Genomic DNA, 72,089 nt, shown 5'->3' with positions numbered 1-72,089 from the left:
ATTCACACTACGGCAGGGAATTTGACCCAGAATCCAGTGGGAATCATGGATTCCTTCCATGCCTTCTACTCGAATTTATACAAAGGCCAACCCCATACACATCCTAGGACAATAGAGTAAATTCTCCAAGAAATCAATCTCCTTAAAATAAAACACTCCCACCAAGAGCTACTAGACTAACTCTTCTCCTCAGACCAAATAATGGAAGTCATAAAATCCTTAAAGATATCCTCCTCCCCGGGGCTGGATGATTTCTCAATCTGCTACTATAAGAAATTCAACACCCTCCTAGCACCCTTCATGGCATGTTTTTTTAACTCTCTCCTGGATGTGGCTCCTCTCCCTAACGACCTGAATGTAGCTTTTATCTCAGTCATACCCAAATCAGGGAAAGACTCAGGTTAAGGTAACCAAATCCATACCGTTAAACATACAGTATCTGTCCAATCTAAACTAGTAGACTAGCTCAAACAACACTTCTCTTTCACCTGGGCAGTGGATATGATCTCTTATGTTGGAAACTGACCAACAACATAGGTAACCTATACACAGCCAACTACCTGCACATGTTCCGCACTATCAAGGGAGAACTAACATCATGGTCGAAATGTGGTCTATCCTGGCTGGGCAGAATAAATGCCATTAAGATGACACTTACTACCTAGCCTACTGTACTTATTTTGTTCCCTACCGATTCCTTTTTAAAAAAAACTACTTTAACTAAGCTTCAAGCCAAAATGATCAGATTAATTTGGGGAGACAAGGGACATTGATTTGTCAAAGCGATCCTATAGGAATAAGGGCGGGCTAGAACTCCCAAATTTATGGCTATACTACCAGACAGTTCAACTGGCCCAATTTTCTATCATATACTCCAAGGGCCACAAAACGGATTGGATTTATCTAGAGAGACAGGCCGTTCCCCACCACATGTTTGACTTCCTACTCTGGCGACCATCTAAACAGAGGCCTGTTATCATCATGGCTCCCACTCTCTCTCACTCCTTAGCACTGTGTGACAAAATACACAAACAAACCCAACTGATCTCCCCACTGAGGCCCCTCTCGCACTTATTTCACAACCCTGAATTCCCCCCGGGGATGAACATTTTTGCATTCTGCTGGTGGCTGAATAAGGGGCTCCTTAGAATAGGACATTTTTTTACCTCAAATGGCCGATATCATTAGGGCACTGCCTAAGCAAACTAGACATGCCAGAATCTGAGAAATTCAGACTTTCTCAGATTAGACAATTCCTCCACACACTATGGACTGACAAGTCGGACCCTCCTAAATCAACCCTATACGAAGAATGGTCCTCAAGCATTATGGATCAGAGGAGAGGTGGCATCAGTACAGGAATTGCTGCAAGCAGGCAGCAACCCAGATAGCATGATAACTTGCCACAAATTTGTGGCAGTGTTGAATTGTAAGTCTTGTTAACTTGCTGCACATTTTCACTGGCAAGTTATACACTTGCAGAGCCCATGAAGCACAAGTTCTAGTTGACACTTTTTCAATTTGTAGCAAATTTGCGTGGCAAGCTTCTAGCAAGAGCAAAGTTGCAGTGGTGAGTCTGCAGCAAGAGCTCTGCAAGTCTACAGCATGAAAATTCAGTCACCGTGGCCCCTGTGGTGGGATGACTATTGCACAAAATAATAGACCCAGAACTTGCAGAAGACTTGCAGAATGTTTGCAAAGAAATCATGGCACGTCTAGCAATAGCTTAGCAAGTCATTTTCAAACTTGAAGCTCAATTGCTTGCTATCTGGGAAGGTACCATGGTACATGTGGTCCTTATAAATTAAAATTAAACTGCAGAGAAAAAGCTGCAAAGCATTCAGGGAATCCAGATATTTGCAGAAAGAGATGGCCAGCAGACAGATAGCACGCTCAATATTAAAGTAGATTTTTCAAGTAAATTTACATAGAATTTTCTAAAATAACGAATGTTTGCAATGCTTTTACAATGCTGATGTTGTAAAATGAAACGGAACGCTTTGATTATATATCTCCTTTACCTTCATGAAAGCTAAGAATAGGGGTTTGCCACAATTTCACAATGGTTTGCTAGATAGCTGTAAAGATATTTGTGATCCCAGGATTTTTGGCTTCTGGTTACATTTTGTTTATCAACATGTGTAGTAAGATACCCCATTGGTTTATTACCCTACCAGCTCACCGGGTCTTTTCATCCAATATTTGTACCTGAAATCACAAATGATCTTTTGCCTAAATAGGCACAGATTCCTTCCGAGTTCAGATACACTCCAAACTTTTTTGGAAAAGCCTTCCAGAAGAGTGGAATTTTCTAAGGGGGGGGGGGAGTAACTGTATATTAATGCTCATGGTTTTACTTTCAATAATTTTTATTTAACAGAAGTGCGTGAAAGTACACAAAAAGAAGGTTACATTCGCAAAATATCTGTACCATTACAGTGTACGTTAACAATGTGACGGATTGTTAGATATAATAAGTGAGACATAGTATAATGCTTCTAAAATATATAATCCATCTAGTAAAACAGAGAAAGAAAAAGGAGGACGTCACCTTGCACCTTGTACCCCAATTGGGAACACACTGTACACAGGAACAAGGAGTACTCCCATGATAAGGATAGTAAAGAAGTCAAACCTTGTTGCATTGACAATATATTCAAAATAAACTAAGAGGAATGCAAAGTACCGTAATGTTATCTAACATGAAACAGTAACCGTAAACCTAGAGGAAAATAATGGAGAAGAGAAGTCCATAATAAATGGACTAATAGCGATCCGCTAACTATTATGTAGATGAAATATATAGGAAGGGGGGAAGGGGTGAGGATAGGTGAGAAGAAAGAGAAAAAAAAAAAAAAAGGGGGGGGGGAATGAAAGGTGGAATAGGTACATGTAGGCATGTGAGAAATTCTTCTCATATTAGATGAGATGGGTGTTCAAGGAGGCCCGGACATGAAAGATTTGTACTAGTCTAGCCAGGGAGTCCAGCGGATGATGGATTTAGACAATAGACCTTCCGAAGAGGCATACATACGTTCGTATACGCCATGTAAATGTGTTGTTCGTATAACTTCAGAACGTGAGGGAGGGTCAGGGGATTTCCAGTTACGTGTAATGGTCAATCGTGCTGCTAGGCACAAATGTGTGACAATATATTGGATATGGTGAGGATAGGTGTCAATTCCAAGATTTAGGAGTGCCAGTGCTGGGTTAGGCGGGGAGACAATGTGAGTGAGAGATGATATGATTACAAATATGTCTGTCCAGAACTGGGTTATTTTTGGGCAAGACCAAAAAGTGTGATATAGGTTGCCAGGGAGGCCACATAATCTCCAACAGGCAGGGTCAGTCGTTGGACTATATCTATGAATCTGCAATGGAGTGATATACCATCTAAGGTTTATCTTGTATGTGAGGTCCCAGAGATTTGCCGATTTCGTAGCCAGAAATATGGCCCGTAAGGCAGTTTGCCATTGTTGTGAGGAAAATGAGGAACCCAGTTCAGTTTCCCACTTTAGTAAAGGGGGTAATTTCTCAAAAGTATCTTTGCCATCTAATAATGCATAAAAAAGGGATATCCCCTTGATGGACGATGAGGCATTAGAGAGATATGTCCATGCCACTTTCGGGATATTGCTACGGAGGGAAGGGGATTGAACTAGACAATGTGATATTCTGATATAAGTATAGTATTCTTTGGGTGGGAGCGAGTATTTATTTTGCAGGGAAGTAAAGGAGTATAGGAAGTCACTATCATAGAGATCAGCGATATAGGAAATACCTTTGTCTTTCCAAGGGGAGAGTTGAATGTCTTGGGTCAGAAGATTAAGAGTTTCAATGGGGAGTGAAATTGTACATGTGGGAGCTGTAGCAGGAAAATGCGTAGTGAAATATGAGAATGCTGCTAGTGACGCTTTTATGGTTGGGGATAAGGAATTGATGGATGATTTAGTATCAGGTCTAGAGATAAGCCAGTTACGTAGATTATTTCCTGGCACCTGAAAGGCTTCCATGGCACACCAGTGGATGCTAGAATCTGGAGTGAACCAGGCTTTGAGTTGGGCCAGGATAGCTGCAAAATAATAGTCTTTAACTACGGTATATCCTAAACCACCTAACTTTCTGTGTTTCATAAGTGTGCGATGTGATATTCTAGATTTTTTTCCTATCCATATAAAGTTATGAATTATCGACTGAGTCTGCCTAAAAAAGGAAGTAGGTATAGGGATGGGTAACGCCCTGAACAAGTATAGTAACTGAGGGAGCTTGAGCATTTTGAATGCCGCAAGTTTGCCAGAGGTGGACAGTGTGAGTTTGGAGATATTCGGTAAGTCAGATGAAAGTGTGGCAAGGAATGGAGGGAAGTTTGCTTTGTACAAATCTTTGGTGGAGCTCGTCAAATTAATGCCCAGATATGTGATAGAGTTTGTGGACCACGCATAAGGGTACTGGACGCTCAAATGTTGTCGTTGTTCAGGGGATATCGCTAAGGGTAGTATGTAAGACTTGGACGCATTAACCCTATAGTAAGACACGTAACTAAATTCATCCAATAAAGTTTGTACCGAAGCCAGGGAAGAGGTAGGATTGGTTAATGAAAAGATCACATCGTCGGCAAAGAGACTAATCTTGTGCTCACAATCGCCAAAGGGAATACCTGAGATGTTAGTATGGGATCTAACTTTAGCAGCAAGAGGTTCTATTATTAGGTCAAAAATTAAGGGGGAAAGGGGGCAACCTTGGCGAGTGCCATTTGATATTTTAAAATCAGTAGATAACATGGAGGAGCAATACACTTGCGCTGATGGAGAGGAGTATAGGGCCAAGATTGCCATTAGGATATGACCCTGGAATCCAAATTTTTCCAATGTTTGCTGGAGATACTGCCAGTGAACCCTATCGAATGCCTTCTCCGCATCCAAGGAGAGAAGCAGAGAAGGCATCCGATGGGTCGCTGTGTGATGGATGATATTTATCATACGACGGGTCGCATCAGACGTTTGGCGCCCTTTGATAAAACCAGATTGGTCAGGGTGTATCAATAATGGCATTAAGTCATTAAGCCGATTAGCTATTACTTTGGCATACAGTTTCACATCGTGGTTGAGCAAGGAGATAGGTCTGTAATTTTGGGTTAAAGTGGGTTCTTTCCCTGGCTTCGGTATTGTGACGATTAATGCTTTTAACATTTCCTGGGGGAAAGAGGCAGAGGAGGCAGCGGAATTAAACAATGGGGTGATGTATTTGGTGAGAAGATAGTCATATTTTTTATAGTATTCTCCTACAAAACCATCAGGACCTGGGGCTTTGTTGGGAGGTAATGATTGGATAGCCTTCTTAATTTCTGTCTCTGTGAAAGGTGCATTAAGGTCATCTAGTTGTAGGGGGGTTAAACTAGGCAGATCAATGGAGTCTAAAAATGCTTTAATTTGCGCTGTCGAGGGTTTGGGTTGAGTCGGATCGTCTTTTAGGTTGTAGAGTGAGCTGTAGTATGCACTGAAGGCATTGGCAATATCTTGCGGATTAGTCAATTTAGAATTAGTGTGGGGATGATAGATGTAGGGCGGTCGGGTTTTAGCGGAATAACCTTTAATCCTATGAGATAGAAATTTACCGGGTTTATTATTCTCAGTGTAGAATTTCATTTTAAGTCGCTTTTGGAATTTGTCGTGAGTTTCTAGGAGTAGGGCCCTAAGGTCCAGTCTGAGAGCAATGAGTCGTGATTTCAATGCTGGTGTAGGATTTTGTTTATTAAGTAGATCAGTGGATTGTATTTCTGCTAATATTTTGTTCATTCGCTGCCTCCTCTGTCTCCTATCCTGAGCACCTAATTGTATAAAGATTCCGCGCATAAAAGCCTTATGCACGGACCATAAAACAGCCGGATCATCAACTGAGTTCTCGTTACATTCAAAAAAAGAGTTTAGATTGTCTGTTAGAGTTTGGTTGTACAGTGGAGATTGCAGGATCGAGGTATTTAACCTCCAAAGGTAAGTCGGAGCATTTCTGTTAGTGTCTTCTATAGTGATGCTTACAGGGGAATGATCGGACCAAGAAGTCATATGAATAGTAGAAGTAGATATTTTTTGCAGGGTCCATTGGTCTGTAAGAAAAAGGTCAATGCGAGAATAAGTATTGTGGCAGGGGGAAAAGAAAGTGAAATCCTTTTCGTCTGCATGTGTGCATCTCCAGACATCATAGAGGCCCAGTTCATGGAGTAGAGAATTCAATTCTGGTCGTCCTCTTTTGGAGAGAGATGTAGAGTCCATTTCTGGATCGGGGGTACAATTAAAGTCGCCACACCATATAGTTGCACCTTGTTGCATTGAATGAACTTTTCTATTCAGTTTCCGAAGAAATCGAATTTGGTGAGTGTTTGGGACATAGACGTTGACGATGGTGTAGGGTGCGTCATTAATATGGCAGTTCAAGATTAAGAAGCGGCCTCCAGGATCAGAAAGGCATTGATCTTGTTGAAAGGTTAGCGAGTTGCTAATAGCGATTAGAACACCCTTCTTTTTTTGAGGTGCATTAGCGGTGTATACAGTACTAAAGTTTCTATTGGTGCAAGAAGGAGGATTACTGGATAAAAAGTGTGTTTCTTGAGCGCAGATTATATCGCATTTAGATTGTTTAGCCAAGGCCCAGAGAGAGGACCTTTTCGCAGGATGATTTAATCCTTTGGTATTAATCGTGACAATTTTGATAGTCATAGTGCGTATTGAGGTGTAACAGAGATGAATGGGGGTACCTTATAATTACTTAGCAGGTCGGATGCCAACAGATTTCCGTACGGTTGGATGAGATGTAAGGAAGGTGATGTAGTGTGAAGAGAGGTCTTCAAAAGGATGTGTGCTAGGTCAATAAGAGGTGAAGACAGCAGGGTCTGGTAGAGAAGTTTAGCGCAGCTTCGAAGTACCTGTAAAAAGAGAAGAGAAAAAAAAACAAAAAAAAGGGGAGGAGGGGGGAGGGGGATAGAGCACTGGTCACAAGAGGAAGCTGTGCTGATGGGGGGTTTTGGGCCCAAGGGTTGATTGATGAGGGAAGATTGCTTCCAGGCCAGGAGTATATGTCAGTTAAATGAACGGTAGAACAAAAAAAAAAAAAAAAAAAAATATACAACAAAAAATAGAAACCAGCACTAACAGTGCTCAGGGCAGAGACACAACACAACAGTGTCTAGGAGCCCTAGATGGGGGTAAAAGTCTAGTGAAACCGAGCGTGAGCAGGGATCACAACCACAGAACATAGCCATATAGACGGACCTCAGCCATTCAGGTAGATGGAATGTGACCATAGTCCCTCTGAGGTAAGGGGTGTGGCGACATGGTTCCCGTGTTACTTTGATCCATAGGCATCATATCATTGTTGGAAGGAATAACATTCCAGATTTTCAGCATCCGTAAACCCTGCTGTACTGAGGTTACGACATGTTTGGTGCCTGCGTGAGTGATGGAGAGTTTGGCAGGTGCAATCCACTGATACTGGATTTGGTTGTTGCGCAGGGTTTTAGTGATGTTGTTAAGTTGCCTGCGTTTACTCAGGGTATGCTGGGATAAATCAGCAAAGATCTGTAATTGAGCATATGGATCAGGGAGTGCTGGTAGCGCTCTTACTTTTTGCATAAACTGTTCTTTAATGTGAAAAAAGTGTACCCTGAGAATAACATCTCTGGGCACAGAGTCCGGCAGAAACGCAGGTTTTGGCAGTCTATGTATCCGATCAATAAGCAATTCCATATTTTTTGCTTCAGGCAGTAGTGCTTTAAGCAGGCCTTTAGCAAAGGCAGGCAGATCAGTATTTTGAATGGACTCGGGCACTCCTCTGATCTTGAAATTATTACGCCTGGCTCTGTCCTCTAAATTTGCTAATTTGTCGGTCAGCCATTTAGTTTCCTGTGCCTGTGCCTCATGCGAATCAATTAAATCATTAATGGTGGAAGTCATGGTATCCATGTTAGATTCCAAGTGAGTGACCCTGGTATCTATTAGGCCCAATTTGTTATCAAATCCTTGCATGAATGAGAGCATATCGGATTGTAGAGAGCTACGGAGTGAAATAAGCATCTCTTTTAGGGTGGTATCAATAACAGTTTGTCCCATGGTGGGGAAAGAGGCAATGGCATCTGGCTGTGGGCCTAGTGCAGGTGTATGAGAGGGGAGCTCTCTTAAATTACAGCCATCGCCATCTATCCCTGAGGCATCCAGCCTCATTTTGCTTTTGACTGGGCTTTGGGTAGTAGGAGTCCCAGGGGGGGAGCGGAGTGGATCGCCACCCTGTGAAGCGCTTACCACGTTATTAGGAGAGTCTCTGGATGCAGTGTTTCCATGCGAGGAGGATACGGCTGCTGCGTATGTGAGGCTTCCTGACGGAGCGGCGCCATCTTGGCCTCGCCGCGCCGACGGCTGGTACATAAAAGCCGTCAGTTTGCGGGGCGGTCTGGAGTCTTTTCGTTTCAGCGACATTCTCCCGTGATAGAGCGGGAGATTAGGACGGTCACCGTGCGTTCGGTATGGGCTGAGGTTAGCTGGAAGTCGCTCAATGCCGCTATGTATGTGGAGAGCTCAGTTCTCAGGCGGCCATTCCAGTCACGCGCCGGCCACGCCCCCAATGCTCATGGTTTTAGAATGTGTTGTTCAGCAAGCTCATATAGGTGTGATGGTTAGATGTCCACAAATGTAAATAATGATCACTTGGACATTTTTTCACATACTTCATTTGAACAGTGAAGAAAAAGGTAACGAAGGATATACAGTGGTGTGAAAAAGTGTTTGCCCCCTTCCTCATTTCCTGTTCCTTTGCATGTTTGTCACACTTAAGTGTTTCGGAACATCAAACCAATTTAAACAATAGTCAAGGACAACACAAGTAAACACAAAATGCAATTTGTAAATGAAGGTGTCTATTATTAAAGGTGAAAAAAAAATCCAAACCATCATGGCCCTGTGTGAAAAAGTGATTGCCCCCTAAACCTAATAACTGGTTGGGCCACCCTTAGCAGCAACAACTGCAACCAAGCGTTTGCGATAACGTGCAATGAGGCTTTTACAGCGTCCTGGCGGAATTTTGGCCCACTCATCTTTGCAGAATTGTCCTAATTCAGTTACATTAGAGGGTTTTCGAGCATGAACGGCCTTTTTAAGGTCATACCACAACATCTCAATAGGATTCAGGTCAGGACTTTGGCTAGGCCACTCCAAAGTCTTCATTTTGTTTTTCTTCAGCCATTCGGTGGTGGACTTGCTGGTGTGTTTAGGATCATTGTCCTGCTGCAGAACCCAAGTTCGTTTCAGCTTGAGTACATGAACAGATGGTCGGACATTCTCCTTCAGAATCTCTTGGTAGACAGCAGAATTCATAGTTCCTTTTATCACGGCAAGTCTTCCAGGTCCTGAAGCAGCAAAACAGCCCCAGACCATCACACTACCACCACCATATTTTACTGTTGGTATAATGTTCTTTTTATGAAATGCAGTGTTCCTTCTACGCCAGATATACTTGGACACACACCTTCCAAAGAGTTCCACTTTTGTCTCATCGGTCCACAGAATGTTGTCCCAAAAGTCTTGGGGATCATCAAGATGTGTTGTGGAGAAATTGAGACGAGCTTTGATGTTCTTTTTTGCTCAGCAGTGGTTTTCTCCTTGGAACTCTGCCATGCAGGCCATTTTTGCCCAGTCTTTTCCTGATGGTGGAGGCATGAACGCTGACCTTAACTGAGGCAAATGAGGCCTGCAGTTCCTTGGACGTTGTTGTGGGGTCTTTTGTGACCTCTTGGATGAGTCGTCGCTGCGCTCTTGGGGTAATTTTGGGCGGCCGGCCACTCCTGGGAAGGTTCACCACTGTTCCATGTCTTCGCCATTTGTGGATAATGGCTCTCACTGTGGTTCGCTGGATTCCCAAAGCTTTGGAAATGGCTTTATAACCCTTTCCAGACTGATAGATCTCAATTACTTTCTTTCTCAATTGTTCCTGAATTTCTTTGGGTCTCGGCATGATGTGTAGCTTTTAAAGATCTTCTGGTGGACCTTACTGTGTCAAGCAGCTCCTATTTAAGTGATGCCTTGATTGTGAACAGGTGTGGCAATAATCAGGCCTGGGTGTGGCTATAGAAATTGAACTCAGGTGTGGACAACCACAGTTATAGTATGTTTTAACAAGGGGGGCAATCACTTTTTCACACAGGGCCATGATGGTTTGGATTTTTTTTCACCTTTAATAATAAACACCTTCATTTACAAATTGCATTTTGTGTTTACTTGTGTTGTCCTTGACTATTGTTTAAATTGGTTTGATGTTCCGAAACACTTAAGTGTGACAAACATGCAAAGGAACAGGAAATGAGGAAGGGGGCAAACACTTTTTCACACCACTGTATAATACATTTTTTTCCATTATATTTTTTATTATATTAACATACATAGTTAATAATAATACAGTTTACAGCCAGTATAGACATATTGAAGTTCTGGTGGTTCTGCAAAGGCTAATTATTCACTTTTTTGTTTGTACCTTTTTAACCCCTTTATGCATGCCTAGCACATATGTGCAGGATGAAAAAGGTGATCTTTAATGCCTACATGTCACACATACCTGTATGCATCGTTGGGTGGCCGATGTTTATGTGCTCACTGCATGCTCCCTGCATGACTGGCCTCCAGCCCCCCCCCCCCCCCCCATTTTACTTACCTGAACCCTTTGAACTTGTCCCACTTGGACATGCCACCTCTCTGCCTGGGGTTCTTGGCTGTTGATTGGATAGATTGATAGCAGAGCAGCCATTGGCTCCCGCTGCTGTCAATCAAATCCAATGATTCGGCCACCCGGGGGGTGGGTTGAGTACTGCATTCGGCATCTATGGATGCCAAATGCTAGACTCTGGAGTGCGCCTGCAAGGTAACCAACCAGCAGAGCGCTTCTCCCAGGGGGTTATCTGAAGTGCGGATGAGCCGAGCGAGCCACCGAGGGACCCTAGAAGAGGAGGTTCAGGGCCACTCTGTAAAAAATGAGCTGCCCATTGGAGGTAAGTATGATATGTTTGTTATTTTTAAAAAAATGTTACTTTAGTGTCACTTTAAGCTGATGTCATACAATGTGAGAGGCCTGAACAGTCCCTACAAACGCAGAGCACTATGGAAAACAGCAATGGACTTAAAATGTGATATTCTGTGTGCACAAGAGACGCATTTCTCTAGCATTAAAGCGGAGCTTCACCCTAAAGTGGAGCTTCCGCTCATTGAAACCCTCCCCCCCTCCGGTGCCACAATTGGCACCTTTCAGGGGGGAGGGGGGTACAGGTACCTGTACAGTACAGATATCTGCACCCACTTCTGGCATAGATATCTGCAGAATCTACGCCCCTTTCCGCAGAATCTACGCCCCTTTCCGCAGAATCTACGCCCCTTTCCGAAGGTCCCCCGCTGTCTGCTGGGAAACACACGGATCCCAGAGACAGCGGGGACCATCCTTATTGCGCAGCGTGACTCGCGCATGCGCAGTAGGGAACCCGGGAAATGAAGCCGCAAGGCTCCACTTCCTGATTCCCATACCCAAGATGGCGGCGGCAGCACCCGAGAGACAATCGAGAGATCAGCTTCGGGTGACGACATCGCGGACGCGCTGGGCGGGTAAGTGTCCTTATTTTTAAAGTCAGCAGCTGCAGTATTTGTAGCTGCTGGCTGTTAAAAAAAAAACGGCGGAACTCCCGCTTTAAACCCCCAAAATGCTCACATGTTAAATTTCCACATGTATTTACAGCCAATGACACTTCCAAGAAAATGGTGTATTGATTACTATCAGGGACACTGTAACCTTTTCTTTACTGCAGGACCATATTAACTCCCAAGGACGTTGCAGAAATGGATTGTGTCATCTACACACTGCTGAACTTATATGCACCTAACGTTAAAGCCATTAAATTTATCCGTAAGGTCATTAAGCTTGCTAAAACAATGCAAAAGGGTAATTTTATACTGTGTGGATATTTCAATATGATTTTGAATGAAGAGCTTGACTTCTTCTTGGTGGTCCACAGGTGGAGGCCATCTTTAGGATCATTGTGAGATGAAGAGAGACTCTTTGATCAATGGCGCTGCCTTAGAGCCACTGAAAGGGACTACACTTATTACTCCATGGTGCACAATAGCTATTCCAGAATAGACTTTTTTCTTACTAATATATATATATATACTTTGCAGTTTGTACGAAATGCTGATATCCACAACATCAGGTGGTTGGACCATGCACCTGTGTCTATCGATGTTGTGGATATGAGCAAAACCACTGTGGCGCAACAACACTTTCCTCCTATCGCACCCCAAGATTAGGAATGAGGTGGAAGAGAAACTCAGAGAATATTTCCAGTTCAATGATAACGGAGAATGTTCTCCATTGACAACATGGTGTGCACATAAGGCATTCGCCATGGTAACCCTTATCCAAATTGCCTCTAGAGAAAGGGGAAAAAAATACAGTGCATATCACAGCTTTACAAACCCATTGCAGAATTAGAGGCTCAACACAAAAATCTCAATACTACTTCAACCCACATACTAAAACGCCTTACCTCCTGCCACGAGGAATTACGGCAGGATCTCAGGGTGGATTATGACACATACTTCAAAAGAATGAAACTGTCCTTCTAACTGTTCTTCTAACCTCACACATATTAAAAACACCAAGCTAATACCACGCTTCACAACCCTAAAGACATAGCCAACGCATTTAGAGATTATTATGAATCCTACAACCTTAACAAAGACCTACTCACCCACCAACCTACAGATTTAGAGATCAATGATTTTCTTCAAGGGATTAATCTGCCCACAGTAGACGTCACCACACTTCAAGAACTGAACATTCCCATCAACAATAAAGAGGTCAAGACAGTCATGAAATCCCTTCCCATGCACAAATCACACCGGAGCGGACGGATTTTCCGCTAAATATTATAAGGCATTTACCTCCCTCCTCACTCCAAAACTAGTAGAAATTTTGAATACTGCATCCTCTACAGGTTCCTCCCTAAGTGAAATGCTCTAAGCTGTGATAGTTACACTACCAAAACCGGGTAAAGACCCAACACTCCCCCAAAACTTTAGACCCATTTCCCTACTAAATTCAGTTTTAAAGATCTACGCCAAAATTTTAGCCAATAGATTAATGGAAATTACTCCATCCCTCATCTGCCTTGATCAAGTTGGCTTTGTAAAGGGCAGGCAGGCACTAGACGGGACCAGAAGAATGTTGAACCTTTTTCGATTCGCAGAGGTCATCCAAGAATCTAGCATATTCATTGCCCTAGATGCAGACAAGGCCTTTAATAGGGTCCATTGGGGATACCTGTCTAGGACCCTGCACAAATTTGGAATATCTGGCCTGATCATGTCACTATACTCAAATCTCACAGCCCAAGTCCACACTTCTAGGTTACTCTCTGACCCTTTTACATTGTCAAAAGGAACTCATCAAGGATGCCCCCTCTCTTCAATTATATTTTCACTTGTCATTGAACCACTAGCGGAATACATCAGATCTAATGAAGTAATACAAGGAATCAATATAGGCTCAGAAAGCCATAAAATAGGACTCTTCGCTGATGATATTATACTAACTATATCCAAACCAGAATCTTCAATACCGGAAGTAAAATTCCTATTAAACAAATTTGAGTCTCCTTTTACAAAGTCAACACACATAAATGTTTTGCCTTGACACTTAATGTACCTTGGGAAGAAAAATCCAGGTTAAAAAAAAATTCCCCTGTAACTGGTACTCTCCCTCAATTAAATACCTTGGTGTACAGCTAACTTCCTCCTCCTCCAAAATATATCCATACAACTATCCTCCATTACTAGCTAAATTAGAAGAGGAATTAAACCAGATCAGTAAACTGCACCTAACATGGATAGGGAGAATAGCCGCATACCAAATGCAAGTGCTGCATGAATTGCTATACTACTTCAGAACATTACCCATTCCTATCCCTCAGAAATTCTTCTCGCATCTAACTGTTAGTTTGAAAAAATACATCTGGGAAGGAAAAAAAAACCTAGAATAGCTTTAGCACATCTGTAATACCCAAACACCTTGGGGGGCGTGGTCCTTCCCAATACTCAAATATACTATAAAGCTGCAGTATTTGACCAAATGCATTACTGGTTTTCTTGCCAAGTAAATAACCGGTGGTCTGACATAGAACGCAAAGTTACCCTAGGATATAACCTCCCAGCGTTGGCATTAGCTGCATGCCTACACCGCAGCCCAAAAACCCCACCCTACCCAACCATCCAAGCCACTACTGCAGCATGGTCCTTCTTGATTAGACAACAGTTTGCTGACACACTAATCTGCAGACTAAAAATCCCACTAGTGACCTAGGAATACTTAATCCCTGGATTATCAACCCAATCTTGGAGAGCACACTTCTCCACATCTGATCTAACTGAACAGGACACGATGGACAGATATAAATTATTCCAAATAAAGCACTACTCAGCAACTAACAAAAATAGCCCTATAGAGCTACCTCAAATACTTTGGAACTACTTGATAAATTAATACCCAGCAAAACACAAGGGAATATCCCTATTTAAAAAAAACTCTACCCCCCTGTATATGCAAACTAAAATACCCAACATGGTAAAATGGGAACAAAAATAATTCTCCTTACATCAGTGGCATTTAGCCATAAAACACAATGGCAAATCCTCAGCATGTGTGGATCACTGGGAAAATGCACAAAAGATACTGAATAAATGGTACCTCACACCTCTACACCTAAATAACATGAACCCAAATATCTCATCAGTATGCTGGCAAGATTGTCATTCTACTGGTAGCCTTTCTACACATACTTTGGAGCTGTAATGTAATACATCCTTCCTGAGCGGATGTCTCGTCCCTTATCCAAGCAACTACAGGAATCAAATATACCTTAACTCCAGCATTCACTCTCCTAAGCCTTGGTATTAAATAATTCCCCCCACTGACAGAAAGTACTTATGCGTATCCTATTTGCAGCAGCCATTACCCTAGCAAAGGAATGGCACTCCAAAGCACCTCCAAAAATTGAAGAGGTAATATCTAGAATGAATGCACAATATACCATGGAATAAAATGCTCGTCCATAAAGAAAGAAGAGCCCCAACATTCCCATAAACACTGGGAAATCTGGAGGACATCCTAGAAGGCCTCCTCACATTCATGATTTATGATGTATAACCAGTTTCTCCTGTGAATCCTGACTTATGATACTTACATAAAAACTACCAAGACCTTATATTAGCTGTGATCATTTCCTGTGACCCATAAAGAACAATATGAGTAGCTGACCACAGCATAATCAGCATATGTTTACTACTTTGTATCAGAAGAGAAGTTTACTGTTTGTTTTTTGGTTAATAATATTGCACTTAAGAACTTACTACATGTCTTGTCTCTAGAGACCCTCAATAAGGTCCAAGACGGGCTACTTCCTAAAAGTGTAATAGAGAGCCTGTTCACAATGTATACCCAGTTGGGGTGACAGACCATACTGTCAGTACTAGAATCCCTTTAGGACCCAGCACAACTCACCTGACACAGCCTGTGTCTGGGAAACAACAGTGATTGGCCTGCTCACGTTTAAATCACCTGTATCAGCATTCAGTCAGCGCTCGTGTTAGAGTTCACTCGTGTTTGATCCAGCTGATATTTGCTCTGTGACTTTCGTGTTTGACCCGGCTTGTTTGACCCTCCGTACTTGCTTCTGATTCTGTACCGTTTGGATTCTGATCTACCTGTGTATGACCCAGCTTGCCTAGACTACGCTTTGCCTGATTCTACTAGTACCCTCATCTGCAGCAGTGAACCACAAGGTCCAGCAATCATCTATCCTCATCTACAGCAGTGAACTACAAGGTCCAGCAATCATCTATCCTCACCTACAGCAGTGAACTACAAGGTCCAGCAATCATCTACCTTCGTCTGCAGCGGTGTACTACAAGTCTCAGCTGACCTGCTCTGCTTAGACCTGCTCATGGTATGTGCTTTGAACTCTTTGTATAATCAGCACACCTGAACTGTTACTTGTTATCTGCACCTAGCCTGACACATACCTCCTGATGAGGTCATATTCTGTATTTTTTTTTAAGAAGCCCGAGCAAATGTAGTAATGTTTCTACAGTAAGTTCACTTTTAGGTACCCAGTTTGTATGTTTCTTATGCTGTAAAACCTGCTTTCTATTTTACATATATATTGTGGAATTCAATAAAAATCTATGGTTAAAAAAATAAATAAATGTAACAAATGGAACAAAATAAATTTTCGATTCATTCATTATGTTATGATTCAAAGATTCTGATGGATCTACCTCCATGCAATCCAAACATAAACAATAGGAATCCTCTTATTTTACTTTTATACCTTCTATTTCATATGTGGTGCATTTTTTATAATATTGAAAAATGTTAATGAAAAAAAAATCGTCTGATTATGCAAGAGTCAAAAATGACTGCGCCGCTCTTATCTGAATAAAAAAAATCTGAATTAATATGTATTTATTCATTATGTTATTAAGTTGAATTAACCTTATTCCCAAAAGACTTTGTTGGGCCATTCACATACAAATTAAAGGATTAGTCTCTCAAGTTCAATCCCAATACAAAAAAGAATCTTACTAGAATATTCACGCTGCCTTAACTGGAATAAAAATGAATGGCTCCAAATCAATTCAGATCATTGGTTAGGTTGTTACGTTAATCTGAATGCATCAGACAAAACGCCCTAACTATGGCATCATGTCATCCTAATGAAACAAATAAATATGAATGAATTTAGGGTTGCATTTGCTCCAATGCCTGATCTGATACCTGGGCAGCCTCAGAGATGATCAGTGTGGTGGTGGGGGGAGTAACAATCTCCGATATCCCTGTGTGGCTTTCAATAAAGCAGCTGACAGCTGCTTCTCCTCCTCTCCCTCCCGCAGCTTTCGGCTGCTTTATTGAAAGCCACACAGGGAGAACGGTGATTGTAACTCCCCCCACCATTGCATCGATCACTCCCAACTGTCCCCTGTATCCTCCTCCAGCTCCCCAGGTCCTGTGTGTCCTCCACCGGTCCTCCTCCATGTCCTCCTCTGGTCCCTGTCCGTGTCCTCCTCCAGTCCCCATCAGTGTCTTTCTCCAGGTCCCTCCTCATGTCTTCCTCCGGTCCCACCTTTGTCCTTGATCTGTCAGGATGGAGATCGGAGGAAGGAGCCGGTAAATATGGCATTTACCAGCTCCTTCCTTTTCTGAATGAGCAGAGTCAGTGATCACTGATTCTGTCCATTTATAACTGAGCATCATAAGCGCTTTGTTTACAATGCTTCAGTTTATGAATGGAGAAGAGCCTCTGTCTCCTTTCCATTTATCTTCAGTGCAGCTGAGGCTGCAGAGAAAGGGACTGGGGAATCTGTGTCCTCAGGCCCTTTCCCCTGATATCTCACCAAAGCCCCCCAACCTCCCGGGGCTAATTAAAAAAATAAAGACAGAATTGTAGTAAATATTTAAAAGTTAAATTGTAAAAAAAATAAAAAAATAAAAAAACACTGACACCATACACTACCCCCCCAAAACAAATAAGGCATTGTAAAAAAAAAAAAAAATATATATATATATATATATAAATTGTAGAAGATAATAAAACAGAATTGTAAAAAAATAGGCAGACACAAAAAAACTAACAAACAAACAAAAAAAATTACTGACAGTCCACGGCTCATCAGTGTCCACCAGTAGCACCTGTCAGTGCTACATATCAGTGCCACTGTCACATGACATTAAAAAAAAGTATCAGTAATCGGTATCAGCGAGTACTTAGAAAAAAAAGTATTGGTACCTATACCCGGTCTTAAAAAAGTGATATCAGTGCAACCCTAAATTCATTTGTGTTTTTCCTTATGACTTATTTCCAATTTGTTGAAATGTGTTACTATTGAGATTGAGATGTATCCGAATCTCTGAATCACGCAAATTTAGTCTGCATATTGATTTGCAGTGAAACGAATAGTACATGTCTAATAAATAATAATTATTTATTTGCTATTTATATACTGCTTTTATGATCACACTCATCATTGGCATTATTCTCCATATTATTCTCCATTACACTTCCCAAAAATGTATATAGAGCTGCGAAAATTACTGACAATTCAAATCAAATCTGCCTTCTGTTTTTAACTTTGTCCATAAGTACGTAACTCTCATGTCTGCCCAACTTGGAACTGTTTATAATAATACATTCAAACAATAAGTCTGGCAAATATTTAATCCTTTCATTTTACTGTAAAACATTTGATGGAGACAATGTAATTGCTCTGTTTTATAGTACTTCAGACTTAACTTGTTGGCATAACAAAACACTGTTTAATATAATGATATTGAGGTTTGTGAACTCTTTAGTTTGCATAGATTTCATATCAACACAGTGAGATGTTTCCATAACAGTCACAATCATTTAAAAACCCAGTATTGCTCCATAGGCTTCCCTTGCAGCATGGTTGAAAAGATTTTCTGATAGGGTGCACACAACTTTTGACAGCCTCCTCCGACCTTCCAAACAAAAAATTTCTGAAGGAAAAACTCCTAAATTGTTCTTGTATGGGAACTAAATGAACGATTTTCGTTTAACCACTTCAGCCCCGGAACAATTTACCCCCTTCCTGACCAGACCATTTTTTTGCGATACAGCACTGATTCGCTTTAACTGACAATTGCACGGCCGAGCGACGCTGTACCCAAACATAATTTATGTTCTTTTTTTCCCCACAAATAGAGCTTTCTTTTGGTGGTATTTCATCACCTCAGAGGTTTTTATTTTTTGCGCTTTAAACAAAAGAAGAGCGACAATTTTGAAAAAAAACACAATGGGGGTTATTTACAAAAGGCAACTCCACTTTGCACTACAAGTGCACTTGGAAGTGCAGTCGCTGTAGATCTGAGGGGGACATGCAAGGAAAATAAAAAACAGCATTTTAGTTTGCACATAATTGGATGATAAAAGCAGCAGAGCTTCCCCTCATTTCAGATCTATCCCTCAGATTTACACCAACTGCTCTTCCAAGTGCACTTGTAGTGCAAAGTGGAGTTGCCTTTAGTAAATAACCCCCAATATCTTTTACTTTTTGCTATAATAAATATTCCAAATATAAAAAAAAACCCTAATGCCGCGTACACACGAGCGGACTTTTCAACATCCAAAGTCCGACGGAATGATTCCGTCAGACTATTCGATCGTGTGTGGGCTGCAACTGACTTTTGATTCGCAAAAGTCTGACGGACTTTAGAAAATGGAACATGCTTCAAATTTTTCCGACGGAACTCCGCCGGACCCGGTCCCTCCGAAAAATTCGCTCGTGTGTATGCTATTCCGACGGACTAAAACCGACGCTAGGGCAGCTATTGGCTACTGGCTATGAACTTCCTTATTCGAGTCCAGTCGTACGTCATCACGTTCGAATCCGTCGGAGTTTGGTGTGATTGTGTGTGGCCAAGTCCGCTCAGTCGAAAAGTCCGTCAGAACTCTGTCGGAACTCCGGCAGAACTCCTTCGGAAGTCTGTCGGACATAAGTGCTCTCGTGTGTACAGGGCTTTAGGCTTCTTTAACACTGGGGCACTTTGCAGGCGCTACAGCGCTAAAAATAGCGCCTGCAAGGCTCCATGAAACAGCCGCTGCTGTCTGTCCCTTATGAAAGCCCCAAGGGCTTTCACACTGGAGCGGTGCGCTTGCAGGATGGTCAAAAAAGTTCTGCAAGCCGCATTTTTGGAGCACTTCCCATACAAAACAATGGGGCAGCACTGCAGCGGCAGTTTAAACCCTTTTTTGGCTGCTAGCGGCCAAATAGCGCAGGTAAAATTACGGTAAAGAGCAGCTAAATAAAGCGCCGCTATACCGCCAGCACCCGCAACGCCCCAGTGTGAAAGTAGCCAAATTTTTTCCTCAGTTTAGGCCCATATATATTCTTCTACATATTTTTGGTTAAAAAAATATCCAATAAGGGTATATTAATTGGTTTGCGCAAAAGTTTTAGAGTCTACAAAATAGGGGATAGATTTATTGCATTTCATAGTTAGTAAGGTTGAATAAAGACACCAGTCCATCCTGAGTGAGTGTCTACAATTGTTCCTATCCCTGTACATTGCACACTCACATCGGTCCCTACCCTCAATGAGCCCACAATCCAAGGTCCCAATTCATATACCAGGGCCAATTTTGGACAGAAGACAATTAACCTACCTGCATGTCTTTGGATTGTGGGAGGAAACTGTAGTACCCAGAGGAAACTGGAGTACCTGGAGGAAACCCACGCAGACACAGGGAGAACATGCAAACTCCAGGCAGGTAGTGTCGTGGTTGGGATTCAAACTAATAAGTGGCAGGGTCTGCATCCCTTTAGACATGATTTACCTTTGGGAGTGTCTCCCGGGCGGGGGGTGGGGGGGTTGGCATTCTGCACACCATCTATGTACAGAAAACCTCCAAGTTACCATATTGCATTGCATTTTACAGAAAATGACAGCGGCACAGACGAAAGGTAATTTTTAATAACATTTCATTACAATATGTGTTGTGTAGCAATTGTATATGCTATGTTATTGTGCTATTTTTTCCCCACAAAAGTGGCGCTACCCTTTAAATATGCACCTAGGTCAGTACAAATAATAGTTTGGTTTTTCTACAGCAGCATATGAATACATTTTATGTATATCTTTTTTAAAAGATGATTAAACATTCTTACAGCTGAGTCTTTTACACTGTTCACATAATTCCAGATGTTAACAAATCTTAACACTTGTCTTATCTGCTGATGTCTTTAGAACACTTCAAAGTTCAGGAAATGACAATAAGTAAACAACTGAAGCTATTGGATATACAAACTGTTATCCATGTTATTTTCTCATCTTCTTTAACAAGACAGGAAGTTTTTTTTCCCGTGTTATGTGATACCTGCAACAGTTCTCCAATTTGAAATGTACTGTATATTATATTTTCAGTGTCTCCATACTTTTATATACTGTTTTTTATATAATAGTGGCCAAACTCATAACAATCTGAACGATTCATCACAGAATAGGACAATATGATTGAGTCTATGGGTTACTAAAAATACACTTGGGGGTTATTTACGAAAGACAAATCCACTTTGCATTGCAAGTGCACTTGGAAGTGCAGTCGCTCTAAATCTAATGCCGTGTACACACGAGCGGATTGTATGGCGTACTTAGTCCGTCGAAACACATTTCAGCGGACAATCCGCTCGTGTGTGGACTTCAGCGGACTTTTTCAGCGTGCAGTCCGGAGTACTAAGAATTTCGGTTTTTTCGAAATTCTGTCTGTCGTACTTTGGTTTCAGCGGACAGTACGGTCGTCAGTATGCTAGTTCGACGGACTAAGAATGGCGCATGCCCAGAAAGGATTTACACGGCGGAAGGGTGCTTTGCTGTGTCTTGGACTTCCTATTTCTAGTCCCGTCGTACGTGCTGTACACGTCATCGCGCAAGCTTTCGACGGACTGTTTGTGCATCTGTGTGTGGTCAGGTCCGTTCAGTGGAAAGTACGACGGACTGTCCGTCGGATTGTATGACGGACTAAGTACGCCATACAATCCGCTCGTGTGTACGCGGCATAAGGGGTAGATCTGAAATGAGTGGAAGCTCTGCTGATTTTATCATCCAATCATATGCAAGCTAAAATTTTGTTTTTTATTTTCCTTGCATGTCCCCCTCAGATCTACAGTGACTTTACTTCCAAGTGCACTTGCAGTGCAAAGTGGATTTTCCTTTAGTAAATAATCCCCTTACAGTGTTATCAATCAATTTGAAGCAAAACTGATTGATTTCACCCAAATTACTTTGATCATTCTGGGCAGAAAATCTGATCATTGAATGTAGATATATGGATTTGGTTTTAAGCGCATGGCACATTGAACATTTTTGTGCACTGCTAGTTACTTTTTTTTTAACAATTAAATAACATATCTTGGGGAAGTGTGATATATGTTTTTTTAATAATTTTTATAATAATTTGAAAGGGATGTTTAGTAAAAACAAACAGCATTTAACATACTTTAGCAACTTTTTTCTTAATTGTAGCTAACACTTTAGCAACATCCACTCTCTGGATGCACATAGTACTTATAGCCATTCAATTACTTTTACAGTACATGAGGTGTGACCCCCCTCCTTCTCCACTGGACCCCCCCACCATGGTTGCTAGGCAATTCTCCCAGAAGCCCAAGGCCTGAGCCTCAACAAATAAATGTCATCAGGATGGAGATTACATTTACTTGCTGCTGTGGCAGATGAAGCAGCTAGCCTAGTACAACCTGTGCTTAATTAGCTGCAGTGGAGGGCAGGGGAGACATTTGGGGGTAAATTGACCCCTGATGTCTCAGTAAAAAGTACCTGTCCCCTGCCCAATGCCCACATAGAGGACTTGTTAGCCCCCATATGATAGCAATAAAGTTAAAATGTTAAAAATTAAAAAAAGCTTAAAAAAGTGTAAGTTGTAATACAATTTAAAAAATGCCCTGAGCTCATCCACAAATGCAGGCGTGTGCACAGATGTATATCACCAGGAATGTGGCATGAGTGCAATAATTCTAGGCCCCCATTTATGTTTTACTTTAAACTGATGAGCAGTAAAGGCATTTAAAGCAACACCTATTGATAATTTTGGGCACCATTTTATTTTTTTTTTTGCGGGAGCACATTGTTTTAAGGCTTGGCTTGTTTGGTATCTATCTACTCTGCAGTTCCTCACCTTTTATCAGAGGCGGCAACTGGTCAATGTTGGGAATACAATAAAATATGTATTTGTAAATAGAAAAACCTTTTGTAAAAAAAAAAAAAATAAGTTGAAAATAAGTATTGCTTAATTAGTACCAGAAATAAAATACTAGTGTACTATGAATGAATGTCTTCACAAAGAGCCTGATCCTTTACTTCCAACCTTAGCTGCTATCCGACACACTGTATATATGTTGTATTTTCCATTGTTTATAAGCAGAAACATTTTATTTTTTTATGACCAACTTAGAAGCAAAGAACTAGATAAGGACCTATAAAGCTTCTTTAGACACTCTATTATTTACAGCTGACAAATATACTCAGAAAATAGTAGTTAATGCACAAACCAAGGCTGCTATCCTGTACTAACAATTATTCCAGGTTCTGTAACATATACTGTGTTTACTTTGTAAAGCAGATCGGCAATATTACATGATAGAACTTGTTTTATCAAGAGCATAAATATAACTTTAGGATAGTATTTACATTAATATTACTCCTAACACATATTTACTCAAGTAATCTTAAAATGTTTGACATCAAGCTAAGTAAATGATGTTGATTTACCACAAGTAACTCTATACAGGCAAACACAGATTTAAGTGATTTTCCTGTTTAGAAGGGATCCACTTCATGTTGTAACATGGAACAGTTCCCACTCAACCTAGGTTCCTATTTTGGCAAGATATAAATCTGCAATTAAAATATAGTTCCACCTAATGGTGAAATCTGGCATTGCTGCATTACCTTAACAGACAATTTATTCACTTTAGAAACAATTGTATTTTAACACATATTTTTTTTTTCCACTGTTCTGTCCACTGCAATCTTCAAACACAAGTAATGTCTTAGCCCATTGGAGATGAATGGGACCGCTGCATGATTATTCTAAACCACCACTCGAGTATTTGATGAATATACAAGTGCAGGTATGTGTTTTTTTGTCCATACAATCACAAGTTTTGGACAATGCCATCATCAAATGCTTGACAGTCTTTTCCTTTGGAGACATCTGGCCTTTGTTGAAGCTATATCTGCAGCTACAAGTCTCTCGTGGAATGAAAAACTATTACTTACGGAACTTACAGAAGGTCTACCTGACACACTGGGCACAGTGCTCTCGGGTAATGGCAATGAACTTGAAGATACATGACCAATAGTTAAGCTGCTGGCACTTTTGGATGAATATTTATAGATCATTTTAAGGAAAGCAGATTTGGTATTTGTGTCTTGTTTATACAAGATAATGTAGCATTTGGGTAAAAATGTACAAAACAGAATGCCATAGTTTGATATCAATATAACTATCATTTCAACAGCTGGTAAATATATACCAAATGTTGTAGCATATATTGGAATAAAGGTGATCCAAGCTATAAAGTATATTAACATGCCAAATGTGATAAATTTGGCTTCATTATAATTTTCAGGTAGTTTTCTACCCCGAAATGCAAAAATAAAACAAATAAATGCCTGGAGAGCAATATATCCTAACATGATGCTAAATGCCACAGTAGAGCCTTCATCACACTCCAGTATGATAGTCTTTGGAAGTGAGAAATTCTCCTTGGTATATGGAGACCAGAATACCAGCCAAGTAGTACAAATGATGACCTGAATCCCAGTGCACACAAAGACTAGGGTAAATGGTTTGTAGAGGCGCTTTAGAATACTTTGCAATTTGGGTTCAAAGGTGAATGCTAGCAATATTTTGATTGACTTTAACAAAATGCATGCCACTGCAACTGTGAAGCTAATGCCAAACATAGTCTGCCTCATTTTGCACTTGATGTCTTCTGGTTTCCCGATGAAGAAGACTGCACTGACAAAACTAAAAAGAATAGAGAGGAGGATGATGTAGCAAAGGAAGCCTCCAGATGCCTTGACAACAGGTGTATCAAATTTTTTTGTGAATAGCAGCGCTATAGCAACAATAATAAAAATACCAATAAAAGAAATAACGAGGAGAACAATTGCAAAGCCATCATCCCAACGCAGAAATTCAATCTTTTTCAAGTAGCAGACAGAGCTGTTCACTGGAGACCAGTGAGTTTTATTGTTGCATTTAAGACAATAAACCATATCTGAAAAAAATAAAAACACACAAGTGAAAATTAAACAGACAGCCTAAAATCTTTTGATTACAAATGACAATTAGCATTTTTTAATAACCCTTAGCAGTTTAAGCTAAACTGGAGAAAACAAATCATGCAGTGCTCTGTTTCTTCAAATGTGTTTTTTTCAAGCCCATAGACACAATCTTTGTAATGAGACTATATTTACACAGGCGCATGGGGTGGCCAGGGGCAGCTGCCAGGAAGAATTGGTAGATTCTTGCCAACAGTACTAAATGCTGCCTGCACATACAAGATCAGCTGTCAGCGGTGGCTGTCAATTTGCACTCTGTAGAAATCAATGGCCGAACAGTCATCTGAGCAGTTACTTGTGAATAGAGCCTCCGACTGACCCAATGTAAGTTTAGGGTCAGCGTTTCGGCCCTCGCAAAAAAAAAAAAAAACCTGGCTGTGCTAATCAGCCAGTATATATGTGGCCATAGCAAAATGTTTTGCTGCATCCAAAGGCACCTCTGAAGGCAGCAAACTATCTGTGCCCAAGCAGCCATGTGAATGTAGTCTTACTTTAAGGTTCATCCTAGCATTCTTGTTCAATACTTGACTTTTATGCTAGTCAAATGTCTGGGTCTCTAACAGTTTAGGCTAAATGTTTGCAAGTACCGTTCTCTGTTTGAGCTCATTGCATCCATGCCAACTCTCCCTGGACCATAAAAGGCAAGTTGTATATTACAGTATCATAGGACGAGAGGCTGCAGGCCTTCTTGAAAATAACATGCATTTGGTTACAAGGTATCATGTGAAACATACTGTAGATGACAGTTAATTTGATCAAGTGTTCTGATTTTAGTACTCCCTTCAACCTACCCACCTTGAACTGCAATAATTAAATGCTTGCTTTGTCTTGAGGTAGAAGAAAAGGGAGCTATACTAAACGTATTCCCCAATCCTCTGGCAGTCGAGGTTCTCTGACACTCCAGGATGTGGCTGAACCCTTGCCATCCTCACATGCAATACAGGACCCCTGGTCCTGCTTTGTATGTAGCATCTTGTCAGTTCAGGAAAATCTATTTTCTGACTCCTAGTTAACTTGTGAATCTAAATTGGGTCAAGGGTTTACTGGGGGTCAGGCTGGATGGTTCATACAGGCAGGTCTCTGGTGCTTCGCCCTGGTTTGGAGAAATTTCTAGAAGTTAGTGGGCAGAAGCCAGGAGGGTTGATCTGCATACTTAGGGGAACTTGGTCAATCCCCAGGCAGTGGGCCTGGCAGGGTGGCTGAGTGAGCCCTTAAATAAGGATGAGTGATACCAGCAGGGAAGTCGGTGGAAGATGGAGTGCTGACGAGTACTGTAAATACTGTACAGTTCAATTGCTGAAACCTTTGCATAGAACCTATATGGTCTGTATTGATATCCGCCATATCCACCATCAGCCTGGAGAATCTGTGCGGGTATTATCAACTTTTTGGGACTGAGACACTACCTGTCATACCCATCTCATACCAGCCTCCTCATTTTGTTGTCTAGTATTTTCACTAAGTTCTGCTTTAAACATTTTTTTAACATATTAAAGAGGAAGTAAACTGTGATTTTTTTATTTTTTTTGCAAAGTAAAGGCATAATGTGTATGCATGCATCCATCTTTACCTGTCTTCCTTCCCGAACCGCAGACTCCGGCTCTATGACTGGCCAGAGCCGCATGACATTGCCGCCGGTCATGGCACATGCTTCTGAAGAAACATCACGGGCAGCCATTCCTTCAGAGTGCATGGGCACCATGAAATCATCGGTGCAGTATACAGTAAATATCTCCTAAACAGCACAGGTTTAGGAGATATTTACAGTACCTATAGGTAAGCCTTATTCTAGGCTAGAATAAGGCTATAGATACAGCTATAGCTAGGCTCTAGCTATAGATACAAAGTATACAGGAGGATATACAACCTCTTTAAGAGGAAATACATTCCTCATAGCTGAGCTCTTTTATGCCTCTTACCAGTTTCATTGCCCTTCTCTGAACTCTATCTATTTCCCTAATGTCCTTTCTGTGAACTGGTGCCCAAGACTGAACTGCATTTTCCAGATGAGGAATATGCACAGGGACAAAAATATATTTGTACAGGGACAAAAGTATATCTCTCCCTCTGGAGTCTTTGCCTATTTGAATACAAGGAAGTATTTTGCTAGCTTTAGAAACTGCCGCTTGGCATTGCATCCTATTACTAAATCTATGATCTAACAAAACACCCAGATTTTTCTTCAATACAGACTCCCCCAGTTGTACTCCTACTAAAATATATGATGTCCTTGCTACCAATGAACAATCAACTGACATTTCCTCTCCCCATACCTGCAGTATTGGTGTAGTGGTTTTCAGGACAGGCAACACATTCATAACAACAAGTGTGTTGACTTGCTGATGTTTTTTTCATTTGTCCTGGTTTACATTCATCTGAGCATCGGGAACGGATTTTCTGAAATGCCAAAGAATATTTAGCAAAAAATCATTTAGTCAAGGTCAGATAATAATACAGAATGAAAATGTTATTTTACTAGACCTGTATAGATGTGGCCTGTTTGTGTGCATGATTGCATGCCCTTTATCTCTGTGATGGTCATATATATGTGATGAGGATCAGAAATAATGGACAACTCCCTCACTCTCTACCTCTGTGGCATCAATGCATGTGAGAGAAAGGGATCCTTTGCCCTATAACTCTGTAGAGTGACAATGGGTGCCAGAGCTGAACAGCAATGACTCCCACTCCCTGTGAAAGCAAACAAATCAAGTGATGTGGGGAGGGAAGTGATGTGGAGGATGTGGGCAGATTCTGTCTGTTGAGGTTCTTCATGCTGCTAGCATTGATCTATATGGAGCAGTGCATAATGGGGTGCATAGTAAATATTGGGGGTGCATGGTACAGTGTTAGTTGAGTTGCATTGTGTGGAGTGTATTGGATGGCATGGTGTGAAATGAGTTGTGTAACCTGAAGTGTGTTGGGGTGCATAGTGTGATGTGGGCTGCATGTTGCGTGCATTGGGTTACATTGTGCAGTGTGCATTAAACTGACTAATGTACAGTATATTGTGGTGCCTACTGCAGTGTGTTGAGCCACATGGTGCAATGTGTACTGGGTTGCATGATACAGGGTGTATCAGGTTGCTGTGTGTGTAGCCCATGCTACAGTGTAGCATTTACAATTTATCCATAAGATCAGAAAAGGAAATCATTATCTACAGATTGCCTGTTTGTGTCAACCAGCATCTAGCACTAAGCCAAAGACCTGAAATAATCAGCATCTGAGCTTCGATGCTTCTATAGAGTACCCCATAGGAGTGTGCTATAGGAGCAAATATAAATACACAAGTTATTTTAGTACACACAAACACAATATATATATATATTTTTTGTTGGTCCAATATAAAATATGTTGTTGGGTTGAGTAATCAGATTCCAAGCATGTCAAGTCTTAAAATTGCGGCACCCTTAAAATGGTCTAAACCTCTCCTGCAAGACCCATACTTAATTTGAACGTTGATCAAATACAAACTACAGTCATGAAAAGTGGTGACTCGTCTACTCTTTCAGTGACGAAGCTTTGGAAATTACCTGCACCTCCAAAGGTGCTTGATGTAGGTAATTTGACCCAAACCCATTAAACCCATGAATTTTGCTCGCTAGGGATAGAGCGACCTACTTACGTGAGAGTACAGAATGGTCCTCCTGGACTGAATGGTATAAACAGTATACACAGAGGAACCTTTGTTGAACTTACCCACTTTGCCACTTTGCCTTGTTTGATATAAACCTTCAACCTTCAACTTTTTACTTTTCACTGGCTGGATGGAACAAGTTTCTTAATCATTATGTTGTTGATTTTTGTTACTTAGTGACCTGTACGCATCAATGGTACTACTGTGCAATCCCTTGTTTGGACACTTGTTTAACCACTTCAATACAGGGCACTTCCCCCCCCTTCCCCCCTTTTTACTGTAGCTTTCAGCATTGTCACACTTTGAATGACAATTGCACAGTCATGCAACACTGTACCCAAACATAATTTTTATCATTTTCTTCCCACAAATAGAGCTTTCTTTTGGTGTTCACCACTGGGGTTTTTATTTTTTGCTAAACAAACTTAAAAAAAAATGAAAATGTTGAAAAAAAAAGGTTTTCTTTGTTTCTGTTGTAAAATGTTTTCTCCTTCACTGACGGGCACTGATGAGGCTGCACTAATGGGCACTGATGAGGTGGCACTGATGGGCACTGATAAGGAGGCACTAATATGTAGAATTGATGGGTACTGATAGGCGGCACTGATGGGAACAGATAGGCTACACTGATATGCAGCACTGATGGGGCACTGATAGGCGGCACTGAAGGAGGATAATAGGTGGCACTGATAGGCGGCACTGATGGGCACTCATAGGCGGCACTGATGGGCTCTAATAAATGGCATCGGTAGGCAGCACTGATGAGAAGGTACTGACAGGCATTACTGATGGGCACTGATTGGCATCTGTAAAGGGCACTGACAGGCGTTACTGATGGGCACTGATTGGCATCTGTAAAGGCAACTGACAGGCATTACTGATGGGCACTGATTGGCACTTTGATGGGCATTGATTGGTGATTTGGGTGGACACTTATTGGGATTTGGGTGAGCACTCATTGGCTTTGTGTTGGACACCTCTGATGGGGGCTGTGCTCATAATCAATGTGCTGATTACCAGTGCACACCCCCACTATGACAGGAGAGCCACCGATCAGCTCTACCTGTCAGCACAAACCGAGGAAAGCTGATTACGACACTTCCTGGTTCACGCTGTGATCAGCTATGATTGGTCACAGCTGATCACATGGTAAAGAGCCTCCGTCAGAGGCTCTTTACCATGATTGGAGATGCGGTGTGTCAGAGGGGGCACACGTTTTCGGCTTATCCTGCTGAACGTCATATGATGCCTAGTCAGGATAATTTAATCACTTCCCAGCCATCATTCTGCTATAGGCCAGACGGGGCGTGGTTAAAAACCCAATAAAAATGTATTGAAATGAAACGGTGTAAACTTTGGTACCCAATATTGTTCATAGGCAACATTATAAAAGCTTTTACAGATTATTGTTTAGAGGTTTTTTTTTTTTTTTCTACAAGTGCCTAAAACATATCCACAGTACTGTAGGTTAGTAAACAGAACTGAAAACTCAGCTTTTATTAATCAATCCTATATCTACCTACCACACTTAAAGGGGCTCTGCCATGTATGAATCATGGAGACTGCCATTGTTGAACTCTCCTTTTGATAATGCTAGATTCCTGACTGTCATGCTGAAGCTTTGGCTTCAATGCTTTGTTAATTTTTGACCCCGGACAAATATACAGATACGGAATTATGAAACTTTTCTGACACTCATTTACTGCATACATGTTCAGGCTTTATGACTCAAAAGCACTTAAAGCAGACACAGCCAGACAACTAGCATTTTCTTCTGTAGGCCAGCAATGCGAGTCCCTGTACTTAATAAACTGTAATATTACCAGTGCCTTGGTTGCTTAATTGCTTAATTAAACCCCAGAAGCTGCTCTAAATGTACTAGCATAGTTCAAGTCCACGTGCCCTGATCCCAGGTTAGTTATGCATTCACCTTTTGACCCTTAGTGAATATATGCTCTACACTAGATGGAACAGCGTCAGTAAGAGTATTTGCAGAGTCTCGCTGGATATACTCAGTGCTGTTAGATGCTGGACCATGTGAGTGTATTTTATTCCAGTTTTTGATCCTAATTCACTTTAATTAAGGTGTTGTGTGATGATATATAGTTCACAGCTTTTCTATCCCCTAGTTCAGTCTTATTAAAAGCAAACACCTGTTTGTTGGGACCTCAACAGTTTTGTGGAGAAGTGGTGGAATCCCATACCAGATAGGATGAATTTTCACCCATATATTCACTAATAGTCAGAAAAGGTGAGTGCATACCTGGTACTGATTGCTGATGTGGAAGTGAAGGGGCACTGACAGTTTGGCACTGAAACGTAGTTTTGATCTGTAGTAGATCACAGTATCTGTGGACTTGGAGCACTTGTATTATCTTCATGGTCACGTGGAATTGGGCTATGCTAACTCTATTTTGAGCATTGAGAACACCAATAATAATAATATGTTTTTTATTTTCTTGGCATGTCCCTCTCGGATCTACAGCAACTTTACTTCCAAGTGCACTTTCAGTGCACTTTCAAGTGCACTTGCAGTGTAAAGTGGATTTTCCTTTCGTAAATAGCCCCCACTGACAGTTCACTAGTTACTATCATTTGTTAATATTTTAGTAAGTTGCTGTGTGTTATGTGTCACAATTAATTTTGGTTATACAGTGCATCCGGAAAGTATTCGCAGCACTTCACTTTTTACACATTTTGTTGTGCTACAGCCTTATTCCAAAATGGATTAAATGCATTATTTTCCTCAAATGTCTACAAACAATACCCCATAATAACAACGTGAAAGAAGTTTGTTTGAAATTTTTGATAATTTATAAAAAATAAAAAAAATAAAAAATCCCATGTATTCACAGCCTTTGCCATGACACTCAAAATTGAGCTCAGGCACATCTTGTTTACACTGATCATCTCTGAGATGTTTTTTACAACTTGATTGGAGTCCACCTATGGTAAATTCAGTTGATTGGACATGATTTGGAAAGGCACACACCTGTCTATATAAGGTCCCACAGTTAACAGTGCATGGCAGAGCACAAACCAAGCCATGAAGTCCAAGGAATTGCCTGTAGACCTCCGAGACAAGATTGTATTGAGGCACAGATCTGGGGAAGGGTACAGAAAAATTTGTGCAGCATTGAAGGTTCCAATAAACACAGTGGCCTTCATCCTTTGTAAATAGAAGAAGTTTGGAACCACCAGGACTCTTCCTAGAGCGAGCAAACTGGCCAAACTGAGCGAATGGGGGAGAAGGGTCTTAGTCAGAGAGGTGATCAAGAACCCAATGGTCACTCTGATGGAGCTCCAGCATTTCTCTGTGGAGAGAGGAGAACCTTCCAGAAAAACAACCATCTCTGCAGCACTCCACCAATCAGGTATGTATGGTAGAGTGGCCAGATGGAAACCACTCCTCATTAAAAGGCACACAACAGCCCACCTGGAGTTTGCTGAAAGGCACTTGAAGTACTCTAAGACCATGAGAAACAAAATTCTCTGGTCTGATGAAACAAAGATTGAACTCTTTGCCTGAATGACGTTGTGTCTAGAGGAAACCAGGCACCACTCATAACCCGGCCAATACCATCCCTACAGTGAAACATGGTGGTGACAGCATCATGCTGTGGGGATGTTTTTCAGTGACAGGAACTGGGAGACTACTCAGGATTAAGGGAAAGATCAATGCAGCAATGTGCAGAGACATCCTTGATGAAAACCTGATCCAGAGCGCTCTGGACCTCAGACTGGGGTGAAAAAAGGTTCTTCTTCCGACAGGACAACGACCCTAAGCACACAGACAAGAAAACAAAGGAGTGGCTAAGGGACAACTCTGTGAATGTCCTTGAGTGACCCATTCAGAGCATGACCCCGATTTAACATCTCTGGAACAATCTGAAAATAGCTGTGTACCGACTTACCGACTCTCCCCATTAAACCTGATGGAGCTTGAGAGGTCCTGCAAAGAAGAATGGGAGAAACTGCCCAAAAATAGGTGTGCCAAGCTTGTAGCATCATACTCAAAAATACTTGAGGCTTTAACCACTTTCAGACCGGACCATTTTGCTGGTAAATGACCAGAGGTCTTTTTACAATTTGGCACTGCGCTGCTTTAACTGGTAATTGCGCGGTCATGCAATGTTGTACCCAAACAAAATTTGCGTCCTTTTCTTCCCACAAACAGAGCTTTCTTTTGATGGTATTTGATTGCCTCTGTGATTTTTATTTTTTGCGATATAAACGTAAAAAGACCGAAAATTTTGAAAAAAAATGATATTTTCTACTTTTTGTTATTAGAAAAATCCAATAAACTCAATTTTAGTCATACATTTAGGCCAAAATGTATTAAGCCACATGTCTTTGGTAAAAAAGTCAAAAATTGTATATTTATTGGTTTGCGCAAAAGTTGTCACATCTACAAACTAAGGTACGTTTTCTGGAATTTACGCAGCTTTTAGTTTACGACTGCCTATCTCATTTCTTGAGGTGCTAAAATGGCAGGGCAGTACAAAACCCCCCCAAATGACCCCATTTTGGAAAGTAGACACCCTAAGGAAATTGATAAGTGGCATGTTGAGCCCATTGAATATTTTATTTTTTTGCCTCAAGCGATTGAATAATGACAAAAAAAATTTTTTTTTTTTTTTTTACACAAAGTTGTCACTAAATGATATATTGCTCACACATGCTATGGGCATATGTGAAATGACACCCCAAAATAAATTCTGCTGCTTCTCCTGAGTACGGGGATACCACATATGTGGGACTTTTTGGGAGCCTAGCCGCGTACGGGGCCCCGAAAACCAAGCACTGCCTTCAGGCTTTCTAAGGGCGTAAATTTTTGATTTCACTTCTCACTACCTATTACAGTTTTGAAGGCCATAAAATGCCAAGATGGCACAAAACCCCCACAAATGACCCCATTTTAGAAAGTAGACACCCCAAGCTATTTGCTGAGAGGCATTTTGAGTCCATGGAATATTTTATATTTTGCCACAAGTTGCGGGAAAATTACAAACTTTAATTTTTTTTTATTTTTTTTTCACAAAGTTGTCACTAAATGATATATTGCTCACACATGCTATGGGCATATGTGAAATGACACCCCAAAATAAATTCTGCTGCTTCTCCTGAGTACGGGGATACCACATATGTGGGACTTTTTGGGAGCCTAGCCGCGTACGGGGCCCCGAAAACCAAGAACCGCCTTCAGGTTTTCTAAGGGCGTAAATATTTGACTTCACTCCTCACTACCTATTACAGTTTTGAAGGCCATAAAATGCCAAGATGGCACAAAACCCCCACAAATGACCCCATTTTAGAAAGTAGACACCCCAAGCTATTTGCTGAGAGGCATGTTGAGTCCATGGAATATTTTATATTTTGCCACAAGTTGCGGGTAAATTACAAACTTTTTTTTTTTTTCACAAAGTTGTCACTAAATGATATATTGCTCACGCATGCCATGGGCATATGTGAAATGACACCCCAAAATAAATTCTGCTGCTTCTCCTGAGTACGGGGATACCACATATGTGGGACTTTTTGGGAGCCTAGCCGCGTACGGGGCCCCGAAAACCAAGCACCGCCTTCAGGCTTTCTAAGGGCGTTACAGTTTTGAAGGCCATAAAATGCCAAGATGGCACAAACCCCCCCAAATGACCCCATTTTGGAAAGTAGACACCCCTAAATTTAGGGGTACACTAGTGAGACTAGGTAATAAATGGCGGGTGCCCTGAAACTATAAAAAAAAACTAACCAACCAGCGTCACCTGTAACAGTTATATGGTGATCACTGGTGAAAGGGTTAACTAGGGGGCAATCAGAGGGCTTTATGCGGTAGTATATGGCGCTATAAAAAGCTGCGGCGAACCTAAATACCTACCTGCCTAACTAGCGTCACCTGTGACACTAATACAGCGATCAGAAAAACGATCGCTTATTAGGCTGGGTTCACACTGGAGCGATGCGGGAACGCCACGAATCCGCGGCGGGTTCCCGCATCACATGCCTCCCGGCGGCAGTTCACACTGCCCTATGCGAACTGCTGGGAGTGTCAGTGAAATGTTAATGACACCCCCAGATCAGTTCGCATATCGCAGTGCGATCTGCAAACTCGGATCGCATGGTGTGAACACCCATGCGATCCGATTCTGCTGCGGACCAAAAAAAGGGTCCCGTGCGAGTTTGCGGCGGGTGCGGCGGGTGCGACACGAATTCAGCCATACTATCTGTATGGCTGAACTCGAATCGCACAGAGATCGGATGTGATTTGCACTGCAGTGCGGTGCGAATCACATCCGTTCTCATAAACCGCTGCAATGTGAACCCAGCCTTAGTGACACTGGCGACGGGGGGTGATCACGGGGTTAAACCTTTATTGGGGGGGTTAGGGGGGTACCTTAGAACTAAAGGGGGCTAACCCTAACTGCCCTAACAGTTATTACAGTCACAAATGACACCCGCCGGGTGATCAGGGGGTTAAACTTTTATTAGGTAATAAATGGCGGGTGCCCTGAAACTATAAAAAAATAACTAACCAACCAGCGTCACCTGTAACAGTTATATGGTGATCACTGGTGAAAGGGTTAACTAGGGGGCAATCAGGGGGCTTTATGCGGTAGTATATGGGGGTCCCTGGCGCTATAAAAAGCTGCGGCGAACCTAAATACCTACCTGCCTAACTAGCGTCACCTGTGACACTAATACAGCGATCAGAAAAACGATCGCTTATTAGGCTGGGTTCACACTGGAGCGATGCGGGAACGCCACGAATCCGCGGCGGGTTCCCGCATCGCATGCCTCCCGGCGGCGGTTCACACTGCCCTATGCGAACTGCTGGGAGTGTCAGTGAAATGTTAATGACACCCCCAGATCAGTTCGCATATCGCAGTGTGATCTGCAAACTCGGATCGCATGGTGTGAACACCCATGCGATCCGATTCTGCTGCGGGCCAAAAAAAGGGTCCCGTGCGAATTTGCGGCGGGTGCGGCGGGTGCGATGCGAATTCAGCCATACTATCTGTATGGCTGAACTCGAATCGCACAGAGATCGGATGTGATTTGCACTGCAGTGCGGTGCGAATCACATTCGTTCTCATAAACCGCTGCAATGTGAACCCAGCCTTAGTGACACTGGCGACGGGGGGTGATCACGGGGTTAAACCTTTATTGGGGGGGTTAGGGGGGTACATTAGAACTAAAGGGGGCTAACCCTAACTGCCCTAACAGTTATTACAGTCACAAATGACACCAATGCAAAAAAAAAAAAAAATGACATTGGTGTCACTGTGACTGGGGGGGCAGGGGTAATTGGGGGGGTGATCGGGGGGTGTGAGTGTGCCTGGCATGTTCTACTGTGTAGTGTCGTGTTGGTGCAACTCACCGATCCTCTCTCCTCGGTGTCGGAACGAAAAATACCGACACGGAGGAGAGAATACATCACTTCCTCTCCTGTGTTTACATTACAGGAGAGGAAGTGATGTCACGGAGCATTTTCATTCGTCGGGAGCGATCGCGAGGGGGTGGCCATGAATGAATGGCCGTCCCCTCGTCCGGGATCGCTCCCGAACGAATACCGACTGCCGCAGGCACCGGGCGGGGGCCCGATCGGGCCCCCGACCCGCGGGCAGGCAAGGACGTACATGTAAGCCCTTATGCCTGCCCGTGCCATTCTGTCGACGTACATCGTCGTGCGGAGGTCGGGAAGTGGTTAATTGGTGCCAAAAGTGCTCCAACAAAGTATTGAGCAAAGGCTGTGAAAACTTATGTACATGGAATTTTTTTCGTTTTTTATTTTTAATAAATTTGCAAAGATTTCAAACAAACTTCTTTCATGTTGTCATTATGGGGTATAGTTTGTAGAATTTTAAGGAAAATAATTAATTTAATCCATTTGAGAATAAGGCTGTAAAATAACAAAATGTGGAAAAAATGAAGCATACTTTCTGGTTGCACTGTATGTTTAGCGCTGTTCATAATAAGTATTAGTCCCCGCACTTCCTTTGTGAAAGTGTCATTTTAAATTTGAAAAGTAAAGCTTGCTCTTGTTTTCTTACCTGCAAAAGTTTGAATTCATTTTCCTTATCCTTGGTGCTGAATATAAACATGTCTTTCTGTGCTTCATACTCTGCAAATGGGGTGATATTTATCGTTCCACCAGGGCCTATTTTCCAGATCACAACATCATATCCTGTACTGGCATCACCTTTGGAATCAAAGTAGAGAGTCCTACCATTGTAAGTGAAATTTACAGTCTTTAGAGATTGTAGAAGCTGTAACAAACATAGGGTTATTAATATACAAAAAAAGGAATCACATTATTGTAAACATTCGGAAGCATCAATATTATCAAGCTAAATAGCTTTCCTCCTATATTTTATATTATTTTATATTTAAGGAACATAATAATTATAATAATAATAGATAAATAGATAAATAATAATAGATAAATGTAAAAATGTTAATTTTATGGAAAAAGGAAATACAAAAACTTCTGCACTCACAGGAACCTTCGCTAAACCCAAGCTGCTGCATAAATATCTGAATGATATTAAAAAACATTTTGCAGGACTATAGCACCTTAGGCTCTCCACGCATATAAGTGTACTAACCCAAGTAATGGGGAGCCTTATATTTCCCCCAGGTATGCTCTGTTCACAATTTATCATGTGGACTCAGGATAATATGTCACTGCTCACCAGCCAAGAAAGCTTCCCTTCACTGGGATCTGACCCGCTTTGAAGCTCTGTATCTCCAGAAAGAGAAGCCTACACACCTTATCTTGCAACTTTACGGTATACTACTTGCTCATCCTGCCCCCCCTCCCCTCCGCACCCCATAATTTGTTTCCACATGAAAGCTGGGCACACAACAGCATGTTGACACATAAGGCTTGATCTGTGCATTGGACTGACTAAGATGTGCATTCCAGAATGTGCTGGAGTGCCGTGCAGGTCTGTGCAGCTGCCCAATTCTCATTGATTTGAATGGGCCGCTTACATGAGGTTGCATGGAACATCTTCACATTCCATGCGGGTGAAAACAGTACAGATTGATATGCCCATGTGAATGAGGTCTAAAAAGTATTCACAATGTGATTTATTAGGAAATGTGAGCATAGAGGATCACATCAAAGAGGAAGTTTATTTTAACAGATGGTTTACTGGGCAGCCTTTCTTCAACTTTAGGAGATCAGGAGATTCCCTTGTTGCTGACCGTGACCATCTGTTTTTGGAACTGCCTTTATTTTGCAACATGCCACTGCATTGTTTGAAAGAAGAAAAAATAAAGTCATTGTAAAGGTTCATTATTTTTTTTGTTTTTAATAACAAACATGTCATACTTGCCTCCGCTGTGCAGTTTAAGAGACAATAGAGGATACATCAATGCAAAACTGACCAGTGGCAAGACAGTTTTAACCATTGGAAATAGTCCTAACCAGCCTTCTTTGCCTAAGTTTGACTTTTACTATGGTATGTGGTAAAACGTGAATTATATAACGTGGGGTGGTTCAAGTGCACCATGCTCTTGAACTTAAAGGAGTTGTAAAGGTTTGTGTTTTATCACCTTAATGCATCCTATGAATTAAGGGAAAAAAACACCTGGCAGTCACCATCTCCCCAGCTCCCCTGTTTTAGTTACCTGAGCCCTGGAATTTCACCTGATGGAGGCGGTGTCTTGTCAATTAGGGTCCTCCATCAGATGGTGTCCCCTGCGTACTGCGCATGCGCAGTACACAGGAGCACAGATTCCGAAAATTGCCGAGGACGAACGGCGCCTGCGCCGTGAGTCCAGGTTCTATCCCCACTATCCAAGTGGACATAGAGTTAGAATAAAAAAGAGCCGAGCGCAGCGAGGCCGAGCCCGAAGCGTGGCGAGCGAAGCTCGCCCGCGAGGGGCCCTCTAAAATTCTAAACCCTATGTCCGCTTGGATAGTGGGGCTACCTCCTCCACTCACGGCGCAGGCGCCGTTCAGCTTCGGAGATTTTCCGAAGCTTCGTCTGCTCCGTACTGCGCATGCGCAGTACGGAACGGACACATATCGATGGCCGGACTCTATTAGGCAGAACAGGGGCACTCTTTCTTTGCCCAGGGTTCTTGGCTCTTGATTGGCTAGATTGATAGCAGTGCAGCCATTGGCTCCCACTGCTGTCAATCAAATCCAATGATGCGGGTGTCAGGGGGCGGGGCTGAGTCCGACATTCGTGTCTATGGACGCAAATGGTGGACTCTGGAGCATGCTCACAAGGTAACCCCCCGCCAGGAGAGTGATTCTCCTAGGGGGTTATCTGATAAGAGGAGTAGCCGCAAGAGCTGCCCATGGACCCCAGTATGATGATTGGGGCCACTCTGTGCAAAATGAGCTGCACAGTGGAGGTAAGTATGACATGTTTGTTATTAAAAAAAAAATGCAAACTTTTACAATCACTTTAATGACGGTTTGAAACTGGCAGTGAGAAAAGGAATAGCCTCAGCGAACCACTGGCCAATTTCTATTCAAAGATTTCAGTGGCGAAGCTAGATATACTTTCAGCTGGGGCAGAGATTCAGTTTGGTGCTCCCCCCATGGTGTCGGTAGAGCAGTTGACGGTGTCAGTGGACTAGTGGATGGTGTCAGTAGGGCAGTGACTGGTGTCAGTAGGACAGAGGACAATGTCAGTAGGGCAGTGGTTGGTTTCATTAGGGCAGTGGCTGATGTCAGTGGGCCAGTGGATGGTGTCAGTAGGGCAGTGAATGGTGCTAGTACGGCAGTGACTGGTATCAGAAGGATAGTCGATTGTGGCAGTGCAGCAGTGGCTGGTTTCAGCAGGGCAGTTGACAGTAGCAATAGGGCAGTGGCTGGTGTCTGTAAGGCAGTGGTTGCTGACAGTAAGGCAGTTGCTGGTGTCAGTACAGCAGTTGACAGTGTGAGTTAGGCAGTGGACGGTGTCAGTAGGGCAGTGGCTGGTGTTAGTAGGGCAGTTGACATTAGCAGTAGGGCAGTTGTCAGTGTCAGTTAGGCAGTGGCTGGTGTCAGTAGGGCAGTGGCTGGTGTCAATAGGGCAGTGGGCGGTGTCAGTAAAGCAGTGGCTGTGGTCAGCAGGGCAGTGGTTGGTTTCAGTAGAGCAGTGGATGGTGTCAGGCAGTTGCTTGCATCAGAAGGGCAGTGGACAGTGTCAGTTAGGCAGTGGCTGGCATCAGCAGGGCAGTAGTCAGCGGCAGTAGGGGATGTATGTTCTATAGTGATCGCCTGGGATTTAGACACCAACCAGAAACACACAGATCCCATCTCTTAGAATCCAGATAAAGCCAACCACCAGCTGATCACCCTCAACATAATCCCCCCCCCCATCACAGGCGCTGAATTCTCGAGGAGTGGACACCGATCATATCAAGATTGACACTCCCGGACACTGCTTGAGCCTGAAACCCTTCAGCGAGGTTTACTTAGACTCACTCCCTCGGGTGCTGACCGGATTTCTTCAAAAAGGCAGCAGGCTGAATACCTGGCCAGGTGCGGCCAGGTCCGGATCCCAACTCCCCTGCGATCAATGGCAGTGAAGGGGGGGGGCGCACATGGTGTATGTCAGCACACTGGAGATGAATCACTCTGCTTCTCCTACCCGCCTGCGCCATAGAAAAGCACTCTAGAGCAACACTGCAGCTACTGTTGTTTAGCAACATAGCAACAGTAGCTGAAGTGTCACTCTGGAATGCCTTTCTATAGTGCGGGCGGGCAGGAGGACAGGAGTTCTTCATCGCTAGTGCGCCTGTGCAGTCTCCTTCCTATTTGATTCTCCAGTATTTGGGGAACTGTGCAGCGGGCGCTGCCTGTCCACGGCTCGCAGTGTGGGTGGGGTAGGCACCCCTGGCTGCGCCACCCTAGATGCGGCACTGTGGCATGTACCCCCCTGCCCCCCCCCCCCCATTTTAGGCTTCAATAGATTGCATGTGCTGCTGCTGAAATTATCTGAAAAAAAGGCTTTTATTTAGCCACTTGCCAACTGCTTCACATATAAGTATGGTGGCAGAGTGGCTCTCTTGTGCTGGATCACGTATTTAGTACATGATCCAGTACTTCCGGGTAGGGGGTGTGCATGTGGCCCCTGCCAGTTGTACTGTGATTAGTCACAGCACAAGCCGATCAGAGGGTCCTGGCCAATGATTGACTGCAAGCACCCGCTAATCAGGCAAAGAGGATGACAGGACAGAGCTCTGTGAATGTAAAAAATACAGAGCTCTGTCCTGTTATTGGGGATGTGCCAGCTTTTGTTTCCCTTTTAGGGACTAAAAACTAACATATTCCTTAGTAAAAACAGCACACAGTGAGTGCACCAAGCACTGTTAGGCACACATTTAACCCCTTGATCGCCTTAGATGATAACCCCTTCCCCGCCAGTGTCATTAACCACTTGTTGACCGCCGCACGACGATGTATGTCCTATTTTTGAAGAGGGATATCTCGGTAACGGCAGCAGCTGCTGCCACAACCGAGATATCCATCTCTTCAGGCGGCAGTCGGCTGTACAATAACGGTGGTCTCCGCGGCGGATTCGCCGCGAGATCACCGCTATCGGCGGCGGGAGAGGTGCCACCCCCCCTCCCGCCGCCCTCCCGCACCTTCTGCCGCTTACCGGAGCCGTCGTAGCGGCGGAGACGATCGGGTCCTTTCATCAGTGAGGCTAAGATGGCCCCCACTCGTCTCTATACCATAGGAGGGCGGAAGCGACGTCAAAACGTCACTTCCGCCCATACCTCTTAAAGGTATATTTTTTTTAAATGTCAGATTTTATTTTATTTTTTTTTATTTTTTTTTTGCATTTTAGCCCAAATATGAGATCTGAGGACTTTTTGACCCCAGATCTCATATTTAAGAGGACCTGTCATGCTTTTTTCTATTACAAGGGATGTTTACATTCCTTGTAATAGGAACAAAAGTGATCCATTTTTTTTTTTTAAAACAGTGTAAAAATAAATAAAATCAATTAAAATAAATAAGAAAAAAAAAATATTTTTTTTAAAAACACCCCGTCACGACGAGCTTGTGCACAGAAGCGAGCGCATACGTGAGTAGCGCTCGCATATGAAAACGGTGGTCAAACCACACATGTGAGGTATCGCCGCGATCGGTAGAGCGAGAGCAATAATTCTAGCCCTAGACCTCCTCTGTAACGCAAAAAATGCAACCTGTAGAATTTTTTAAATGTCGCTTATGGAGATTTTTGAGGCTAAAAGTTTGACGCCATTCCACGAGCGGGCGCAATTTTGAAGCGTGACATGTTGGGTATCAATTTACTCGGCGTACCATTATCTTTCACAATATAAAAAAAAATTGGGCTAATTTTGCTGTTGTCTTATTTTTTTATTCAAAAAAGTGAATTTTTTCCAAAAAAAGTGCGCTTGTGAGACCGCTGCGCAAATACGGTGTGAAAAAAAGTATTTCAATGACCGCCATTTTATTCTCTAGGGTGTTAGAAAAAAAACAATATAAAATGTTTGGGGGTTCTAAGTAATTTTCTAGCAACAAAAACTGTTTTAAACATGTAAACACCAAGTCTGAAAAAGAGGCCTGGTCCTAAAGTGGTTAATACAGTGACAGTGTATATTTTTAGCACTGATTACTATATTAGCGTCACTGGTTCCCACAAAGTGTTAAAAGTGTCAGTTAGTGTCAGATTGTCCGCTATACTATCACAATCCCACTATAAGTCACTGATCATCTCCATTACTAGTATACAAAAAAAAAATCCAGTATGTATACCATAGTATATAGTACATAGTATACGCTATAACTTTTGCTCAAACCAATCAATATATGCTTATTGGGATTTTTTGACCAAAAATATGTAGCAGAATACATATTGGCCTAAATTTATAAATAAATTAGATTTTTTAAACATTTATATTGGATATGTTTTAGAGGCAGGAAGTAATACATTTTATTTTTTTCTAAATTTTCTCTTTTTTTTAATTGAAACTTTGCAAAACATGCCAATACATATCCCCTAACTTTTTATGGGCAAGATATGTAAAACAAGCAGAATGAGCTTGGTACTGTGGCTCCTCAAATTCAGTCATACAGGTACTCTATTAGGAGAAGGTAAAATAAAGGCACAAAAAAAGCTGATTAAATCTTCCTACCTAATGGATGCAGTAGTGTTGACATAGGGAATGTAGTTTTCTTAAGACACACACATCATTAGGAGCATAGGTAAAATAGGAAGGAACCCACACACTAGACATGTGCGCCGTCAATAAATTTGTTTTGTTTCATTCCGTTCCGTTTTGTATTAGAATTGATTTATATTTCGTAATTCGTGTCCAAAATTTCGTATGAAATACGAATTTTCGTTAGGTTCGTTAACTTTTCGTAACAATTACGATGGTTCATTATGATGAATTTATCATTATGAGGTGCTCCCATCATCCCTGTCCTGTGCTGACTTCCTGGGTTTTTAACTTTTAGGTTCGTTAACTTTTGATAGCAATTCCGAATGTTTGTTAGGAATTTGGATCCGAAATTCGTAAACGAAATTTCCTATTTCGGACAAAACTCGGAAGCATAGCAATTCGTATTTCTGATCCTCCCGAATGTACGAATATACGGAAATTCGTACAGATTTTCGATTCGTACGAAACTATGTCTACCACCTACACCTCTGCTCTTTTTATAGGCTCTGTCCAGCCCAGTGATTATGCCACCACTTTATTTACAAATAAATCGGGTTTGCAAAGACATTTGGTGCACAGTGAACGGATATCCTGGTCAACTTTTGGGAAATACACTAAACAAATGCAATTGTGTTTGGAGATCGCTCTATATGTATCTGTAACTTATCATTTGAAAACAATTTATAGTAAATATGAAATACATCATAAATAATTCTACCTCCCATGGTGCAAAGGCTTTAGGATTTCTGCAGTTTCTATTCAAACACAGTTTTTGAATAGCATATGCTATAGCAGTCACTGCCAGCTGAGTGCTAAAGATAAATCCTGGTTGTACTGTGGCCGAAAGAAAGTCCTCTCCCAGAGCTCTGTTCTTTATCCTAGTGGAGGTGACCACAGCTTCTTTGGAATAATTATTAACACAATTGTACATATCACTGTATTTCCTCTTCGAACAGCCAGACACAAGCACTGCGTATTGGTCTAGGAAACGATTCATCTCAAAGTCCTTTTGGTTTAGGTCTTTTAAATACTCCTGAAACGATGTCGTATCACCACTCTTAAACATAAATCCAATCACTTGGCCAATCTTTTGAATATTGGGTATGCTACTTATTCCTGTAGATACAGCCCAGCTATCACTTGCAATCCATGTCTTCTTTATTTTCTTCTCCATAACTTTTAAAAATAGCTGTACGATAAGCGAAGGTTTTAGAAAAGCTACAATGACATTGACCCTGGTTTCTTTTAGTATGGTTTGAATTGTCTTGTCTATCCGAGATTGTACGTTGCTGTCAGATAAATGAGCAGGTATGACTTCTTTAAAGGCGATACATACATTGATAAAGCTAGCCTGAGCTCCAAAACTCTCTAGAGCTGATCGCCCATAGTCATCATCCATGGTTATTAGTCCAATCCAATTCCATCCAGAGAAATGAATAAGTTTTGCCATTGCCCTAGTTTGGTAAGAGTCATTTGGAATTGTTCGTAAGAAAGCAGGAAATCTAAATTTATCACTTAGTATTTGAGCAGATGATGCATGACTGACCTGTCAAAAAAGGGGTTTCATATAAATATTTATTGTATTGCAATACAATTTACAAAATTTTATCATGTAATTTAAAATCCTACACATCAGATGCCAATAGTCTCTATACTAATGTGTGCAAACATGCCAACAAAAAAATGGCCTGGTCTCTAAGCTGCTGAGACTGATTTCTTCTTATTTCCACTGGTTATTTCATACCACCCTGCATAATATTTTAGTTTAAAAAATCCTATTTATATATGATACATTTTATCATTAGGATAAGTAGCTTAGGATAAGCCATATATTACAAAAGAGTAGGAAACTGAAAAAAAGTAAGTTTAGTAATTAAAACAGTAGTGCAACCAATAAAGCAGAACTCCGGGATAAGCAAATAGTGTCTAAATACAAGAATTGTGTATATTCCTACTTAAACCGGTAAAAAAAAACTTTCCCATATAAGACAAATGCATAATGTGTTATTATGCATCACTATACAACGCCGATAGGGCTTCCAACTTACCCCGATCTTCCTTCTGGGTTCACGGCCTCTGGCTACATGAGTTGCCGGGGCTGCAATGACATCACTCCTCTGCATGCATGCTGGAGCCTTCGGCTATGGCACAGGCTCTGAAGGCCAGTATGCTGCACCTATAGAGCGCATGCTCTTTGTCCAGATCTGTGCAGAATTCCAGCATATAACTTTTCTTCTGAGCAGGAGCTCCCTGTAATAAAGACCAATCACTGCTGTTGCAGGGTGTAGTTTTTTGCAGGCAGCCTATAGTGGATGGAGCCTGCTGGTCCATCCCACAGCTCTGTTCTCTGTACATGCTATGCACAGCACAGGGATCATGTGACTGTTACCTTTGCAAGGTAATTTCTGAGTTTGCAAAGGCATCTTGTGCTCGGAAAGTGGTTTATATGCTTTGCGACTATTGAGGGATATATCTAAATAAAAAAATGTTGTTGCCTTAAATTTAGCTTTAAATATATTTTGAAAACGTTTTGCTAACTGAAAATTCTACTGCTGGAAGCAAAGTGTGGCATTGATTAATCCCTAAACATGGTCCGACTTCGAAAATGTAATCCTTGTAAATTATCATTATGTAACTAAATTCTACATTGTTGATATGATAGCACATTAATCACGCACTTTAATTCAGGAGACATTTTTTCTCTTTTTACTTGGTTATTCTAGGTTTCCAAATATGACAATTTCATGTCTGTGGACAGCAGTGCATGCTACTAGACACTTCTGTTGACAGATCTAGGGGGAAAAGAGCACTCGCTCATATTGGAGCTATTAATTCCTGCCTGATCAACCACTGGCAAAGGTGTCTGGCACCGACTCTCCATCCTGCCTACGTATTACAGCCATGGCTCAACCAGGAAATGCAGGTTTTATTGATACAGGAGCCAAAGTTGGACTGGGGCTGCCCATTTGCCTACCCTCTAATACTCTCCATCCTTTCTACGTATTACAGCCATGGCTCAACCAGGAAATGCAGGTTTTATTGATACAGGAGCCAAAGTTGGACTGGGGCTGCCCATTTGCCTACCCTCTAATACCTATGACCTTAGCATCATATTGCAGTAATAACATCTACAATGGTACCATTTCAGAATGCTTCACAAATATGATGATCATTATTAATATAAGTTAAACCTCTGCCTAAAGCAATCTATTTCTACAAGTAAAAAAAAAAGGCATAGCTGCTCCCCTTCTGAAAATACTAGCTGCCTGACTGTTACCTGAGCAGTTCAAGTTTTCTAGCTCTCCATGTGAAATCACAGGTTACATTATTAATGGTTCTTGGAAAGAAACTTGGCATGATAGTGAAGACCGACGTTAGTAAACGCATATGTATGCCCTAAGTTTACAGTAACTGCCAAATTATTATGCATGCTGTTTATACAGACATAGATGTATAGATTAATGTACAGTAGCTGGAAAGGGTGGGCCAACTCAATATTGAACCCTACGGACTAAGACTGGGATGCCGTTAAAGTGCATGTGCGTGTAAAGGAAGGTGTCCCAATACTTTTGGTAATATAGTGGACATACAATGAAATGTTCTTTCTCGCAGAATGTCATGGTTATGATATAATTTCCTGTTTATATGCTTCTGTTGTTTTCCAACAAAACTAAATGGTCATGTGTCCAGAAAAAAAACTGCAACTGGTAAGAGTCATATCTGCAGCAGCTTTCCAAAACTTTCAACACTGGAAATATGTTCTACACAAAAAGAAAATACGGATTTGTGCTTAGACAACATACATTTCGATTGAGCCCTTACCTGTGGTATAAGCTGGGTGTTCAGTAACTTTGCAACAGCAATGGACACTTCTGAATAACTGTCTCCTATTACAGCTTTTACTTTGGGTATATAGTCCGAATAGTTGCATTTAAATAGAACAGCGTCTCCTGAAGTATTGTATGTAGACAGAAATCGTAATGTAGCTGATATTGCTAGTGTGGACTCTGAACAGGTATCATAGATTTCATATCCCAGTTTAACTCCAGATAAAAGTGTGGAATTGTTTATTGACTCTATAGTGTGAACCATGGCTAGTATCTGTAAGAAACCCTGCATCTCAAATCTGCAACGTAAAAAGTAATAATGTTAAGTTTTACCAAGTTAGGTAAATAAATGCACTAATTACATGTAAGAAAACCAAAACAAATTAGATGCTTGTTATCCAGAGCTAATCACATATATATTAGAACTGGGCAGAAAGATCCAATAGAACCAGATTCATAATGACCTATTTCATTGTTAAATCTTGATGTAAAAATTCTGTCTAAACTTTGTCCACCCCACACAATCTGAATTTATCAAAGGCAGAACAGCCTCAATAATTATCCAAAAAGTCCTGATGGTCCTAGAACAAGCCGAAATTAACCAGACAAGGTATTTTGCAATTATCACCCTGAACTCAGAGAAAGCTTTCAATAATGTTAGCTTTGAATGACTCGCTTTGGTGCTTTCTAAAATGGGTTTCTCAGGCCTCTTCTTCCATCTCCTCAATACCATGTACACTTCTCCAATGGCTAGATTAGTGGTTGTGAGTCTCCTGTCAGATTACATCAGGCTGTTTAAGGGCACCAGGTAAGTCTGCTTGCTGTCCCCTCTATTGTTCAACCTTGTCCTTGAACCATTGTCCAGTAACCTAACTGAGATAGCTCCCTTACACGGTGCACCTATAAGTTGTTCAGAATTACGTACCACTCTTTGCAGATGATGTCCTAATTATTAGCATCAGATATGCTAATAATGACATTTATTTTTGATGAATCTCACCTGTACTCAGGCCTTCACATTAACTATAACAAGAGTGGGATACATCCATTAGGTGCCTCACAGCTATACTGTGGTCCTTTATATCTCCTTTTTCTATAGCTAAATCTTACATTTCTTATCTATGTATAAAGATAGGGAAACTTCCTTACTCCTTGTATACCCTCAACTACCCTCCCCTAATTCAGAAAATAGTTCATTAGTTAAATACCTGGATAGATCTGCCTATCTCACTTCTGGGGAGATGTCATTTGTTTAAAATGGTCAGCTTTGCTCGCCTATTGTATCCACTGCAAACTATTCCTGTTATGCTGAAGCATAAAGATTTTAAATCTTTAGATCCTAATTTCTTTGACATAACAAAAAGGGACGTATAGCCCTATCTAAGCTGTATCTCCCTAGGAGCAAGGGGGGGGGGGGATCTCCCCAACATCAGGTTATATAAGCTAGCATGCCTACTTTGTACAGGTTTAAGCCCGGTACACACTACAGTTTTTTTTGCGCAATCCAGCAGGTTGCACAAAAAAAACCTGTCAGCCCCGGTCGGAAACACTGTACTAACCATGCAAGGTTAGTCCAGTGATCTCCCCCACTGAGCTGTTGTGTTCTGACAGGAGGACAGCCCCAGTCACCAGAAAACTTCGATCATCGATCTCTGCCATTGAGAGCGCTGATTGGGAGTCGATTGGCCGCTGGTTTTCCAGCATGCACGTCCAACAGAGGCCTGCTGAATGACCAGCTTCTGTCAGACAAACCGACATACATACAGGCAGAATGTCGGCTGTTCTTTTTTGAAAACGCAAGAGTCTCCCAACATCCTGCTCGTGTGTACAGGGCTTTAGACTGCATCTCTGAAGCATTGCGATATTCTAACTGGTCACTAGAGTCAGCGATAGCTCACCCTACTCCTTGTGGCTCTTTTACACAGCAAATGGAAATCTCTACCACCCAAGCTTCAACATAATATACTACTGAGGGACACTGTCATAGCATGGAGAGAAATCCTAAAAAAAATAGTCTCTCCCCTTTCATCTCCGGGCACTTACCCCTACAGGGCAATCCGATGTTTCTCCCAGGACTGCAACATGAGGCCTTCTCAATGTGGCAATGCAAAGGTTAGAACCTTAGGTACATTGATGTGTAAGTTGGATTCTGGCAATTCTTTTTCCTTCCAAGACATTGCCACAACATTTTCCATCCCATCAGACCATCTCTTCTATTACTGGCAATGCTTAAGCTATGCTAATTCTTGCTGTCAAAATCGGAACAAGAGATTTCAGCTATCCTTGATAGTAATGTTTACTAGACAAAAGATCCATTTTGGACATCTATAAACCTCTCAATTGCTAATTTATGAACTCCTTCAGTTCCTCTACAGCCGCTAACTGGGGCAAGGACTTCCCCACTGAGTCAATCACTGATAAAATGCTGACCGGGTTTAACAAGATTTTACAGCTGATCGCCAATGAATCGTGGGGAGAGACGCAACTCAAACTTATACATCGAGCCTACATACCATTCCTTCCAAATAAATTCACTACTCAGTTGGTTCTCTGTCCTTTTTTTTAGCCAGGCAAAACCCTCTCGCTCACACTCTCTATGGTCATGCCCACCTATATCGCTTTATTTGGACCAGGTGATTGCTTTTATTTATGGGTCAAAGATCATCGCCTTCCAAAAGAACCTCTTTGTCTGTTATTTGGCCATAGCATCCCAATTCTCCAACACCTGATCGGGCAAGCTTCTATCACCTACCTTGGATCCTCATTTGCCAATTAGTGGCACGTGGAGCCATTTAAAAAAAAAAATACTCTATCTATCTATCTATCTATCTATCTATCTATCTATCTATCTATCTATCTAACCATTTCAGATGTGAAGAAGGAACTGAGACTCTTACTTTATAGAGACAAATTGTACTGTGATTCATCCCATTCCTCTTCCATAACCCGTTTCTATCAGGGAGCCTTCCTGTCAACCACTCTATCCACAGCGGAAACCTCTTCCCTTGCTAAATCTTTCAGCTACTTTCTATGACAACTCCACTATCAGGATGTCATCACCTAATGCAGTTTTTCTCTGCTGTCTTTGTTTTTGAATAGACACCACAAAACACTGAGATATCCTTACCAATTTATCCTAAGGCACTATCTTGCTCAGGATGCTCAGGACTGGTTTAATTGCTAATTACTAGTTTGAACTTAGCTGCGTCCTTTTCACTAGAGATTCGATTTCCCCATTTCTCCTCTCTGTTAAGGACATATATTTACATCCCTTTTTATCCCCCCTCCTTATTAACGGAGAATCATCCTTGTTTCTTCTTTGCTAAAAGGATACCCACCTTTTTCCAGTTATTTGATGAACTACATGTATTATGGCATATAATTGGATTTTGGATTATGTAAAACTCAATAAATTCTCTTATAAAAAAAGAACTGGGCAGTACATTTCAGAAGATAAATGGACAAAGTTTGCCAAATTTTGTCATCAACATTGATAATCATCATACATACTTTATGATAGTTGTCCCTACAGAGACTTAAATTCCAAGGGCTTAGAACTATGAGAAAAATCTTACATTTTATGTACAGCAACAATCAGTAGGGCTGATAAACTTAGTATATTAAAACCAGTAGACCAGCATGACATCTAAGCAACAAGATTTTTTTTCCATGCGTTTTGACAGTTTTTTTATACCTAATTTATGAGTAGTAACAGAACCAGTTTCAAAGAAATACCATTTCTTCAATAAAAATTAGTAAATTTAAAGATTACAGACAAAGAAATTATACATATAGAATATGGGGAAAGGAAAGAAGGAGGGGAGGGTAATGAGACGTTTAACTGACCGACAAGAGATATAGTAAATTAATTGTAATATGTGTACTTTGTTTATAGTTTATATGCCCCCACCGAAACTCAAATGCACATTATATATATATTCTTAAAGCTAACAGCCCTTAAATTTAGGAATTTAGAAACTAATTATATTTGGAAATAAATTAGTCTTTTTCTTGCTTTAAAACTCTTCATCCATTCTTGAATGCTGGAGGTTTATATTGTTTCCAGTCAGGACGATTAGCTTAGTGGCTGCTATAGAAAAAGTGGTTAGATCATATATTTGTTTAGATTTTTGTTTTTAAATCTATGTCAAACTTCAGCCCACAAGCCAGATATGACCCTTTTGTTTGTCTTTTTCTCCCTCTGACTCCATAGACACCAACTGACACCAACAATGGAACACAATTCTTTCCAGTGACACCAACTATGAGACAGTATCCCTCTTCCTACTTCCCAAAGGTGCTAGATAATTTTTTACTTCCATTGACCATTAACCTTGAGCATTTTTACTCCAAATGACAAGTAAGCCTGAGATATTGTTTATGCTAATACTCTTTCAGTACATTTTTACCTATTTTCAATCCATTTTGTTAAAACTTAATTTAACCCTTGTTAAGAATTACTGTAATACAGCCGGCTGCATTATTGTAGTAATAAATATAGAGCTTTTTTCGTTACACTAGTAATTGCTGCTCTATACCAGAAAAGTGTCTATGGATATCAAGCGGGAACCCATCCAAAAAGCAAGAAAAAAAGTGTGCCCCCTCAAAAAAAACCCATACCAGACCCTTATCTGAACATGAAAACTGGCAAGCCAGGAAAGGGAAGGAGGCAGCGCCTAACAAAAAGGGAAGCATAACATTAGGGGCTCCCCAAATACTGCCCTCATGAGAATTAATAAGAAGTACATAGTCAGTTTAAAAAAAAATCCTAGAATACAAATCCATCATTAATTATGTCATCCAGCAAAACAGATCCACACCAATCACGATAAACAATGCACATTGCATCCAAAAAACCTGCCAAATATAGTCAGTTGCTATCTTTGGTTAGTGATAGCATGCTGGCCGGTAAATAAATGGGGCTGGATGACATCACTTGTTGCTAAGGATGGGGAGGGTGTCAATACCTGCTGCTTCCTTAGCAACCTTTGACAGCAAAGAAGCTGTAATATATAGTAGTGATATTTGTACTACTACTATACTTGATGTTCTGCTCTCAAGGAATGAGTCCAGACAAATGCCCCAACAGCCAAAGTTGGATGTGAACTTGTGTTTGGACTGAACTTTGAGCTCATCCCTACCGATGAGTTCAAAGTCTCACTGTTATGGTTAAAGCGGGAGTAAACCCGCTGACTTTTTTTTTTAAACCTGTAAGGGAAAAGGCATAATGAGCTAGTATCATTACGAGGGTAATATCTCCTAAACCAAACAGGTTTAGGAGATAGGAGATATTCTTTTTACCTACAGGTAAGTCTTATTATAGGCTTACCTGTAGGTCAAAGTCAAATATTTGACTATACAACCACTTTAAAGTAGAATTTTTTTTTTCATTTTGGCTAAAGTAAGGGAGGTTAGAACCTCTTCCAAAACAGGTATTGAGAGGAAATCCTTTCCAAATGAGAAAGAAGTACCTGGTTAGGGATGAGCTTCGTGTTCGAGTCGAACATCGGCTGTTCACCCGTTCGGCGAATTCCGAACATTATGGACCGTTCGCGCCAAATTCGTGTGGCGCTCACGGCCCACAATGCACTGCGTCATCGCAGTGCATTGCTGGCTCATGATTGGCCAAGCATGCACTGTGACCCCGCATGCTTGGCCAATCACAGCGCCAGCAGCGAGGAGAGCCATGTGCCTGTGGCCAATCATAGCTCAGGCTGTGTAGTACACGCCCCACACTATATAAGGCCGCCAGCGCGGCGGCCTAGTGTAGTGTGTTGGCGTCTGAAGCAGTTAGTGGGTGTTCTGTGTACCTTCAACACAGTACACACCGATCGTTTTCGGCCGATTTTCGATCTTGCTGTTGTGTAGTGGTTGTTGTCTGTGTGCCCTGACCGCAGTATACACCGCTATATTCACCTCACCTATATAGCTAGTGATCTATCTTTTATAATAGAGCTTGCAGTCAGTAGTGTTAGGAGCTTGTGCGCGCTGTCTGCGTGCTCTGTACCCAGTACATACCGCTATATCCACCTACATAGCTCTTCTCTATTTGAGCCCACTTGCCATCTGCAGGAGTTATTGGAAGTTGTGTGTGCCTCCAGCACAGCACAGTATACATCTGTATATACCCCTTTATCTCTGGTGTTCTATAAAAAAGGCATCTGCAGGAGTTAGTGGGTTTTTTGTGCCTCCAGCACAATATACACCTGTATCTACCCTTTATTGCTGTTCTCTAATAGAGCCATCTGCAGGGCTTAGTGGGTGTTGTGTGACTCAATTACATTATACCCCTTTATCTGTGGTGTTCTATAATAAAGGCATCTGCAGGAGTTAGTGGGTGTTGTGTGACTCCAGTACAATATACACCTGTATCTACCGTTTATTGCTGTTCTCTAATAGAGCCATCTGCAGGGCTTAGTGGGTGTTGTGTGACTCCATTACACTGCTGTTTTACCCAACTCCCTTCAGGCCATTACCATGTCTGGAAGGCCAGCAAGGAGAGGCAGACAGGCGCGAGCCGATAAAAGAGGGCAAGCAGGCTCTGTGTGTAGAGACAACAGTGCTGGTCGTGGACGCGGTGCATTGTCATCAGCACGTGGCCATGGGACAAGCTTGTCCTTCTTTTCGGCAGCTGGACATGTTGAACCGCAACATGCCAACGACTTGGTAGAGTGGATGACCAAGCCCTCTTCATCCTCCTCATCCTCTCTCACCCAGTCTCAGGGTACTAGCAAAGCAGCTGCCAACGCATCGTCTTCCCTCCTCTCAATGTCATCATCAGTGACTCCTTCCCTAGACCCACCACGTCCTCCTGAGGAGTCTCCTGAACTCTTTGAGCACAGTGTTGAGTACATGCTCCAGGAGGATGCCCAGTGTTTTGTGGGTTCTGATGATGACACTCAGCTAGAGGAAGGCAGTAGCGTGAGCGCAGAGAGAGGGATTGCTCAAGAAGGACAGCAATCTGGCAGTCATGTTCCACAAGCTGCAGCATACTGCCAGGTTTGCTACAGCGATGAAGAGGGAGGGGATGATGAGGGCACTGACTCCACGTGGGTGCCTGGAAGGAGAGAGGAGGAGGAGGAGGAGGAGGAGGAGGCACATGTCCAACGAGGCAGGATGCCCTCCGGGGGCCAGCTTAGGGGCAGCACACCGACTGAATCACACCGCAGAGCTCCGCCTGTGCAGGGCGCTGCCTCTGCGCGTTATTCTAAAAGTTCTTTGGTGTGGGCCTTTTTTGAGACGAGTGCATCAGATCGCACCGCTGCTATTTGCAGCATATGTCTCAAGCGTATCTCGAGTGGCCAAAACATCAGCCGCTTGGGCACCACATGCTTGACCAGACATATGTTGACCTGCCATGCAGCTCGTTGGCAAGCGTACCTCAAAGACCCACACCAAAGAACAAAGCGGACCTCTCCTTGGTCCTCATCAGCTGGCATCTCCAACCCCACTAGACCTTCAGTCCTCTCTGAAACCTGCTCTGAGAGGAATGAAGGTGTAGAATTAGGTGTGTCACAGCCAAGTGCTTCCGGGAACTCTGCTAGCGGTACACCCACGTCCGATTATAGCAGGCAAATGTCCCTGCCCCAGCTGCTGGACCGGCGAAAGAAGTTCACTCCCAGCCATCCACATGCCCAGCGGTTGAATGCTAGCTTGGCTAAATTGCTAGCACTTCAACTGCTGCCTTTTCAGTTGGTAGACTCGGCCCCCTTCCGTGAGTTTGTACAATGTGCGGTTCCTCAGTGGCAGGTCCCCAAACGCCTCTTTTTCTCACGGAAGGTGCCTATTACCGCTGACTCATGGTCCAGCAGGCATGGACAGGGACGTTACCTGTCTTTCACGGCCCATTGGGTCACTCTTCTGGCAGCTGGGAAGGATGCTGGACAAGGTGCAGTAGTGTTGGAGGTTGTTTCTGCCACCACGCCTCCAAAATGCTACTATTGGTTGTGACACACCTCTCTCCTCCACCCCCTCCTCTTCTTCTTCCTCCATGGCCTCTTCCAGTGCTCTGTCCTCAGAACCAGTGGTGCTTCGTAGGCATTCCAGGGGCTATGCAAGTACGCAGGCAAAACGATGCCGTGCTTGCGCTGGTTTGTTTGGGGGACAGGAGCCACACTGGGGCGGATGTTTTGTCAGCTCTGCAGGGGCAGGCCGAGAGGTGGTTGACGCCACGCCAGCTTAAGCCAGGAATGGTGGTTTGTGACAATGGCACCAACCTCATCTCCGCCCTCCGACAGGGACAACTGACCCATGTGCCCTGTGTAGCTCACGTCCTTAACCTGGTGGTGCAGCAGTTCTTGGGCAGGTACCCCGGCTTACAGGATGTCCTGAAGCAGGCCAGGAAAGTCTGTGTGCATTTCCGCCGATCATTTAATGCCTGTGCTCGGCTGGCTGAGCTCCAAAAGGAGTTGAACCTGCCCAAGAACCGCCTTATATGTGACATGCCCACCAGGTGGAACTCAACGTTGGCCATGCTGCAGCGGCTGCACACGCAGCAGAGGGCCATCAATGAGTACCTGTGCGACTACGGCACCAGGACAGGGTCAGGGGAGCTCAGTTTTTTCTCACCACGCCAGTGGGGCATGATCAGGGATGCATGCACTGTCCTGTCACCGTTTGAGGAGGCCACAAGGATGGTGAGCAGTGACAGTGCATGCATCAGTGACACTGTACCTCTTGTCCACCTCTTGGAGCATACGCTGCGTGGAATAATGGACAGGGCACTTGAGGCAGTACAGAGGCAGGAAGAGGAGGACTTCCTTGCCTCTCAAGGCCCCCTTTATCCAGACAGTGTTCCTGCTGTGCCACCCATCACACAGGAAGAGGATGAGGAGGAGGAAGAGGAGGAGGAGGATGATTGTGTCAGCATGGAGGTGGAGGCTGGCACTCAGCATCAGCATCAGCAGCAGCAGCAGTCTTGTAGGGATGATTTACAGTCCCAAGAAACACGTGGACTTGTACGTGGCTGGGAGGAGGTAGCTGCGGATCATGTTGTCCTTAGTGATCCAGAGGACTCCGGACCAAATACCTCAGCTAACCTACGCTGCATGGCCTCCCTGATCCTGCAAAGCCTGCAAAGCCTGCGGAAGGATCCTCGTATTCTTCGGATCAAGGAGAGGGACCATTACTGGCTGGCCACTCTCCTTGATCCACGGTTCAAGGGTAAGGTTGCTGCATTGTGACTTAAGAGGTGTACTTGACAGAAAGTGCTTTATCTGGAGGTAATTGAAGAAGGGAATGTGCCTGTCCGGGAATTTTTCGGGGAGGGAATGAAAGGGGATCAAATCTCCCCTCTCAAAGAAAGATCTAGCTCTTAAGACATCCTGTTGTGTCTGGTCTGTTGGCTGTCGTGGAGAGATACCTGGAGGAAAGTCTGGGTTGTATTCTAGCAGTGAAAGTGGGCCAGGAGTAGAGGAGGGTTTAAATTTTTGACACACCGCTCTCCATGAGCGTCAGGTCGACCCTATCAATGGATGGGAGTTAAGCGTATGCGAGATAGAAAGGGGGTCCAGCCAAGAAAGAAGTCTGATCGGGATGCCGGCGGCTGTCTCTTCTATGTCTACCCATGCTTTGGCTTGCCTGTGAACATGCCAGTCCATTATTCTGGTGAGCTGGCATGCCCAATTGTACTTTTGTAGGTCGGGGACTCCCAGTCCGCCTTGCAATTTGGGCAAAGTCAGCTTTCCCCAACTTATGCGTGGATGCTTGTTAGCCCATATAAATTGAGAGCTTAGAGCTTTGTATGTGGCAAAAAATGCCTGTGGTAGTTTGATCGGAATTGTCTGCATGAGATACAAGATCCTGGGGAGAACATTCATCTTCAGGATCGAGGATCTCCAAAACCATGAGATTGTGCGTTTATTCCAATTTTGTAGGTCTTGTCTGATAGCATTCAAAAGGGGTAAAAAGTTTCGAGGGTAGAGATCGGACAGTTTCGTTGGGAGCTGAATTCCCAGATAAGTTAAAGCGTGTCTCTCCCACCCGAACGGGAAGTTCAATTTGCATTGAGTCAGCACGTTTTCAGGAAGAGTAATATTAAGGGCCTTCGATTTACTGTAATTAATCTGTAAGTTGGCTATTGATTTAAAAAGTGCCAGATCCTGGAGTAGATTTGGTATCGTGATGATCGGCTCCGTAAGGAACAAGAGCACATCGTCAGCGTATGCTGCCACTTTGTACTCTGTGTCGTTTATCCGGATCCCCTTAATGTCTTCGTTCAGTCGGAGTTTACGTAACATGGGTTCTAATGTAAGGATGAAGATGAGGGGAGATAAGGGGCAACCTTGTCTGGTCCCGTTGGACAGGGAGAAGGCATCCGACAGGTGGCCGTTCGCTCTAATTCTGGCCGTGGGGGGATGAGTATAGTGCAGTGATGAATTGCATTGTGCGTTCTCTAAAACCCATTTTACAGAACGTTGCCATCATGTAATCCCACGCCACCCTGTCAAATGCCTTCTCCGCGTCCAATGAGAGGAGAAAGCCTGGTTTACGGGATGTGGATAGCCACTGATGTATGCTTATTGCCTTTAAGGTATTATCCCGGACCTCTCGTCCCGGGACAAAGCCTACCTGGTCCAGGGATATCAATAAAGGGAGTAAGAAGAGTATGCGATTGGCCAGAATTTTGGCGTAGATCTTCATGTCAACGTTTATAAGCGAGATGGGTCTGTAGTTGGTCACCAATGATTCTTCCTTCCCTGGTTTGGGGATCACTGTGATATGGGCCTCAAAAAGGTCCGCGTGCATTACAGGGGAATTTGGGAGATTATTAAATGTGTCTAAAAGGTGAGTGATCAAGGTTTCAGAAAATGTTTTATAATATAGGGTTGAGAGGCCATCAGGGCCTGGGCTCTTGCCCGGTTTTAGCTGTTTAAGAGCCTCCTGTATCTCTTCCCCAGAGATCGGTCTGTCCATGTCAGCCGCCGCGTCAGCAGAGATAGGTCCCGGGCAATGGTCTGTCAGGAAGTCCGAAATCAACCGGCTTCTATCCTGTTGGGATCCTGCCTGGTGAGTGGGTGGGAGATTATATAACTTTGAGTAATATTGTTTAAACTGATCTACAATACCCGAAGGGGTTTCTATTTTGTTACCTGAGGGGCCAGTGATATGATGTATCGTCGTCCTTGCTTTCTTTTTTTGAGTCGCCCTAGCTAATAATTTCCCCGCCTTATTGCCAAATTCATAATAATTCCTTTGCATAAGTACATATTTTCGTCTGATCGGTTTCCCCAATTCCTCCAGGAGATCTTCTCTGGTTTGCAGAAGTTCGGCTAGTGTGTTCTCGGCCAATGTTTGCTTGTGTTTTTGTTCTAAAAAATGAATGCGTTTAGATAACTCATCTATACCTTTAACCCTAGCCTTCCTTCTCTGAGCCGCCAGGGATATGAGTTCCCCCCGAATCACACATTTGTGCGCCGCCCATCTAGTGGAAGGGTGTATTTCCTCCGCCGCGTTGTCTTTGAAATATTGCAAAAGGCACATTCTGAGTCTATGAACAATGTCCACGTCGTTTAGCAAGGAGTCGTCCAATCGCCAGGTATATGGCTTCGTGGGCCGGGTGGGAAAGGAGATGGTGGCCGTTATTGGGTGGTGATCCGATAATATCATAGGGCCAATGTCAGCTGCTATCAAGGAATCTAAATTTGCTTGTGACAGGAAGAAGTAGTCAATCCTCGTATATTTGTTGTGTGGGGGGGAATAATAAGTAAAGTCCTTTACTGTCGGGTGGAGCGTCCGCCAGGTGTCATGAAGGGTCAGTGTGGAAAGTTGTGTCTTGATGGCACGAAGTGCCCTATATGTTATTGAGGAGGAACCCGAGGAGGAATCTAGCGTAGGGGACAGGGCAAGGTTGAAATCCCCCCCAACCACCAACATGCCTTTAAAAAAGGAGGTGAGTTGTCGCATAGTGTTTCTGAAGAAGGGCACTTGACTTTTATTTTGGTGCATATAGATTAGCTAACGTGAGATCTCGGCCAAATAGTTTTCCCTTCAGAAAAATGTAACGGGCCTCTGTGTCGATAAGCGTATCCTCTACTTGGATGGGGCAGTTTTTGGAGATGAGGATCGAAACTCCTTTGGATTTCGCGGATGGGTTGGTGGCATGAAACTCTGTAGGATATTGGGAGGAGCGAAATGTAGGGGTTTTGTCCGTTTTAAAATGTGTCTCTTGTAGAAAGACAACATCAGCTTTAGCCTTTCTTAGGAGGAGCATAAGTTGCAACCTTTTTTCTGGTGTATTAAGTCCTTTAGTATTGAGTGAGTACAGCCTGACCTGAGGTAATGCGGTATCGTTGCGAGCGGAATGCATTGTGCAAGACCGTTGCCTAGTTACGCAAAGTTAGAACGTTAAATTCAAGGGGGAAGGGGAAGGAGGGGGAGGGATTGTGAGGGGAGAGGAAGGTGTGGGTAGGATGGGTGTCAGATAGACCACCCAACGGCAACCGTAGGGATTGAAGACCAGCTCCTTCCCAGTAGTACCGGTGCCTCTAAGATTACGGTGCCGAGACCGTAGGAGCCCTGTTTTCGAAAGGGCCCCTCCGTCTAAGTCACCGTGTTGGGGTTGAACTGGAGTCCTCGGAAGAGTCTGAAATCAATTATCTGGGTGGATCGCCAACGACCAGCCCCTTTGAAAGCTTATAACTCTATGATATAAAACGGAAGCATGACACCTGCAAAATAATCAGCGGGTAGCCACACGGATGCATTGTGAGAAGTACCCTCTTGCCTCTCAATGACATAACATTAGAATCTCAAATATATAAACCCCTACTAGTTACATTTTAACAGTGGCTGCTGCCTGAAATTGCACGAACTACAAGAACTAAATGAAGGAGTGAGACCAAGGTCGACTGTAAACAATTAATGACAATGGTCAATACTGGGTAACCATTAGACTATGGGCAGAACAGGCTTCGGTTTTGATTAGCAGCTTACAAATAAACATCAAACTGAAACTGAAAAATAACTGAAATTGCCTCTCAGGGAGTGAACCTCTCCCCGACTGCAAATGTCTTTGACATGTGCTCCCCCCTACGGGCCCTAGCCGTGCGTGGAATTTGCCCTGAGACGAGAACTCAAGTTTCAATGCGTGAATTTCTTATGAAGACTTAACCCATACAATCATATCTGCAGGAATCCCACCTGCTCCAAGTGAGATGAAGTGGGCGCGCGGCTTCGCCGGTCCGAATCCGCGTCCCCCACTCCCCACAAAGTACTGTCGAGGCCATCAAGCCAAAACCCTGGGGAGATACTAGGGCGGCCGCAAGAGCAGAAATTCCTGCAGCCATGACCGCAGGACGGTCTACTACGTTCCCTGCAGCTTGTCAGGGGCCTAAAGACTGTTCTAGGCATTCTAGGCTATCATGAACGATATATATGAAGAACACAATCTTTGCAAAATAATGTCACTTCTTTTCCTATGGCTAATATCACTAGCCCGAGAGGGCATGCCAGGAGTATAGAATTGAAGGGTGTTGTCAGCGAACGAACATGCACACGAGAAGGGTATGGAGGGGGAGGAAGGGGATTTAAGGACCCCTGTCTTATGAAACTTCCCAGCCCTCCTCTCGTGGAAATCTAAGGAGGTAATCAAAATGTCATCGCAGAGGATCCTTAGAATACTTTGGGGCTTAATACCTCGATTTAAATGTACTCCGGCATACCCCCTCTTGCTCCCATTTATGTCCCCCCCCTCCCCTTAAAGCATTACAGTACTAGGGGGATGTGCAGAATAATACAAATAGCGATACAGTACATGGGTATACGTGCACTAATGTCCCCCGCTTCCGTAGCAGCCTTGGTATATTGACGTTTGTAATAAGCCTTGTGTGCCATGCTTAAACATACTGCAAACTAGGCCAAATTTGTCCATTCCCCACAAAAATTGCAGGGGCTCTGAGAGCAAAGAGTGCAGGTTCGCATAGGGTATAAACAAAAAAAAAAAAAAAGAAAGAAACGGATGAAAAAGATGGCAGATCCAAAGGAAAAGGGTGGAGGGATGAAATCACTTATCTGCGTGTTTCTTTCACAGTTCCAGTGAGTGTCTGCGATATTCCTCTCGATCCCGCCGCGCCCGGCGGGAGCGTGGCGATGCAGAAGGGCTATGCCCGTTGCGAGAATCCCGCCTTGGAGGATGGTTTCTGTTCCTAGATACTGACCGATGTCTGCGGTATCTGCTGGGTTGGACTTCCATCTGCTCCTCTCGTCCTCTCTCTCTGCTGGGTGGAGGTCTGGGACGGAATGCTGCATACCAGCTGGGCACTTCTACCTGCGGAATGTCCAAAGTGGCACAAAAAAACGGTAATTCCTCAGGGACGCGCAAGACCGCCGTGCGGCCATGATGTGAGGCCGCGAGACCAAAGGGGAACTTCCACTTGTACTGTATACCCTTGGCCCGCAGAGCGTCAAGTAGTGGCCTCAGATCCCTGCGGTGCTGAAGCGTGATTCCTGATAAATCTTGGTACATATGAATGGTAGCACTGCCATATGAGAGCTGGATCCGATTACGTGCCTTGCGTAGAATGTCCTCCTTTAGTCTGTAATCCACCAGACAACAGACTACATCGCGTGGGGGGTCAGTGTCACGACCCTTAGGCCGCAACGCTCTGTGTATTCTCTCTATAGCCACTGGTGTCTGCGCTGGTCTGTCAAGGAGATCATTAAACAGGCCCACAACTGTTGCCTCAAGTTGGTCTGAGTCTACTGACTCCGGTAGGCCTCTCACCCGCAGGTTGTGTCTTCTCCCCCTGTTATCTAAATCCTCCTGATGGCGTTGGAGGTCTCTCAATTGAAGGGTGTGGGCATCAAGTGTATGGGTGACTTTACGGAGGACATTGTCATGCTGCAGTGTTCTTTTCTCTACATCTTGCACCCGGTCCGCAATGGCGCATATGTCTAGCCTCAGATCCGCTATGGCCGCAGAGAGGGTCTCCTTTATGTCTGCCGCCACTGCCCTCAAATCTAGCAGGCTTGGGTGTTGTTGTGCTCTCAGATGGGATCCCTGATCGGAGATCACCCCGCTATGTGAAGCACTCGGCGGTGAGGAGAGCGGGGCCTGTGTGAGCGTGATGCAGGACGCCGCCATGTTGTCCCGCTGAGAGCGGAACATGTTGGGCAAAGTCTGGCTGAGGGTACCTTGTTGCCGCCTCGGTGAGCGGCAGCGGGATGTCGACGAGGTCCGGGAGGCTGTGCCCATTGTCTCCGGTGCTGTGGAGCAGTGTCACGCGTCCGTGTAGGCAAACGGGCTGGATCGCGGCGGGAGCTCAGCTCTCAGGCAGCCATTCTCTCCCGAGGTCAGGCCACGCCCCCTTAACAGGGCATTTAATTACAATTTTTGATGCAATGCTTTGCAGCAGGGCTAATTCCTGCAATAAAACTAGAGTATATGGCAGAGGTTGCAGTGTGGTGGCACCAGCACCAGTGCCTAAGGTCCAATTTTTCTGCCCCTGTTTAACAGGGCGTTTAATTACAATTTTTGATGCAATGCTTTGCAGCAGGGCTAATTCCTGCAATAAAACTAGAGTATATGGCAGAGGTTGCAGTGTGGTGGCACCAGCACCAGTGCCTAAGGCCCAATTTTTCTGCCCCTGTTTAACAGGGCGTTTAATTACAATTTTTGATGCAATGCTTTGCAGCAGGGCTAATTCCTGCAATAAAACTAGAGTATATGGCAGAGGTTGCAGTGTGGTGGCACCAGCACCAGTGCCTAAGGCCCAATTTTTCTGCCCCTGTTTAACAGGGGCGTTTAAGTACAATTTTTGATGCAATGCTTTGCAGCAGGGCTAATTCCTGCAATAAAACTAGAGTATATGGGAGAGGTTGCAGTGTGGTGGCACCAGCAGCAGTGCCTAAGGCCAAATTTTTCTGCCCCTGTTTAACAGGGACATGTAATTACAATTCTTGATATAATATTTCACAGGAGGGCCCCTTCCTGTGCCCACCCAGAGTAACGGTGAGGACTTATAGTGTTGTGGCACCACAACCACCAAAGGTCAATTTTTCTACCACTGTTCAACAATGGCATGTAATTACAATTCTTGATATAATCGTTCACAGCAGGGCGCTCCAGCGCCCACCAAGAGTCACTTTCAGGGCTTACAATGTTGTGGCAAAACCAACACCTTGTTCCGCCATTTCTGCAGAGCAAATAGGGCAGGCCCCTACTTTCAAACATCCAATTTACAAACATCTCCTACTTGCAAACGGAAGGAGACAACAGCAAGTGAGATGAAAAAAGATGGACGACAAAACAAATTATACAGGGGTGATAACCCTTCCCTATGTTTTCCAAAAAGCTTAAAAATAGTTTTTTTGACTGGAGCTACACTTTAAAAAGGTACCAGTTGAAAATTACAAACAGATTCAACTTAACACAACAAACCTACACAGTCCCTGTCTTGTTTGCACCGCCTGTATACTGCTGTTCTGAGTATATAGGGCCTGGGGGCCACACGCATTTCCTTTTTTTTAATATGGGTACAGGGTTCCCCTTAATATGCGTACAAGACCCAAATAGGCTGGTAATGGGCAGGGAGGGCTACCCATGCCATTTTTCTCAATGATTTTCAACCATATTGCAGGAACCAGATATAACATTAAAACCGCAAGCAGTTTTAAATGGTGTTATTTCAGTTTAATGTCATTTTGTGCAGGGACTGTTCTAAACACGGGAAACACGTGGCACTTCACAGGCATACTACAGACACCCCCCAGGCACCATATTTAAAGGAATATTTCACTTTTTTTTTCACTTTAATAGTCATTAAAATCAGTGCTCCCGCCAAAACGGCCATTTTTAAAAACATTTTATGCATTGACCCATGTCCCCTGGGGCAGGAGCCAGGTCCCCAAACCCTTTTTAGGACAGTATCTTGCATATTAGCCGTTAAAATTAGCACTTTTAATTTCGAACGTTCGAGTCCCATGGACTTCAATGGGGTTCTAAAGTTCGTTCGAATTTGGGCTCCGTTCGAAAGTTCTGGTGCGAACCGAACCGGGGGGTGTTCGGCTCATCCCTATACCTGGTTGTCACAAGAGTCATGTGAACTAGTGCACTCATGGGAAAATGTCCCCTCTATTTCTGTTCTAGGGACAACCAGAAATTTGTGATTTTCTTTTACTTTCACTTTCAGTGATTAATAAAGGGGATGGATCTCTCCAAAATGGGGGCACAAACAGCAATAGAAATTTGACAGGGGTTCTAATTCATCTCCACTTTATCCAAAACCCCCCAAAAATGTTTGCATTTAGTTATACATGTTATACATGAACTTTAAATTATTCTGGTCATATATTTCACAATGTAATATCCCAAACCTGAAATATCAGTTTTGGGTGGACTTTTTCTTTGGGGAGATTCATATCCGTATTCAGTTAAGAGTGCTAATTCTTAAATGCAACCAATGAGAGTTTACTCTAAAAACAGAGCTTAATTCTGATGTGTTGCTGTGGGTTAAATCACTTAAGTATATGGCTATTCATTTATAATAAAGGGTGGTATTTTCTATGTCTCCAAACTGACACAAATTGAAATTAGGATAAATGACATAATTGTCCCCATCAATGATGCTACTACATAAACTTCCAAAGCACTATGTATTTTTTTGAAAAAACATAAACCTTCGTTCCTTTTTTTGTGTTTGTGCCAGAGAAAACTAAGCAAAAAATAAAGCATTTCTCAACCCAAAAATAAAATTATAATACATTACAGCTTACAAATCCTTAGATGTGGTGGCTTCCTTGGGTTTTTGGGTGGCTACACTCACTCTTCTATTTTATGTATGGAAGAGCAACATAGCCACCCTTGGACAGCAGCACTGTCTACCTGTGGAAATTAAAGCTTAACTTTAGCCATCACTTTTTAAGCAGTTACAGCAACATGTCTTTTCCTTTTGGGATAATGGTTTTAACTATATGAGTAAAAGCTGATCATGGTAGGCACCCCTGTCAATATTAAATAGTTTGTCCTTACCATCTAACTGACACTTTTGCTGGACAGATTGGTCTTTTAACAAAAGTTTGAAAATAACAGACTTACTGGTAGGACTAACAGGTGAAAATAAAAGAAAAAAGTCTAAAATAAGAAAATGCATGTAGCCACCACATGTAGGGATTGGTGAAATAAAATATTTTGTTTTAAGCTTCAGATACACTTGTTGACAGTTGCATACCTGTTTTTTTTATTTTTGCATATCCCACGTTATTTGTGTATTATTTCACCTTTGAAAGGGAAACAAATATCGAATGGTTTTCCCTCCTATAACATTTAATGGCCATAATATATTCAATATTATATAGATGTTGAAATTAATTTTGCCGGTTAATTAATTGATAATTAAATTACATTTTTATTGCTAAATTTCCAAGTTTGCTTACTTGATATTACCATATTCTCAGTTGATAACAATTATACCATCCTAATCAATATTTATTTAATTTGTTTAAAACATATCAAATTTATTTTAGCCTAAGAGAGATAACAGGTAATAATAAAGAACCATGACCATTTTAAAAACACCAAAAACAATACTTGTATATTCTGAAAAAAATATTACTCACCCGACACAATTCTCGATAGCTGGTTTATGTGGATATCCCCGAACTGAGTTCATCATTTTGCCATGTACCGCAAACAGGCCCCCAATAATAATGTCCCCATGTGCTCTTGCTCCCACAAAATCATCAGGAATCACACAGCAGTATATTCCATTGATCAGTATCCCAATGATGACAGACATTCCATACAGTGCCATGTCTCTAGATCATATTCCTGCTGCTGAGGTCAGACCACTAATTTATCAACTTCAGTACAGTTACTATGTAAGCAGCTAATAAGCAGTGGGAGCCGGATGCACCTTGCCTAGGCTAATTCTCTTTGTTATGGGTACAGCTGCTTCCTTTTCTGTATGACAGCTACAAGTTCAGATATCAGTTCTAGATAATGATAAAACACACTCATACAGTACATGGACATATTCACAACTGACAGTAATACAAAGACATCATAATGCTTATTGAACATTAACGCATCTGTTCTGTTACTTCCCTTCTGTGTTAGAGAGTCTATGAAACAATCATTTGTCTTGTTATATCTTACATATTGATTATTTTGGGGATTTTGGTGTGTGTCATAAATTTAAGTATGAGTTAAATCTAGAGCCATAAATCTTTATCTGTATAAATCCCATGAAGATGACACCACATCAATAGGTTCCCATCAAGATATCGGAGACAAAACAGACGTATTTGCTATCTGCCTCTTTATTGTGTTCCAGACACTACCTGTCACTGAAAGTGGATTTTATGTTGGTGCCATGATTACTATACATCTGTGTTTATTCCAAAGCAGGATATCACTCCTCCCCTTTGTCAGAAGCATAAAAGAGAAATGGCAGAAAATGACAAAGTGGTCTAATTATTGTATTTCTTTCTTTCTTTCTTTCTTGTTCTTTGTTTGAGTTTAGCTCTGTTTATCCCAAACATGTCTAATTGTTTACTGGAAGTCTATTCCTGGCATCAATGCCTCTTTCCATAATTGAATACATTCTACAGTGCCTTGAAAAAATATTCACACTTCTTGAAATTTTCCACATTTTGTTACAACCAAAAACCAAAACGTATTTTATTTGGATTTTATGTGCTAGACCAACACAAAGTGGCACATAATTGTGAAGTGGAAGGAAAACGATAAGTGGTTTTCAAATTTTTTTACAAATAAATATGTGAAGTGTGGTGTGCATTTTGTTCAGCCCCCCCCCCCCCCCCCAAGTCAATACTTTGTATAATCACCTTTAGCTGTATTTACAGCTGTAAGTATTTTTGGGTATGTCGCTACCAGCTTTGCACATCTAGAGAGTGACATTTTTGCCCATTTATCTTTGCAAAATAGCTCAAGCTCTGTCAGATTGGATGGAAAAAGTTTGTACAGCAATTTTCAAGTCTTACCACAAATCCTCAATTGGATTAAGGTCTAGACTTTGAATGGGCCATCCTAACACATGAATATGCTTTACTTTACATTATTCCATTGCAGTTCTGGCTGTAGGTTTTGGGTTGTTGTCCTGCTGGAAGGTGAACCTCTGCCCCAGTCTCAAGTCTTTTGCAGAATTTTCCCGCCTCACACATCATTGTACTTTTAGCCCACAAAGTTCAATTTTGATTTCATATGACCAGAGCACCTTCTTCCACATATTTGTCCCCCACATGGCTTCTCTTCACGGTACTTCTTATGGCTTACTTACAACAATTACTTTCTTCTTGCCACTCTTCCATAAAGGCCAGATTTGTGGCGTGCATGACTAATAGTTGTCCTGTGGACAGATTCTCCCACCTGAGCTGTGGATCTCCAGAGTTACCATGGGCCTCTTGGCTGCTTCTCTGAATAATGCTCTCCTTGCCCGGCCTGTTAGTTTAGGTGGACGGCCATGTCTTGGTAGGTTTGCAGTTGGGTCATACACTTTCCATTTTCGGGTGATGGATTAAACCGTGCTCCATGAGATATTCAAAGCTTGGGATATTTTTTTTAAATCTAACCCTGCTTTAAACTTCTCCACAACTTTATCCCTGACCTGTCTGGTGTGTTGCTTGGCCTTCACAGAACAGCTGTATTTATAGTGAGATTAAGTTACACACAGGTGGACTCTATTTACTAATTAGGTGACTTCTGAAGGAAATTGGTTCCACTAGATTTTAGTTAGGGGTATCAGAGTAAAGGGGGCTGAAGGCAAATGCAGATATTTGTTTTGTTTTTTAAATTGAAAACTATTTATCATTTTTCTTCCACTTCCCAATTATGTGCCACTTTGTGTTGGTCTATTGTTAGAAACTATGAATCAGACTGAGACAAAAGTACAGTTAAATCTCACTTGTTTAATAATAATAAAAAAAGGTAAACAGAGTAAACATAGACAAAACATAGCCAAAGTTCAGGAATCAGAATGGATAGTCAGACAAGCCAAAATGTCAGGGAGACAGAGATGAGCGTAGTAGAACAGCAAGCAGGATCTGGAGCCAGAAGGAATGTCAGCCAAGTACGTCTTTAATAGAAACACAGGAGAGCATCTCTAGCGATGTGACCAAAGCAAAGGCAGAGATCATCTGGGTTGGATGGCTTAAGTAGGCAGGACTGACGAGCAGGATATCATCAACAGGTGATTCACTGTGGAGAGATAGGAGATGGCAGCTGAGCCACCAGCTCAGAGAAGGAAGGGCTGAGTCCAGCCCTGCCAGTTCTACCACATAAAATCCCAATAAGATACATTTACATTTTTGGTTGCAACATGGAAAAATATGAATAATATCAAGGGGTATGAATACTTTTTCAAGGCACTGTAGTAGTAAGATTTTAAATACATACAGTAGTTTTGAAAATGTTGCTGTTTGTTGTGCTTTTCTTGAAAGTATCTATACAGTCATTTTGATGATGTTTGGCCAGTATTTGCAGTTCTCTGAATGGACAAGGTTGAGAGATGGGATGGGGATATCAGGATCTCAACCTCATTCAATCAATGTCTCTGTGAATGGTGGCAGTGAAGAGTGAACCCTGTGGTTATTATGCGGAAGGGCAGATGTTTGTCACAGGACCTTGAAGACTGCTGCTATTACTGCAATAGTAGCGACTACTATAGGGATTTGTAGCTTTCGCAGGGATCATTAAAATGGTTGTAACTAACCTCAAGTGATACATAGACATGAAACTAATTCTCCTACATTAGTGTTACCTGTTTATCACCTGTTTATCTGTAGCCATCTTTTCTCTACATGCGTTCCAAGTCCAGAATTTATAAAACTTGTCTGAGCTGTCAAAAAAATGGGGCGGAGAACCGAAGCTACACTCTGCAGAGTGCAGAGAGGGGATCTCTGACAGCTGATTTGAGGGTAGGGACACACCCCTTCACACAGTCCACAGTAACAGAACTGAGGCTGTCAATCAGCTTGAGCTCCCTCCCCGTCATCTTTTTTCTCTTGGTGTCAGAAAAACTTGTCCGAAGCGACTCCTGCTGATAGCAGAGGAATGAAGCAGCAGACAGAAATGAAACTTAGTGCTCTAATTTGAGACAAGTACACACTATAAAGGCATATGCTTTGTTGATAGTTCACGTCTGAGGTTTACAACCACACTAAAGTACAAAATTTGCATACTTACAATGGTCCAACCTGGATATTACAGTCCTGTTCTTCTCAGCAGACACATACTTAAACTCACAAATCTCAACTGGCTGAAGCTAGTATCAGAGGCGTGGTGACCTGTGGGATAGTTTTTGTGAACTATTACATTGATTTGATCATAACAGCTAATAAAAAAACGCTGACAGTTTTATAATAGCATTAGAGGTAGTAAAACACCACTACACACAGAGTAGGCTAAATAAAGACACCTATTCAACTTTCTAAACTGAACCTCTAGAATTGTGGACTATTTAATTCATATCATAAATAAAAAAAATAAAAAATAAAATAACAGCCAACAAAAGAAAACAGCTAAACAGAAAAAAAAAAAGAAAACTAACATATACTCCACATCTAAGGATTGGTGAGCTGTTTATATTACATTTTTAATTTTGGGTTAACCCCTTCATGACAAAGGTAAAACAAATCCTAATGCACTGAACACAATTTTGCAACTTTGACATGTGTTAGTAAAACTGTACATATCATAACAATTTTTTTTTTTTAAAGGAAAATTGGCCCAAAATGTTTAAAAAATATATATATATTATTAATTTAATTGTATTTTTTAATTGTAACCTACCATAACCTACCACCAAAAAAACAACCCAAAATAATGCTCCTGATGATCACAACAATGCCATATATGTGTATGTTATTTGTTGTTTGTACCCGTAATATGGCCCAGAAACAATAGTGCACCTTTTTCTTTTTTTTATCCTACCTAAAATACACTGACACTAACTGACACTAATACTAATTAAAAAAATGCGTTCTTTTGTAAATCCTACCTATATACTGACTCTGACCTTTGGCTCTGACCATGACCCTAACTCTAACCCCAACACTGACCTAGATCAAACCTCAATTATTATTATTTTTTCTTTATTTGTTTTACACATACACACATTGGTTTGCTGACATTTTTCTCCTCTAGCAAGGAGAGAATTATCCAATGTTTATTACTCTCCATTCAGAGGAAAAAGCATACACGGGGGCGGGCTTTACAGTGGCTGATCCCTGTGATAGCCAGATGATCAGGAACTGGGCTTTCAGGTTCCCAACCATTAGTACGGGACTCGGGGCTCTCATTGAGATCCTGGTCCCTGTGCTGGGAGTGTGCTGTGCAGTGCACGCCTAGCACAAAGGCATATGTGCATATACTGTATGCAGTCTCATGGAAGAAGACCCTCTTCAGTGAGGCCACACATATATGTGTAAATGCTGCTGCAAGGTCTTAAGTTGCTCTTTATATGTATATGTAGCTACACCTAGTCTACAAACAGCTTTTTTTATGCTTTTCACAAATGTATCGGGTTAATAGCTTCTTCGATGTATGTAGATATCTGCTGCCCTCTACTGTTAGCTGCTACTATCACAGTGTTATGTATAATTATGTATTAGCACTTCCTGTCTCTGGGGGGATGGCTTAACCACTTTCCGCATGGACGTCCTCCCGTTTCAGTGGTTATAACGGGATGATGCCCGCACTCACGGGCATTAACCCCATATTGTTCTTTTCAGTCGCACAATCATAGTTCTTATGGAATCAGTTCATTACGAATCTTGGTGCGTTGTAAGGTGAATCATTCATAAATAGTGAAATAAGAAATCTTGACCACGTGAGACCACCACCACAGGTAAAACAGGAGGCTTACCAGAAAGCCAGTGACCACCCTTATTCGGGGGGGGTCATATAAGGTTTGTTGGATCTGTGATCCGTTTGGAGACACGATTGAAGCCTGGAATGATCATCCAACATTCTGAGCTGTCACCTACAGAGACCTGGAATGATCATCCAATGTGCTGAGCTCCCACCTCCAGATGATACTGGGTGATACTCCACTCCAATTCACGGTCAAAAGTGCAAGTGAATATAAAAGAAAAAAAGGAAAAACTCCAATAGTGCAAAAATGCTGCAAACAGTGCTTTATTGAGAGGAGATGCACTGCTGCATAAAAATGAAATGATCCACAAATGGGCCACTCGAACGATCAAGTAAAAAGTTAGAATTCCAGTCAGATAAATCACACCAGTGTGCGATGGCCATTGCATATGCGCAGAGCCTGTTAGCATAGCGTCCCAATGATCGTTTCGTCATACGTGACATCATCCCACATGCTGGCTAAATGAATGAAAAGCCAAAGCACAACAGCTGCAGTAATTATCGCTAAACTGAAGTATCCCTTAGAAGATAATAGGAGCGCACACTCAGGAAAGTATACCACGCTCATGTTAATGCATAAAATTATCGCCATCTTGTGGCTAAAAAATATATAGTGTCTTTAATGTTTATATGAAAGATATATAAAGGTAAAGCTGTTTGTAGGAGGAGTCAGGCTGCATAAAGTCTGCCCTCCTCTGCCTCCTCCTCTCGTGGATGCCGGCTTTCGCGTCGGCTCGTCCGGCTCCACGAGAGGACATTTGTTTGTTTTTCCCTCCCCTGGCGTGCTGCCAGGGGAGGGGGAGGTTCGTCCGGCTCCACGAGTTCTGCTGGGTATTCTGAGCGGTGGCAGGGATCGCTTCTCCCGCCCGCCTCCTTTCTCCCGATGGTCTACTTCTGCCGGGGGAGGGGGCGTGTCCGCTGGTGGCTGCGGGGGAGCCGCGGTGGGGAGGGGGAGGACGCGTTAGCCTGCTGGGTGGCTGCGGGGGAGCCGTTTCTCATGCCCGTGTTACCGGCCTCAAAATGTGAATTAAGAGAGCCGATGATTGTAGACGCGATGAGATAAGGTGATCAGCTTGGCGTGGACTGCAAAGAATCACACAAACAGCATGAGATATGACCACTGACTTTATGGCTGGAAGTAGTTTAATTTTTACATAACAATACATCTTTTACATTTTTATAGTCACATGTTTATAACCATTAACAATATATATAATACCGATTTTAACTAAAGTATTTTAAAACGTAGTTATAACAATGAACATTACTAAATTTAATAACATATATATCCCTGTTATTCAGTGTTATAGATAATTATCTTTATCTCTCTGGTACATTTTAAGTGTGCAATAATCATACTAGCAATGTATTGCTTTAATACAAATATTTTCATGGTAGTACTCTTTTTTAACCACTAGATGGTGCACATTGCATGTCTGTATGATGCAATACCTAAGCTTTACATACAATAGGTTTTTTTCTATATTAAATAACAGAAAACATGTGCTTCTATAAATCTATGCAATTTCCAATAAATCAGGTTTAAATATACCTATTTAGAAAGGTTTAGTGTTTATCGTAGACATTTGTTTTGACTAATGCAGTATTTTCATGTTCTTATGCACTTTTCCCTTGTTTCTCACACATGCTGTTCTAAACTTCTAATTACAGCAAAACTATAGCATAAAATCTG

The 72,089-nt window shown here is 42.4% G+C and overlaps 1 protein-coding gene across 1 annotated transcript; it reads right to left on the bottom strand.

The window, feature by feature from the left end:
• Positions 1–23,237: 23,237 nt before the first annotated feature.
• GPRC6A (G protein-coupled receptor class C group 6 member A) lies at positions 23,238–65,401 on the bottom strand. The gene is made up of 6 exons (XM_077487065.1): positions 65,122–65,401; positions 46,562–46,865; positions 43,458–44,285; positions 36,646–36,861; positions 27,231–27,354; positions 23,238–24,893 (listed from the first exon to the last, which is right to left on the bottom strand). Exons 1-6 carry the CDS (start codon positions 65,313–65,315, stop codon positions 23,788–23,790), a joined length of 2,772 nt encoding a protein of 923 aa, XP_077343191.1. The 5' UTR covers positions 65,316–65,401; the 3' UTR covers positions 23,238–23,787.
• Between the last annotated feature and the right edge of the window lie 6,688 nt (positions 65,402–72,089).

Source organism: Lithobates pipiens, unplaced genomic scaffold, assembly GCF_037356315.1.
Source record: "Lithobates pipiens isolate NorthernLeopardFrog02 unplaced genomic scaffold, aLitPip1_a1.2 Scaffold_18, whole genome shotgun sequence".
In the NCBI taxonomy this organism is placed as follows: domain Eukaryota; kingdom Metazoa; phylum Chordata; class Amphibia; order Anura; family Ranidae; genus Lithobates; species Lithobates pipiens.
This window is presented reverse-complemented; position numbering and strand designations above follow the sequence as displayed.

Coding starts and splice junctions, on each gene's coding strand:
- GPRC6A (XM_077487065.1), bottom strand. CDS start 65,315: ATGGCACTGTATGGAATGTCTGTCATCATTGGGATACTGATCAATGGA. Junction 46,866..65,121: donor GCTATCGAGAATTGTGTCGG/GTGAGTAATATT, acceptor TTTACGTTGCAG/ATTTGAGATGCAGGGTTTCT. Junction 36,862..43,457: donor AAGCCTTTGCACCATGGGAG/GTAGAATTATTT, acceptor TGTTTGTTACAG/CTTCTACAATCTCTAAAGAC.